Raw genomic sequence first — 72,089 nt, 5'->3', positions numbered from 1 at the left:
TCTATCATCTATTATCTATTTATCATCTATCTACAGATGCTGAACATCTGCAAATTGATCATCTTCATTTCTCTATATCTTTTCCATTGCCTCTCTCCTATTCTGCTGATCACCAGACAGTCCCTCTTTTATATGTATATTCTATGATGATGATGATGATGATCTTTCTTTTTATTTTAGATTTAGTTCCACCTTATGTGATTCTACAATTTGGCTATTGTGAACCAAGTTACAAGAAGTATGGATATGCACTCTTTTTTATACCAGTCGTGGTATGATGGGTTCCTAAGGTAGATCTGTTTTTAAATTTTGAGATACCTCCCTACTGATTTATATAGTTACTGCATTCATTTACATCCTCACCGATAGGGTATGAGAATTTTTATTTCCCTACATCTTTGCCAACAAGAACTCTCCCTACTTATTTCTTTCATATGCTTATCACTGATTTTTATTTTCCCACAGGCTTCTCAAAACTCAGATCTTCCTTTTCAATTTTAAGGCAGTAATCTAAGCAATGCAGTTAGTTTTTCCATTTCTTAGCCACAAGAAAGTGTTGTGCTTTTGATTTGCTTAGTTTTTTTTTAAAATCTTCCAGCCTAGCTACATTGTTGCATGCACTGAAGAGTTTTTGCTCTGATGACACACTATAAAAAAAGATGCTATTAAATAACTTTAAAGTACAGAAAAAATAATTTTACCTTGTGCTATATGAGGTACTAAAGCTTAACTTAAATGATGCCAAATGCTTTCATATGTGCAACCATGTGTTTTCTCCACTGGGCAGAAGTGATCCGTGAACATAGGCCAAACCTTTGTTGAGGGATGTGCACAGTTGCTTCATTTGTCTAGGAGTTAACAAGCAGGCAAATTATTGATTGAATAATTTTAATATTAGTGAATATTGATATTACTCGATAGTTGGTATGTGTCCACAAAAGATTCATCATATAGAAATATAACTGCAAAATGCAGGCAATGATCAGAACGTGGGTAGCATTCTGTGACTTAGAGCATCATGAGGAGCCATTCAGAACTAACAACAAATTGTTCCTTAGTCTTCTGCCAGACCCAGACAAGGGAAAAAGAAGATAAGTAAAGTTCAGGAAAGAAAATTACACTCATTCCTTTTATGTCAGGCATGTTTATTAACATAAAAAAATACTTATTCAAAAGCCTTTCTCAAAATACCCTCCAAATATTATTAACCATCTCTAATTTTTTTATATATTCAGTAGTCTTAATGTCAATGTGTCATTCACCTTAATTTCATAATCACTTATTTGGCAAATATTGACTAAATTACAAAGAGATGCATATCAATGCTCTGCGTACAAAGGGTATAAACATTAACAAAGGCGAAAACAGATATATAGCCTTTGGAATCTTACATTCTGGAGGGTGAAATAGATGTTGAACAACATATCCAAGTATGACCCTCACTTGCTTTTGGTGATAAAGATGAACTAAGGGAGAATAGGAAGTATTGAGGGCCTTGTCATTTTAATTAAGGTTTTGGAGAAATCTCACTAATGATATTTGAGGAAAAAACTGAAAAATGTGAGAAAGGAAGCCAGCCAGGGGGGGAGCATCTGATGAGATATTTGGTAACGTTCAAGCACCCAGTATATATATCTAAGAAGAGAAAGCAAGCTAAAAGGAAGGAGAAGAGACCAGAAATGGGGGTTAAAAGCCTTGTCAATATTAATTATGGACTTGGGATTATTTTTAATAAACCAAGGTACCAGGTAGGTTTTTGAGTAGCATAAGAGAGTAGAAACAGAAGTTGACAGAATCATAAGCAAGAAGAGCAGTAAGCTACTGAAATAACCCATGAAGCAGGTATATTGGTTAGGGTTAAAGCCTCATAAATGAAAATAAAGAAAGATTTTTCTGAGTTAGCTTGCTCTTCTCACAGATGAGAAATATATGTCAAAGAAAGGAGTGCTACTGAGGTAGCTCAAAGAAAGAATCATTCTAAGATAGTGTATTTGGAAATAGGTATAGCTAGAGAGTCGTGTGAACACAAAAGCAAAATAAAGCTGGAAGCCTGTGGCTCATGCCTGTAATCCTAGCTACTTAGGTGATTGTGATTTTAAGATTACAGTTGGAAGCCAGCCCAGACAACCAAATCTAAAAGGCTCTTGTTTCCATATAACCAGCAAAAAACCAGAAGTGAAGGTGTAGCTAAGTGGTAAAGCAACAGTCTTGAGCAAAAGAATCAAGAGCTCAAAGGCTTGAGTTAAAGCCCGAGTTTCAGCACAGAAAAAGTATAAAATAAAGTCTATCACTGTGCACAAGAACGAAGCTCAACTCTTCTTTATACATTAAAAACTTAACTCAAAATGAGTAAATTCCTAAAATTATAGCACTTTTATAACAATATAAAAGGCAAAGATCCATTATATTTGATTTTACAATTATTTCTTGAACATGACAGCAAAGGCACAAGTAACAGAGGGAGTGAGATTAGACTTCACAAAAACGTTTTTAAAAATCTGCACCAAAATGACAGTGGCTGTGTATGGCTGTTTCAAGCCAATAATCCTAGTTTCTTGAGAGGTAGAACTTAGAGAATTTTTTGAAGCCAGTCAGGCAAGAAAGTTCATAAAACTCCATGTTATCAGTGTCTGGGCATGGTGGTATATGTTCGTCATCCATAGTAATGAGGAGAAGCACAAATAGGATTATCACAGTCCAGACTGACTTGGGCATAAAAAGAAACCTTATCTGGAAAAGAATCAATTCTAAAGAAAAAGAATTGACAGTATGTTTCAAGTGTTAGAGCACCTTCCTAGCAAGCAAAAGGCAATGACTTCAGATTCTAGTACCAGAAACACAAAGACACACACACACATGCATGCACACATGCACATACACGCACCACCCAAAAAGGCAACCCATACAATGGAAACAAATATGTCATATATCTTATAAATGATTTATATCCAAAATATATGTAAAACTCAAGTAACAAGACATAAGCTCTTGATTTAAACATGAATATGTAGACCTTTTCCCAAAGAATTGATAGCATGGTTCAAATAAAGCAATTTCCTAGCAAGCAAAAGGCAATGACTGCAGACTCTAGTACCAGAAACACACACACACACACACACACACACACACATCACCCAAAAAAGCAACCCACACAATGGAAACAAATATAAACCATATATCTTATAAGTGATGTATATCTAAAATATGTGAAAAACTCCAATTCTCAATAACAAAATACAAACTCATGATTTGAACATGAGTGAAGAACTTGAATAGATATTTTCCCCAAAAAAAACATATACAAATGCCCAACAAGCACACCAAAATACACTGGATATCATTATTATCATGGAATTATAAATCAAAATGACAGTGAAGATACCAACTCACACCCATTAGAATGGTATGCTGTTTGATTGTTTGTATACATCTTATTTGATGGCTGTGATCAGGGGTAGAAGCAGGTATACTTAGAATGATATTATTTTTCAGTATTTCATTGAGATATTTCCAGAAAGAGATGAGCATAAATCAGCAGATGAATAAAGATGATTCATCTTCACCAAGTTGAAGTTTCCTCTAAGCCATTGAAAGCCAAAATAAAATGAAACCACAGAAAAAGATGAATGAATACACCTCTCTTGAGATGTTCTCCTGCCCTGCAACATCAGAGCTCTTAGGTTTTGGGTCTTTGGATGTTGTAATAGCAATGACACCCTTAGTTCTCAGGCATTCAGATTCAAGCCATTTTTCATCACTGACTTTCCCTATACTCAAGCTTGCAAGGAGCACATGGAAGAATTTCTTAGCACTCATAATCACATAAACCAATGCCCATCACAAATTTCTTCTGATTATCAATATATTCTTATCTATTGATCTAGCAATCTATCTACCTACCTATCTATCTGCCTACTTACTTATCTCTCATTGGTTTTGTTTTGCTAGAAAGTCCCATGTAATAGAGATAGCTACTATAAAAATCAATATTAAATCAATTCAGGAAATTTTCTGTTAGCGAAATAATAAAGATATCAGCACCCTGGTACATGATTTGTGGGAATGTAAAATGCTGCGGTCACTGGAGAGAGTATGGGCACTTCTACAAAAAGATAAATAAATAAACTAGAATTACATACAATCGAGCAATTCCACTTCTGGGTATAATACTCAAAGAACTGAAAATTGGCTCTTAAAAGATATTTGTCTATCTTTCTAGTGTTCATAGCAACATTATTTAGAATAATTAAAATATAAAGGCTTCTCAATGATATATTCATGTATGAATAAGCAAAATGTAGTGCATAAATATGATAAAATATTTTTCAGACTTAAAAGTCAAGTAAGCTCTAACATGAGCTACAACGCAAATATATTTTGAAAACATTATGTTATGTGAAATAATATAGTCACAAACACATACACGAAATACTGTTTGATTCCACATAAAAGAAACATATAGAAGTAGTTATAATCACAGGTGTAGAAAGTGGAATGTTGCCTGCCAGGGACTGGGGAAAAATGGGAAACAGAAGTTATTGTTTAATAGATGCAGAGTTTCAGCTTTACAATATGAAAGGAATTATGGAAATGGGATAATGGTGACAGTCATTATGAATGAATTTCATACCCTTCAACTATACATTAAAAATGTTTAAGATGGTAAATATTATGTACATTTTACCACAATAAAGAATAGCAAAATTCGCTGCTTTGTAGTTTTTTATAGGGTTGTTTTTAGCAAGTACTGGATGAAAGCAACATTTGTTAGGCTATATATTTGTACTCCTTTGAATGGCTTGATATGTGGTACATAAGAGAAAATCACTAGATCCATGAGACTTAGAGAAGGAGTATAAAATACAGAGACCTGAAGAAAAACACCAAAGGACCTGGAGAATAGCAACAGATAGAAGAGGGGCTGGGGATATTGCTTAGGGGTAGAATGCTCACTTAGCATGCATGAAGCCTTCAATTCCTCAGTACCACATAAACAGAAAAAGCTGCAAGTAGCACTGTGGTTCAAGTGGTAGAGTGCTAGTCTTGAGCAAAAAGAAGCTCAAGGACAGTGTCCAAGCCCTGAGTACAAACCTAGGACTGACAAAAAAAATAAACTTTAAAAAAGTAGATAAAAAATAGATAAAAGAGAGATGAAGGAGGGAAATGATTCAAGATGGAACAAAATTGAGTATAGAAAATGTTTTGTAACAATAGTAGAGGCTGGTCGGAATGTGGCCAAAAGGGAATGCTACTTGGTGGGAATGTAAATTTGTTCAAACACTTTGGAAAGCAGTACAGAGATCCCTCAGAACCATAAAATTTCCCTATGACACAGCAATTCCACTCCTGGACATTTATCCAATGGGCCACACAAAAGGCCACACTAAAGCCACCAGCACAGCCATGTTCATTGAAGAATGATTTACCATAGCCAAGATATTGAATCAACCCAGATGTGCCTCAGTGGATGAATGGAGTAAGAAAATGTGCTATATATACACAGTGGAATTCTATGTTTCCATTAGAAAGAATAACATCATACCATTCATAAAGAAATGGAAAGACTTGGAAAAAATTACATTAAGCAAAGTAAGCCAGACATAAAGAAACATGGGTCATATTGTTTCCCTCATTTGTTGTAACTAGAGCATGCCTTCAAGTCTACAAGTAAACAACGTGAGTGGTAAAAGACAGAAAAACACACTTGGAAATGATAAATTATAGGACTCTAGACATTTACACAGTAAGACTAAAAGAGACTATTCTTTAAAGAGGATCACAAAGGCTCAAAGCGCTATGCATATGATCATATAAATTGAGGTTTATCGAAATGAACTCCAAGAAATGGAAACGAAGGTTTTTTGTTTGTTTTCTCCTTTGTCACTTCCTTGAATGTTTTCTGTTGGGGGAATGTAAGGGGGCGCACAGAAATGGTGAGACAAAAGATGAACAAATGCAGCAGTGATATTCACTAGATACTATGTTGAAAATGAACTGTACAACTGTGGGGGAAGGTGGTTGGTAATGAAAAAACTGGGAGAAAATGAGGGAAGAGGTGACATTGTTCAAAAAAAGAAATGAATTCTTTACCTGACTTACATAACTGTAATCCATCTCTGTATCACCTTTGCAATAGCAATTTAAAAAATAAAGAACTAGAGAAGGTATGAAAAAAGAAAACGGTTCATTAGTATCACAAGTGATTGCTCTAACTCTTGTTCCAGGATACTTGTGGTCCGGCAGCTTCCACTGATCAATAACTTGCAATAATACAGCTGAACAAGGAGAAAGGATGGCTAACTATGCTAACTTGATTAAAAATTTCTAGGGCATGGCCCGTCTCAGCGTATGTCAAATACAATTATTGGTATTTTATTAGTAGTCATGGAATAAAGATAAAATGCTTTATACTAACAACCAAATCATCTCAGATTTTTTCCATTCCCTTTGATAATACTATTTTCCAGTTAAAAATACAGAAAGCTATAGACTATAACAATTATAGTGCATGAAATTCCACCCTGAGCTTTATAAAAATTTGATCAATCTGATCAATGTTAGACAGCTAAACTAGATAATTCAAGCTTCCACATGGATTTTTTTTGGATCAAGTAGTATCAAGTAATCATATTGAAATGAGTAGCCCAGTTTTTGCAGTCTGACTCAATTAAGTAAACTAAGTAATTGCAAAAGTTCTCCTTTGTTTGCACTAAGTAAATGCAGGTCAGTTGTATAAAGGCAGATTCTAAAACTTCTAATGGGATTAAATTGGCTATGAAGTTTTCCATGTTTTAATCTCATCAACTTCTCTTTACAACTTGTTTGACTATATGATTTGATGAGGTTCAAGGTTAAGAACAGGCTGTGCAGAACCCTATTAGTATTATGTGGTCTCTTTCAGATTTTTTTAAATTTTGGTTAAATCATAGTTCATGTCCCTGCCATGATCCTAATGTCAGGTTGCTAGGTAATTACTTTTCTTCCTCCTCTTGCAGACACACATCTGGAAACTTACCAGTTATTTTTCTCTCTAACCTCTGAGGAGGCCTATTTAGAAAGGCAGGGCCAAATGGCATTATGAGTAACTGTCCTCCTTCTTATTCTTGACATTTCTTCCCTTGCCCTTGCCCAGGATAAACTGGGCACTTCTCAATGAACACTAATTAGCTGTGAAATTATTACTAGTCACAGGCATGGCTCTAGTGTCTGGCTTCCAGTACCAAAAAAAAGACAAAATTACAACAATTTATATATCTATATCTATATCTATCTATCTATCTATACTTTGATTACTTTTTGATGGTGATACTAGAATTGGGCAGACTCCAGAATCAGAACAGGTTTTCTCAGACAACATTTTTGTGGATAGAAATGGAACTGATCTGCAGACATTTTGGTTGGCTATAGCTCAGAGTCTTGCTTTATTTGAATCAGCTTGGCTGATTGAGAGAACCTAAAGCCCAATCTGTGATTAAGACTAAATCTTTATTATAAGACCACACTCGTAATTTAGGCTCTCAGTAGAAGCCCTAAGCCAGGTTGTAGTTTGCCTGGCAACTATTCAATGTCAAAGCCATCCTCAAGTTCAAATTTATAACAGGCCCTATTGAGTAGTGTAGACTAATGGTCTCAGTAAGAGGATAAAAAATATGGCATATAATCTCTAAACTGCTGTTCCCCTTAGTGACTGAGAGATCAAAAATGGGGGCTTTTATAATTCTTGACATCCTTTCTTAATTTTAATTCATATATTGTTTCAGATAGCCTTACAAAAAGCAACTCCTCAGAATCCCAAACCTTTGACTATTAGGAAAATGTACTAATGCTTTAGATCTAATAAAACTCAATACTAATATCCATTACTTATAAGACGTCAATTTGGAGTCTCCTTCTTTTTGACTTTTTGGAGAATTTCCACTTAAATTTTTATCCATTTGAAACATTTTTAAAAAGGATGAATATGGGCACAATAGATTGTTTGCAATTATGAGTATAGAACAAAAATTTTTGTTGAATTGTTTTGAAAAGGAGAAGGGAGGGTGACAGTAGGGGTTAGATTAATAGGAACATTTTGTAAACGTGTAGAAATGTAACAATGAAATCCAACCATGTATAACTAATGTAAGCTAATAAAAAAAGAGCTCAAGAATGCAAGCTTGTTCAACCATTCTGGAAAGCAGTAGGGAGGTTCCCCAAAAATCTAAACATAGAACTACTCTATGACTGACCAATTCCACTCCTGGGCATTTATCCAATGCCCAAAGTTACAAGTAAACAACAAACAAGGTTACTGTAAAGCTATCAACACAGCTAAGAACATTGCATTACTATGCACCATAGCTAAGATATGGAATCAGCCCAGATGCCCCTCAATGGACAAATGGATCAACAAAATGTGGTATAGATACACAATTGAATTTTACTCATCCATTAGAAAGAATGATATTGTACCATTTGTAAAGAAATGGAAAGACTTGGAAGAAATTACATTAAGTAAGCCAGACCCAAAGAAATAAATGTTGCATGCTTTCTCTCATTTGTGGTAAAGTGTACCTATAAGCCTATAATGCAAGTAGTTACAAATGAAATTAGTTGAAGTATAATAGACTCTATGGGGAGCTCAAATAGTATAGTTTTATTTTTTAGAAAGACTAAGGCAACGCCCAACAAAATCACCAGCACCAAGAAACTGGTACTTTCAAGAAGGGGGTGGGACCAAAGGGGGAGAGGTAAATGAAGGGGGAAGAGGAGAGAATGAAACCACAAATTCATTTTATATAGTACAAAATTAAGTAAGGGAAAGGGTGAGCTGAAGGGAGAATGAGAGTGTTGATGGAGGTAACACTGCTCAAGATACACTATAATCACAAACTGCTCCATTCATAAACATACTGGCACTTTCTTTGAACAGCTACTTAAAGGTATTTTTTGTTTTGTTTTGCTTTGCTTTTGCTCGGTCTTGGGGCCTGAACTCTGGGACTGGATGCTATCCCTCAGCCCTTCAGCTCAAGGCTAGCACTCTACCACCTGAGCCACAGTGCCACTTCTGGCTTTTTCTGCTTATGTGGTGCTGAGGAATCAAATCCAGGGCCTCATGAATGCCAGGCAAACACTCTACAACTGAGCCACCTTCCCAGGCTTTAAAGATTTTTTTTAAATTAAAGAATTTATAATGAAATTACCAAAGGAAATTTAAAACACATAAATAGAAGTGGGCATGATGGCATATACCTATAATTCTAGGACTCTGGTGGCTGAAACAGGAAGATCACAAGTTCAAGGCCAGCTTGAGCTGCTACATTTATATACTCTGCTTCATTTTTTTAATTTTTTTTTTTTTAATTTTTTTTTTTTTTTTTTTTTTCCGGTTGTGGGGCCTGAACTCTGGGCCTGGGCCCTGTTCCTCAGCTCTTCAGCTCAGGGCTAGCGCTCTACCACTTGAGCCACAGAGCCACTTCCAGCTTTTTTTTCTTTTTGCTTATGTGGTGCTGAGGAATCGAACCCAGGGCCTCAGGCATGCAAGGCAAGCGCTCTACCACTGAGCCACCTTCCCAGCCCGCTTCATTTTTTTAAAGCATCATTCTTACTGTTGTTGAGTCAGGAAAGAAGACAGAGGTTTTATGTAACACATATATATGCCTGTATGCATGCATGCCTAAATGTGTGTACACCTTAGAAAAAAAAGAAAATAAAGAGAAAATAGGAAAAAGAAAACATGAGGCAACAAAATCACAATGAATATGAAAAACTTAATATGTTATCCAATTTTTAAAAATGTATGCACAAGATAATTAAATATTAGTTCAGCAATCTGCTCAAAACATAGTAAGAATGACTATCTCTCAGAAAAAGACCGATGTTTCATTTCATTTTCTGAGGGCCTATGGGAATCCAACCAGAAGAAGATAAAATGTATTTCAGAAAATGCTAAAGATCCAACAACTGAACTTTCCAATTAAAACCAACCAGAAATAGGCCACTACCCTAAAGTGGGAAAATGGATATAAAATTTTTATATGCAGAAAGTCTTCGAAAAATATAAAGATATCCTGTACAGCTGACCTGAAGGTGCCATATGTAAAAATACATAGAAGCAAGGTAAGTGATTTTTTTTTAACTTTAGCAATGAGTGAAAGGATTAAATGCCAAACCACAGGAAAGTATTTCAGCTGGGAGTAATGTGCTTTTGAACTGCATTCCCAGAATAAAGCTTTTACCTTTTACAAAGGTAAAAGCTGTTCTGCTGACAAAACACTAATTAGAAATGTAGTATTTTATATTAGTATTAAGGGAGAAGAATTGACATGAATAATTACCCTGGTGACTGTTATTTCCTGTAGAAGGTACACCAGGAGGAGGGCTGGCCAGCTATGGGATTCCACTTCCTGGAATAAATGGGATATGGATGGAAAGTTACAGGGGTTGGGGGTGGGGGGAGAGTATGGAAGGAATGATTAGAAATTAAAGCAATAGTGAAGAGGCTGACCACTGATAAGTGAAAATATACACCAGATCTTAATAGCCTATCATTACTATTACTAGATTTATAGCAAGCCTTTCTACTGCATGATTCTTTTTGTAGTAAAGAAATCATATAAAAGGATCAATAAAACAACCTTTAAAAACAATAAAGCAAACACATTCCACATGTTTTAGAGGAAATAACAACAAGATTAGTTCAGATTTAAGCCTGTTTAGGTCTTTTAAGCCAATTCAGATCAGTAAAAATTCAAAACAGAAATAAACATTAATTTTATAAAGATTGGAAACCTAAAAATTCAGAAGAGGAGGGCAAATAATAAATACTAAAGACCTGGCAGTCTTCTCAGTAATTTGTTTAAAGTAGGTAACCTCAAATTATATAAATATATATATAAACTTAGTACTTGTGGAATTCACTTTCTTTTTTTTTTTTTATCGGTCTTGGGGCTTGAACTCTGGGCCTGGGCACTGTCCCTCAGCTCTTTAGCTCAAGGCTAACACTCTAACACTTCAGCCATAGCACTTCCGGTTTTCTGGTGGTTAACTGGAGATAAGAGTCTCATGGACTTTCCTCCCCGGGCTGGCTTTGAACTGAGATTCTCAGATCTCAGCCTTCTGAGTAGCTAGGATTACAGGCGTGAACCACCAGCGCCTGGCTTGGAATTAACTTTCTATAACATTAATTAGTTATTGATGTTTCTTCTTTCTGGTTCATAAATATAGCATAAGGATGATAGGTATAAATTTTGAACTTTTAGCCATGTTTATATCAGTGAACTATATAACAAACATTCCAAATTTGAATATTTATTAAATGTTATATACATTAATTTTGTAGATACTCGTGATAATAATAGAATATACTTACAAGTCTATGCTCTTTGAATATATGAACACATTTATTACCTGTTAAAAGCCTGTACAAGTACTAGGACCATGTCTCAATGGTAGAGCTCTTGATTAGTAAGCATGAATGAGGCCCTGAGTTCTATCCCCATTACTAAGGACAAAAACACCAGAAGTAAATCATCTTCATAGGATATGTACAAACACAAAAGGTTAAATTTCTGAATGATTTACTCCTTATCACACCAGTTAATTGATTTCATTTGAGTTCTGAGTCTAGGCCTTTTGTTGCCCATGGTCTCTTAACTGCTGTGTCATGCAGTCATCACATAAATAAGAAGATATTTAGACCTGGAAAATCTGTGTTAAAAGTCTGAAGAACACATTGTGAGGATATTGTGGTTCAAATCTGTAATTCTAGCTACTTGTGAGTCAGAGATTGAGAGATCATGGTCTGAAGCCAGATAAGTAAAAAAAGGCGGGGGGTGGGGGGTTGCAAGACTCTAGTTCAACTGGTTGGTGTCTGTATACAGTAGCACACATGTGTCATTTCTAGTGACCTAGGGAAGTACACATGAGAATATCAAAGTTCAGGCCAGCCAGGTCATAAAGTGAGACTCTACCTCATAGAGTAGACTTTACCTACATATAGAAGACACTCAAAGTATGACTCAAGTGGTAAAGTGCTTGTACAGTAAACATGAGTCCCTGAGTTCTAACCCTACTTTGCCAAAAATTGAGAGAAAAAAGGCTAATATTTGATGATATGAGGTCTTTCTATTTTGGTTGTGTATCCCATGACTTATCCTCTTGAGGAAATAGTTTTCTTGAAATTCTTTCTTACTTTCTTGAAGAGTAAATGTTTAATGTACGGGTACATAACTCATATCCTAAGTTAAGTGAACTAAACCGTTGATGCAGAGATTTACCAAACTTCACTCTCACTCCTCCTGAGCCTCCGGCATTCTACTCCCGCTTCACTCTGATTCAATGCATTGTCATTTCCCTGGAATGAACCTAGACCTTGAGTTTAAAATGCTGACTAGGAGCCCTGACAGTTCTACCACTGGGTCAACCACATTCTACCTCCCATCCCTTTCTCCACTGCATTGCTTCTGAGAGCTCAAGTTTCTAGAATTTTCAAGAACTTGCTCACATTTACTAGTGAGATTTGCTACTGACTGATCATTTCTGACCAAATCAGCCAGAATTTAAGTTATTCCTGCCCTTCAAAAAGCTCCTAGTTCTGAACACAGACAATCTCCTCACAACTATCACCACAATAACTTCTAAATATTGATTCCAAAAAGCTCACAAATGACCCAATTCATTGCTGTACCAGCATCTTGTCTGATGCTCTACAAAGACTGGAAAGTCTCCAGCTTTATCTACCTACTTTGCAGAGCTGCCACAGAAACATAGGTGTTCCCCCATACCATATCTGGCTCTTCAAGCTGCTAGCCCTGGCAATGAGGTTTCCATGATGTGGAAACTCTCTCCCCAGCAGAACTGGACTCAATCAGGAAGTATGTTTTAAGAGCTATTAGTTGTTTTGGATGTCAAAGAATGGACAGTATCTTAGCTTGAATTGCTCTGACAACATACTATGAACAAGGTATCTTACATAGATAGATATGTATTTCTTCTAGTTTTAGGGCTTCAAAGTCTTATGCTTCTTTTTACACAAGAACCTGTGAAACTGAACAAGTTATATGATCTCAAACTACACTGGTGGGAAGACATAGGATCAAGACTTCCATTCCAAAGGGACAACTGGGAAAGAAAGAAGGAATGGCAGGTTGTAAGCAAGTTCAAAACCTACCAAAGCAAGCTTCATGAAATCTTAAGGCTTGAAAATAATCCTCTTTGACTCAATGTTCTGTTTTCTGGGCCTACTAGGACAGCACTTCCTGTGTTTTGGGTTGGGCTCTATCAACGTAATAGCTTTCTACAGCAGACCACCCAGGTCTTGGTTCTCCTTTAGGGAAAGTTCCCTGGGTCCTCTACTCCAAGAATTCATTGTGTAGTAGGAGCCCATAAACCTCCACTTCAACAAATAGACTCAAATCCACATTGTCTTTATCAGTAATCATTGATTGGAGGATATTGTCAGCCTACATTATTCCCATTACCAAAACAGATGTGGTAGGATGGAGATACCGCTCCAGTATACCTACATCACTGTAGTTCTATATGGGTTAAATGAGTCAGTGTATATACTTTACATAAACCTTCCTAAATTTAAATAATAAATCTAGTTTTGGTACAGTAATTTAGTGACCAGGTACAATGTTTCATACCTAAGAAGAAGGATTCTTCCCTCTATCTTCCTATCATATTCATGAACTATGTTTCTGAGTACTTTTAGAATAATATTAGAAGACGGATAAATTGCTTTCCTCTCTTTATTTATTTTTATATACTATTATTCAGTGAAATTAGAAACAGCCACTGGACAACGTTAAAATATAAATGACCAAAACAAAATCTAACTATACAAAATTCCCTTTCACTGAGAGAATTATTAGTAAAAAAAATGTCAGACCATATGTAGGAATTTCATGTGGAAAATAATTTCCACTTACATAATGAGAAAAGATTATGTTCTGAAATATACTCTTATATTAATATTAACTGAATTTTGATCACCTTTCTACATGTTGTCTTGGTGGGAATAGACTTCACTACAGAAGAACTCTTTTTTATTAATAATATTTTATTTTATTTTATTGTAAAGAGGTTACAGTTACATAAGTAAGATAATAAGTACATAGAAAAACTCTTTAAAAATAAGTCCTGAGGTTGGATATATAGCTCAGTATACTAGCGTATTATGCACAAAGCCCTGGTAACAATCCCTTCACCAAACAGCATATGTACACATTAAGGATCTAAGTAACAAAGCAAAAAAGGAATCTTGGGCTTGGCTTAAGTGGTAGAACACCTGAGTTCAAACCCTGATACCCCCTAAACAAAAAAAGAAAAAGGAATGAAATATCAGTGTTACTTAGAAGTAGATAGTATAATAAAAAATATCTCTGAGTTTATGATACTTTACCATAGGACAAGTTCAAGACTGACATATTACTTGAAAGCATGGTCTACATCTTATTTTTTTTTTTTTTTGGTCAGTCCTGAGGCTTGAACTCAGAACCTGGGCACTGTCCCTGAGCTTCTTTTGCTCAAGGCTAGCACTCTGCCATTTGAGCCACAATGTCACTCCCAGCCTTTTCTGTTTATGTGGTACTGAGAAATTGAACCCACAGCTTCATGCATCCTATGCAAACACTCTACCAGTAAGCCACATTCCCAGCCCATGATCTACATATTATTTGTTCATTTTTTAAAGTCTACATGGCCCCCCAGATAGCTAGAATTAGTGTCTCAAATAGTGGTAAATAGTAATGAATGAATTAAAAGAATGCATGCCTTTGAAATGATTTAAATTCAATATAGTATGTATTAGCTTCTTCGTAATTGATCCAAATTCCCTAGGGTTTTTTTTAACATATTTGATTTATGTCTAACTATAGCATCATTACTTATGACAAATTTGATTGCTGGGAATTAAAGAAGTAAATGGGTAATTTCATTAGTCACATATTACAATTATTTATGGATCTATCACAGAATATAAAAATATAAGCTCAAGGCAATTGAGAAAACACACTATGAAGGAAGAAAAAATTGAAACAGACTCACCAGAAAATGTTAAAATATTTTGGTGGATTTGGGCTTTGTAAAATTCTTAAATATGTTTGGCCTAACACATTTCCCTTTAATTCCCTTAATATACCCGTGTGGATTTCCACAGAAATTTGAACCGTATGTTTCTGATTCATTTATACTTAACTCATCAACATGTTGGGTAAGAATGATTTGAAGCACAAAGCCTCATGACTGGTTTTTTGTGGGCTCTTTTATTTTCAAGGGTAAACAACAGGAACCCGAACCCAGAAATCTTGGGGCTTCATTTAATCCTCAAATTCCATAAAGCATGAGAGAGTTCTTAAGTGGGTCAGGCACACTTTGCCTTTGATGGCGCCTCACTCCAAATCTTGCAGCTGGGAGGAATTATTTTGATAGTTCACTCTATTTCTTGTCACTTTTATTTTAGGGGCTAGAAGCCTTTGATGGTGAAAAACTTGTAGGAGTCGGGGCTGAATGACATTCCATCAGCCCTGTTTGTTTTTGGAGAGTTGAGGTAAACTCTGCACCTGCCATAATCCTATTCATAAAGAGATTCTCAAAGAGAGACTTGTCTTTCGCTGTCCTAAACTAACAGAATTAAGCAACGTAATTTGGTATTCTCCTCTCATAATTTGCTTGCCGTGTAGAAAGAAAATAAAAAGAGACTAAAATTATCACCTGGATCTACCTGAGGTCTGAGTGAGTGAATACACAGCTTAATTATTTATAGACTACATCCACAAACTAATTGTTCCTTAATTTTCTACTGTAATCCCAGTATCTTATTTATAGCAAAGGAGTCATCCATTTTCTTTCTATACCGTCTTAAGAAAACATATACTCAGGACCTCTGTCTGAGTACTTAATACAAGATGTTGATTCCAACATTAGGAGTACCTATTATCACACAAAGAGCTTTATTTTCCTCATTAAGATAGCTGACATCTTGGGGTTTGTTTGGGAAATTAGTGGCCACCTTTTGTGTCCCTGCTTCTTCCCCAGCTGGCATTTGTCCAACAGCTGTCAGATCCCAGCTTCCCTGTGGCTTGTATTTTATAAAGGCTCTTAACACTCTGTAAAACATTAGAGATAATCTGCTTATCCTGATGTCTACTTTTGCCTTTGTCCATCCCCACTACCTCCTTCATTACCAAACTCTAAGCCTTCACGGTTACATCTAAGGACTCTTTGGAAACAAGATCTTAGGTCTAAAAGCATTCCTTTCCTTCTGCTATCCATTGCAAATTAGAAATAAAAATCCTCTGGCTTTGAAATATATGTAATTTCTGTAGAAGAAACTTAAAAACAGAGGATTAACATAGTGAAATAAGAATAATCCAAAGGAAATTCCTAAGGAGAAAAACAGCTCTCTTTCATCAACTCTCCCAGGAATTAAAGAGAGATGAAACAGATATGTGTGGTATTTAGAGGGTGAAAAAATGTACTTTTCCATCCAGAGCATAAAAATCTACCTCCTGAGTTTCATAAGTGAAGATCTTGATCTTTCCTTTTATCAAACTAGAACGAGGGTAGTATAACTTGGAGGGAAAAAACCTACAATGAAATACGTGAATGGGTCCTGGGACCCTTATTTAATAAACAATTCCTACATCAAATAGTTGGAAAAAACAAGGCTCTGGGGAAAGAAGTTTGTTGCCTTCTTATTTATGCTTATTATTTTATTTCCCATTTGCATAAATAATTCTTGCATATTAAAATAAAATTTTGAGTGATCTCATTACAAAGTAGAAAACTTCTATATGCCACTTATATTTAACCTCATCCTATAAAGTTATTTTTAAATATCTTGCCCAATATGATTAAAACATTAATCTAGCCATATAAATATGTAGATATGTGGAAGGACAATATCAAAAACTGCATTTGTGTTGTTTTACTGATAAAGATGCACAATCTAACCTATGTGTAGAGCTATCTAATCTGTCATAAAGAATTCTGGACTGAGAAGCCTACATCTGAGATACTGAGACCTTTTACTACACAGTTGCTTGTCCTTGCATAAATTACTTCAGGGACTGGGAAAGTGGCTCAGCAGTAGAGTGTTGCCTTGCATGCATGAGGCCCTGGGTTCAATTCCTCAGCACCACATACACAGCAAAATCTGGAAGTGGCACTGTGGCTCAAGTGGTAGAGTTCTATCCTTGAGCTGAAGAGCTCAGGGACAGCACCCAAGCCTAGATAGAGTTCAAGCCCCATGACCGACCAAAAAAAAAATCACTTCAGTTTCTAAATTTCCATTTCAAGTTTCAGGTTTAAATTAGATCCTGCCTGAGGTCTCTGTCAGAAAAATGCCAGTCATACTTTTGACACATACTTGTTAAAGACAGTAGCTTTACTTTCACAGACTGGGTTGTAAGGTTGAATAAGACTTTTACTAAAGAACTGAGAATCTAATAGTAGAAGAGGAAATTGAAAAGCATATTCTACTTTAAATTTTATGATGATAACCCTCCACACACCCAACAGTAGTATTCTATTGTGCATGAAGCTGCAAACCTCTATCCTCAGTACTTTTCTGGTGCCTATGTAGAGACATAAGAGTTTATGTACATTAAGGAGGAAAAGAGGGATGCTCTTTCACTTGCCTTTTCCTAGCTCTGTAAATGATTAAAAGATATATGTAACATTTTGATTGCTATAGTTTTGGTTTCTTGGTAAATAACAGACAGTATTTGGCTCATTTTAGATCCTACAAAGTTTCTAGTATTATTTCTTGCATGTAACAATTGTTCAAAACACATACTGAGTGAATAAATGAATGCGTTGGAAGAAACAGTACCTTAGCGAAATCTAGAAGGCCTTCTTACAGTGTAGTATTCAGGCCGTTTGCATCATTCATTCATTCATTCATTCATTCATTTTAGATCTCACTCTGTATTGAACCCCATTTCAAACCTACCAGATATTTCATACGTTATTAACAAACTTAACAGGAGATTCTTAGGCTAAACTTTCTCTTTGTTTCTGAATACTAGTTGGAATGCTACAAAAGTCTGAATATTTGTGGGAATTTAACAGTAAAGATCAACTATAGTACAGCCTAAGGATAATAGTACAACTGGAGTAGGAGATGATAAACAGTTTATATATTAGTCTTCTCTGAGTAAAAGGGATTGAGAGCCATTCAATTTTTGCTTAGATCAGGACAGCTGATGTGAGGCATTGCAGATTTAATCCTCAGGAGGATATGGTTGGGAGGGATGAAACCTTTAGAAGCTATCTAAAGAGATGGTGGGTATACACCCTTGAAGCAAATAGTGGAGTACGGGAACTCTAGTTCCTCTGTGTGTGTATGTGTGTGTGTGTGTGTGTGTGTGTGTGTGTGTCTTCCCCACCCCACATTTTCCCTCTCTTCTCATCTTTCTCTTCTCCATCTCTCCCCACTGAGTTCTACTTTTACCATGATGTGCTACCTCATCACTGGCTCAGAGCTATGGAACCAAGCAATCAGTCACAAACTGAACCTTGTGAAATGGTGATTATTTTTCCTTTGTTTTCTCTTTTTTATTTTATTGTAAAGATGCTGTACAGAGGGTTACAGTTACATGAGTAAGGTAATGAGTACATTTCCTATCGAGCATTGTTACCCTCTCCTTTGTTTTTCTCCTACTATCCCTTCCCTCTCCCACTGTCCCCACTACTGCAAAGTTTCATTTCCAACATTGTGTCTTATGAGTCTCATTGTTGCCATGGGTCATCCTGTGTCCTTGTTTCAGCATTTTGTTATTAGATAATTAGATAAATATGTCTACAAGATGCAAGGTACCAAAATCAAATACAGTGACAACAGGGGAAGAACATACAAAAGAAACAGAAGAAAATCACATAGTATATCAAAAACAACAATAAGAAAGAAAACCCTCTTGTGTCCATATCTTGGGGTTCATTTTGCTTGGCATTATCTTATATGGTCATATGTACATAGCTTTTAAGCTTTTCTGCTCATCTGATAAGATTATACTAGATGTATACTAATTATTACATTATAGGGAAACCATGGGACCTATATTTCTTTGGGTCTGGCTTACTTCACTTATGATTTTTTCCAAGTCTTTCCATTTCCTAACCAATAGGGTGGTGTCATTCTTTCTGATGGAAGCATACATTTCTATTATATGTGTATATATAACACATTTTCTTGATCCATTCATTTACTGAGGGGCATCTGGGTTGGTTCCATATCTTAGCTATGGTGAATAATGCTGCAATAAACATAGCTGTGCTGGTAGCATTAGTATGGCCTTGTTTGTGATCATTTGGGTAAATGCCCAGAAGTGTAATTGCTGGGTTGTAGGAGAGCTCTTTGTGTAATCTTTTGAGGAACATCTGCACTGCTTTCCAGAGTACCACCCCCCTTTTTAAGGAAATTTTCTTGAGTATTCCTTATGCTGATTCAAAGAAAATTAACACAATTGTTCTAGTAGTAGTATCTATTTATCATCAGGAAGGAAATAACAGCAAACATAATTCTGTAGAGGATTCCCATTGCTTTTCTTGATCTCATAAAACTCTCAGAAGAAGAACTCTGATTTCAGTAGTCAGGAGAACTAAGCCCAGTATCACCAGCTCACTACAAAAATCCTAGCTACTCAAGAGGTTGAGGTCTAAGGATTGACGTTTGAAGCCAGATGGGGCAGAGAAGCCCGTGAGATTCTTATCTCAAATTAGCTATTTTTTTAAGAAGCCAGGAGTGGAGCTGTAGCTCAAGTGGTAGAGTGCAAAAAGGCTTAGGGGCAGCGCCCATGCCCTGAATTCAAGCCCCCAAACTGGGAAGAAAAAGAAGAGAAAGAAAAAGAAAAAAAAAAGAAAGGAAGGAAAAGAAAGGAAGGAAGGAAGGAAGGAAGGAAAGAAGAGAGGGAGGGAGGGAGGGAGGGAGAGAGGGAGAGAGGGAGGGAGGGAGGGAGGGAGGGAGGGAAAGAAAGGAACTAAGTCTTACCCTTACCTGCTCTGAGGTGGGATACACAATTGAAGTCATTAAACACTTACTCTGTGCCAGTCTGCCAGTCCCCAGGTGGTGGTGTGGAGGGATTTTCTGCAGGCAAATAGAATAGGACCTAGTTGGGCAAAAAGCAAGAGAATAAAGCAGATTGCAATTAGATGACCTGGTGAAACTCAAGGAAAGAAATCAAGTAGATCATTCTTCATGGGGCCATTATTGAACATTAATTAAATTTTCAGAGTTAACTTAAGAAATCCTCTTTCCCTCAACAAGGTAGAATGATGTTTTCTTCTTTTTTTTCCTGAAATTTTCAAAATAGAGTTGACAAAGGAAAAAAACCTTTGAAAAAATATGTACCCAAAGTAAGTCTTCAAAATGAATCATTCAGTGCAAATCAGCATGCATTTAAAATGAACTGAATTATTCACTACCAAGAAAGTTGAAAGCCCTTCAAGTGAAATTGTTTGACCTGTTTGGCAGCAAAATAAATACAATAGGTGGTCTGTTTCAGGCACCTGTCCAAGTCTAATCACATGACATTTCCCTAATATCAACATTTAAGAATCCCATCCTGTTGTATCCACAACAGCATATGGGAACCTCTCACAAACACATGGCCACTGGCACATTATACAAACACATGTCCTCCTAAAGTCAGACTCTGCAAACTTCCAGAAGGTACAAACTCAGCAAGTAAAGGGAACATTTGCATACTACAACTCAGAGCTCTACCACTTGAAACAGAGGCATGTGGACATGAGGAATGAGGATCCATCTCATTAATAGTCAATTGACTTTGCAAAAGCACGAACATTATTTTCCAGCTCCCATGGAAGAGACTAAAATGTAAGCTTTCTGGCTTCAAAATCAGTATGTCTTGCATGGTATAGAATGCTTCTCCATTTTTCACATCACTGAAGCCTTAGATGTAGTTTCTCTATATCCAACAGTGTTTTCTTCTCTCCCTTAATTTGTAAGACCTGGCCTATGACAGAAAACTTGGATTTGAGTCCACAAATGAGTCACCTAAATGAGTCACTTAAATACTCTAAACTTTAGTTGGTTTATAGTATTTTTGGTTGTAATTACCATATTGACTAAGCAGAAGAAATGCTGAAAGAATTGTAAGAAGATGTCTGCAAATTATAAACACTATATAGATATTGATACTAAATATGCTAGTATTAGTCAAAAATATCTCCTCTGTAAGTGATATTAAGAATCATATGTACTCATTGAGTTGAAGTACCTTGTTTACAACAGTAATAATAATAATTATAATTGAAGCTTTTTGAACACTTGTTATGTTCCAAGTATTTGTCTAAATGGCTTATATATCCAAACTGATTTATTCCTTTTTATAAGCCTACTCTTATCCTTGACCACGAGGTATATAGAGAGAAATAGAAAAATTGGGAATCTAATTCTGGAGCCTCACCTGATGGCCACTGTCACATAAGGTGTGTGATTTATTCATTGGCCACAGGACCAGTGTTAACAAAATCTCCATTCTGCTCCTAGTTTAGGAGTCTCCTAGCCAGAGCTGGGTACCAAACAAATGTTTAGAAAATACTTTCTGAACTCACTGATGAGCCATACACTTCCTAACAAGGTCTCTGCATTTCAGTTCACCTACCTATTCCACTGGAATGTGTACAAATCAATTTAAAAAAACACATCATACACCAGGGTAAGATGTTATCTATAATGTTTGTTAGTGAATGAATGACAGCATTTGAATGAAAAGGTTGTTTTCTCCAGAGCTCCATCCTTATTTTTACTGGACCAAAAGAAGTATCTTTGGTCCAATTTAGTATGTGGTAGATTATTTAGCCATCAAGTAGAACTTTCTTGCATGTTCTCAGTTATAGAGCATAATAATTTATAGAGGGTCTTGGAGACATACTCAAACCAAAGATCATGCTGTGAGTCTATCCAGTAAATACTCTGTGGAACTTGTACTCACAGCCTGAGGGACAGTTCCCCTAGGGGCCACACCTTTTCCTGTGTTATATCCTGAAGTCTCCACTTCTTTGTTCACTCCTGAAGTAAGACCTCAATATGGCAGTTTTCAAAATGAAATCTGTTACAGGCCAGCAACATCATCATCATCATCATTGTTATTATGATGATGATGATGATGATTATTATTATTATTATTATTACTTGTGTTGGTCTGAATATTTTCTCCTCTTACATTTATGCCTACCCAGAACTTCAGAATGTCACTTTATTCAGAAATGGTATCATTGCAAGTGCAACTAGTTGCAATTTCACATTAAAATTATCCTGAATTTTGGTTTGGTAGTAAATCCAATGACTGATGTCTTTATTTAAAAAATAAAAATAAAAAAGGAGCTGGGGAACTAAAGACACAGAGTTAGGGACTGGGCTGATATAATTGCACACCCAAAGTCACCATGTATTGAAATCAACCACCCAAACCAGAAGTTGGAGGAAGGAAGCATGAATTCTTCTGGAGAAACCTAGGAATTTGGAAGTGCTCTCCTTGCCAACACTTCCCTCTCCAACTTTGGGTCTCAAAAGCATAAAAGAGTACATTTTTTTTCTTTTTAAGCCCTTCTGGTTTTGGTCATTTTTTTAAAGGCTGACCAAAGAAAGTAAAATAGTACTTCTATTGCTTATTTCACGAATCATGAGAAAGGGTATCACAGTATGTTTAGAATCCAGTGAAAAATCAGATTCTTGGGCTGTTTGTAATTCAAGTAAGTGATGGAGTGTCTGAATGGAAAGCTCAAGACCCTGAGTTCAAATCCCAGTACTTGGAGAAAAAAGAAGAAAGTTTCTAAAGATGGAACTAAAATAACAATTTGGTAAATCATACAGTACAAAAAAAGCAGAAAAAAGTCTATTAATCATATTCTGCAGGTGAAAAAAAGCCATGATTAGCAATATTTATTCTCACTTTTGATGGCCCAATAATTAGAGCAAAATCTGCTTATAGCAAGAGATTTTCTCTCCCTGTGTCGAATACTTCCATATAATTATAAAGTGGCATGTTCTTAAAAGACACATTCTATTTCTATAAAAACAAAGTTAAAGGAAATATTTTAGAAAAAAAGATTAATTCCAAAAAATATAATAAAAGTCTGTCATATTTCTTCCATGAAAGCAACTATTTCAAGAATTATTTTCATTACTCTTAGTTAAAACGGTTCTATCTGGTCAAGTTTTAAATCTATTACACAGCAAACTTTATTTAAACTATTCATTAATCTACATTTTTTCCACATCCTCACTAGAAACCATCAAAAAAGGATTTAAAAAAAATATTTTAACTGGGTCCATTTATACACAGTTGAATATTTTCTCCTAAGATTATTACCCAAATACAACATAGAAAAGACTCTAAATTTTAACTTATTAGGGAGAAAAAAAGAGAGCCTGTAAAAATTTTATGCTTTGCAATCAAAGGTAGTGTTCCCGGTATGGTGCCTGCTACTCATGTGCAGCTGTGACTGAAAAAAAAAATCAAGGTGTGATTAAATGGTCTTTTTCATATGATCCTCTCTTAAAGGTTTTTTAATTGGAATACAGCCATCATTAAGAGTGCCTGTTCACCAGAAGTCCTTGCTCCCAATGACCAAATGAATCATTCAAATTCTGGACTTGTGCATGCCAGGTTGATGTCTGCTTCTGACAAGCTCTTCTGAGTAACAGCTCTGTTGGTTCGGTTAAATGAGAGAAACCATGGAAATAACGTGATTAGTGTATTTTTATGTGCCATGGTTTCCTAAGAAGTTTACATTTTTTTGCACCATACACATTAGAAGCCCTGAGGTCTCCCCTCCATCCTTGGCTTCCTCTTCTTGCCCTCTGCCTGCTTTCTAAGTTCCTCATGATGTTCAGTAGAAGTATTGTTTCCTGTTGTCTCATTAGAACCACTTCAACTCATTTCTAATTTGTCATTAAATCCTATCATCTCACAACTAAAGCTATCTCTATTTGTGTCCCTGTTCCAAAGATCAGATTTCCATCTCTTGCCTGCTGAATTTCTTTAGTCATGTTCTCAGCCACCCCTTCTGGGGTTCTGTGTCTAGGTTTTTAAGTCAAAATTACTGCTTATTTCCCCCACGTCCTATTTGTTATCGCTCCTCATAGTCTACTCATAGCTCTCGTCCCACACTGGGATTTCCTATAGTCCTGTAATCAGCAACAGCTACCTACCTATGTCTTTCGAACGGCAGCCACACAGCTAGAGGTGTTCAGACTATTTCCTTCCTGGAAGGATTTCCCCTCCTGTGGGGTTTCATGAATATTTTCAGTCTGTCTCCAATTCTTTGACTTTGGCCACAGAATATCCTCCTTCTTTCCTACCGTTAAAATCCTACCAATGCTAAAAGATCCAGCCAGTTCCACACTCTTCCATTGTCATCCTCCAGACGATAATAGCAACATTGGCCTCGATTCCAGTGTCCTTCTTGTGCCCAATCTCTCTCATTCTCTCAATCCCATTCCACTGGCTCAGAGATCCCACTGGAAACATACAGGCTTTATCTCCTCACTGGTTTTCTAGTATAATTTGCCTTGTGACTTAAATCTTTCCATACGTACGTAGTTGACACAATATTATAATCTCATCAATTTGATCAACAACATCAACCCATCTAGACTTTGCAGCCTTCCTGTCACCACCGTGATGCTGTTAAATTAGTTCTTCTTCTTTTAGTCTGAAGTCAATGACAGTGAAGATGATCTCCTGTATTTGTCTTGCGTTTGTGGTTAATTAGCAGTCCTTGCTCATTTTTTCCCCTCAGCTTCCTTTTCCTTGACGTCTGATGTTTTCTACATGTCCTGGTGCTTTTCCCAATTGTTTAATTCCTAGTAAATGGCCATTGTGGAGTAGCTTTACATTCAGATTGTCCTCTTATTAATTTATCTACTCTTATCTTCTTTGGGGGCAGAATTTGACTGAAAACATATGGCCCAGGCTGCTATGCGGCTTGCTTGGATTATATATGGATGCCATAATGGGGCTCCCAGCTCTTCCTTCCTTCCTTTAGAAGAACATGTTCTCCAAGCTTTTCCATTACATTTTATGTATTTTCTTTAAGTTCTTACTTGTCATTGTTCTCTTTCTCCCTACTCCTTGGATTTTTTTTTGTCAATTATACATTCAAATCCTATTTTAAAATAACTTTTACTTCCATACCTACCCCTTTCTTGACATTCCAAGTAAGCTTTCTACAGGAGTAAGTCACACTTGCTGTATATACTTGCTCACTCTAAGTTCCCAATGCAGTGAAATCTGACTATTCAGGCAAACCTCACAAGCTTTCCTAATCGCCTCCCTTCTACTTGCCAAAGCAATGGTCCCATCTCATCCTCTTACTTCCAGTTGTTCACCCACAGCTAAAATAATTGCTGCTTCTGTTTTCGGGGGAGGAAGAAGAGGAGGCAGGGAGGAGGAAGAGGAGGGGAGGAGAAGGAGGGAGGGAGGGAAGGAGGGAGGGAAGGAAGGAGGGAGGGAAGGAAAGAAGGAAGGAAGGAAAACAGAGAGAGAAAGAGGGAGGAAGGGAGGGAAGAAAGGAAAGAAGAAAAGAATCATTCCTAGGTCTTTTATTCTTTACTCTCATTAGTTCTCCCCTAAATTGATTTAATCAACTCTTATATTTTATAATCTAATTCATGTATGTTAATAACTCCCCAAATTACTGTCATCTCCAATCTAAAATTTCCAGTTTTCACTCATTTTCTCTGATATCTCAAGAAACCCACCAAGTCAATATTCATTATCTGTGTCGTTGCTCCATCTTTAAGCTTATCTGTGCAAATATCTTCACCTGAATACTCTGAAACAATATTTTTTAACTCTTTCCTATCATCCAAAACCTAGCAGTGGTGGTGCGGTTTATGTCAGAGAGCCAACCTTGGGCCTAATGACAGCTTGAGGGCTTTAGTTCAAGCCACCGTACTGACACAAAACATGCAAAATAATCCAAACACAATAATCAGCCTTAATTTATTGCATATGAAAAAGAAAGTACAAAATATATTCATTTTCTACTCATTTTTTTGTTTAGAAGGTTATTTTGGAGTATATTTTTAACAGATGCCAGAACATCTTTATTCCTGAAGCTGTAGATGATGGGGTTAAGCATAGGTGTGACAATAGGGTAGAATATGGCCAGGAACTTATCCTGGCCTGCAGTGTGGTATGATCTCGGCTTCATATAGGTGAAGATAGATGGTCTGTGGTACATTGTGAACACAACCATGTGGAAAGAACAGGTGGAAAGGATTTGTGTGTGTGTGTGCCTATGAAGATTTCATTTGGAACACAGTGTGCAAAATTTTTATGTAAGATAGGGAGATGATGGAGAAAGGGGTCAATAGAAAAATAATTCCACTTATATTATTCTTTCATAGTGTGATGTATCTACACAGGACGGTGTTAGCAAAGCAGGGACACACAAAAGAGTAATTAAGGGTCCTAGAATGACAGAAGGATAAATATATGATATTTACTATGTGAACTATGGAGTTGAGGGTCCCAACCAGCCAGGACCCTGCAGCCATGAGCCTGCTGATGGCATCCTTCATGAGCACGGGGTACTGCAGTGGGTGGCAGGTGGCTGCATAGTGATCATGGGACAGGGCAGCCAGGAGGAGGCACTCACTACTCAGCAGACCAAGGGACAAAAACAGCTGGAAGCCATACCCCACAAAGGAAACAGTTCCGCTGCCAGACAGAAAGTCAGTGATCATCCTGCAATGTTGGAAATGTGCAAGATATCCATGAAGGAGAGAAAGGGCATACACATTGGTGTACAGAGTCATGAGTCTCCTCTGAAAAGGAGGATCATGATGAGTGCATTTTCTGTTAAGGTCATAACATAAATAGACAGGAGAAGAAGCCTAGACTTGCTTGAGAAGAAGAGAAAAGTCCCACAAGTATGAAGTCACGATTGAATGTGTGATTTCCATGGTTCATGATGAAAAGATTGCATAACAAAAAAAAAGCTATTACCTAAACCTTGCCTCAAAGTGCAATGGCTAACAAAATCCTAACCCAATTTGACCGTTCCAATCTGCTTTGTCTCCTCTTCTCTGGTCTGCTGAAGATTTCTCATGAATTTTTCCATAAAGCGTCTTTCAATCCACCCCTACATTCTACTTTATTTCCATGTTGCCAGAACTAACATGTATGTACATGAATATATCACTCCTATTTCTAATGGCTAATTATCTTTTGTGTCCTCCCAAGCTTAAATATGTTCAAGATTTAAGGGCTGATTAAGATGACCATCTTATAATTTTGGACTCCATGCTTTTCATTGAAGAGATAGTTCCTATTTTCTTCAGTTGTACCAAGCACCAATTGTTTATAAAACCTTTTATGTGTGTCTCCATGTTTGAATATTTCTGCTCAAAAATATCTATCTCTTCTGAATATCTATCTCATAGCCACAGCTAAAAGATAGAATTTAAATTTCCATACTGCTATAAAGATGTCACTTTTTCCCCTTAGAGAGTAATATTTTCCTTTTGTCATTAAACTCAACATTGTTTGCTTTAAGGAAAACATGTATCCTAAAATGCCTAGAGTCTTGTTTGTCTGAACCAAGAGACTATTAAGAAATTTACCTGGGTGACTGAGGCTTGTAATTTAATCCTGAGATTTAGAGGATCTTGGTTTGAGACCAGCCTGGACAGAAAACTTCCCAAGGTCCTTTCTCAATGTAGAGATGGACAAACTGTCCACCTGTTTCCCTAGTCACCATAGGAAGCCTCAAATAGGCAGATCCCATAGTCCAGGTGAGCTACTAGGCAGGCAAGAAGCATGACCCTATTTTGAAAATAGCCACCACAAATACAGGGCTAGAGGTGAGAATCAAGTGTTGGAGTTCCTGTCTGGCAAGTTTAAGGCTCTGAGTTCAAACCTCAGTAACTCCCCACACCCTACACCAAATGTCATTTTATTGAGGATGACCTTTGATTTTCAAGTTATATTTTAAGAATATTTAAGTTTATTCTTCCAAGAGGTACTTACCACTCATTGTTGAGGCCAGCCTGGACTTATGCAAGTTTTAGCACACATGAATCCTCTCTGTCTCTCTGTCTCTCTCTCCTCTCTCCCTCTCCCTCTCTCTGTCTCTCTCCCTCTCTCTCTCTCTCCCCCCCCCCCCTCTCTCTCACATACACACACACTCATTCACTCATATACATACTGTGGCTGAGAGCATTTTGCAGCCATATTTTCAACTCTTGTTTAGGATTTATAAGGCCTCAATGATTCAACCTTCCAATGGAAAGCATTCCTTATTAGGAGACTAAAATCCCAATTTTATGTTGATCTATAAACCTTTCATACAACATAAATACAACAATCTTTATCTGAGTTCACTTGTACTACCTCATCCAAAATAGATCTGAAAAATGTTTTAATAATCTTCCCTTTGTCACATGGTAGGGTGTGTGGGAGAGTGGAAAAGAAGCCAAGAATGACATTTGTTTATCTTAAAATGTTTATCTTACTGTCAATCATTGCACTTGAATATCCTACATCATGCTACCATAGTCACTCCATTTCTCTCTGAACACCTGAAGCTTTGAATGAAATCATCTAATTTTGTGTTTTTAAAATTACTCTTCATAAAACAGGGGAAATAAGGTTTTGAAGCCACTGAATGAATAATTATGTAATAATCAAAGTGGAGTCTGCCCTTGTCATTTTCTCTTTTGGCCCACCGTGTTACACATATTTTTCATGCCAAGTCCTCAGCTACACATATGCAGGATATAAAAGTATTTCGGTGAATAATTAGCCAATCAATTATTGACTTAATGAACTCCCTGCTTCCTTCGACCTCTATCTGCATAGCTGTTTACCTTTATTCAGAAGAGTCAAACACAATTTACCAGTAATAATCATTCCCATAACCCATTCCTCCATGTTGTAAAGGATTTTTCAAACATAAAGAAATCACGATGTCCATTAAAAAAAATCAAAACCCTCCCCTCACCCAAAAGAAGAGCTATAAATTTCAGCCAATATAAACTTGTCAGAGTTCCCCTTCTCAATTTCACACCAGGGTGTGGTGCTGCACAGCTGGGGAGCTGAGCTAATAAGTGTTGAAAAATGAAAAAATGCTGCTTTATGGCATCACATAAACTGGCAGAAAGAATACTTTTAAACTCCACCCCATTTCTGACAAACAAATGCCAAATGGTGATGCTGTCAGAATGAGACTGTATGGCATGAGACCCATGGGACAAACACAATTGTCTTAAGGGATTTCCTTTTTTTATTGAATACTCTATGTAATAAGAAGTGGCATACCATTTGTAAAATCTAATCACTTTGGGTTCCCTTTTGAACCTCAAAGGGGTCATTTCTAGAAAAGCTGTTGGAAACACTGCATAATGATCTATTTATCCAGGGGTGAACAGAATTATCCCTTTTACCAGGCAGCTGAGCTTTCCCTAACAATATAAATAGTGTAGCTAGTGTAGCACAATTATGCAACTTGAGGCTTTTGAGGAACATCACATTCAACAAAAATTTATTGAATAACCGTGACAGGGTTCAAAGGACATACTTAGGAGCTCTTGTATAAAATACAAGAAATAGGGGAAAGGAATGTGGCTTAGTGGTAGAATGCTCGCCTTGAATTCGATTCTTCGGTACCACATAAACCAAAAATAAAAAATAACATTTAAAAATACAAGAAATAATACAATCAAGCCCAAGCTGTTTTTCTTGGGTTGGCTTCTTTCCTGATGACCAATCACCAGTCAATCAGTCAATGTTCAACCACCAAGAAAAATCAATTGAAAGTTTACTGTAACTAATAAATCCCAGAAAACTGTACAATTATAGAAAGAAATATCAAATACAGTAGGGAACAGATTGCTTTATTTAAGGACTTAACAACAAATGAGATGAAGCCAGAACAACACAAGCAAAAAAATAAAGCAAAAAACTGCATTATCAGGATACGTTATTTCTCCATAAAGAAATACTGAACTTCAGTGCAAAGAGAGGAGATAGCTCAGGACTCTACTCTACAGCTTTCCAGTGATGTTAGATCCCAGAGTCTGAAAAAAGGAGTTTTTTAGATAGTTGCCATTGTTCTACATATGCCTTTTCTGGATTTCCAATAGCTGCCAATATATATTCTTACCCCTCTGAATCTGGAAAAGTTTTATCTATTACCTTTCTAAAGTTATTGTCATATTTATATTTATACAACACACAATGTTATAAATAATATATAATAAATAAAATAATAAAATACATCAATATGCTTATATTCATATGAATACTACTTGTCACCCTGCTAAATGTGAACTTCTTAAAGGTAGGACCAGAGTATGATCCATCTTTTGTTCACCAACAATACGTGCCTTAATGCACAATGCATATTATAATACATACTGCACTATAATAATGGAAACCATTTATTTATCTGAATAAAGCTTTTGACCCGTTCAATCAAGACATAAGCAAGCACTCATAAAGTAGAAAATAATAGCAAAAGTATAAATACTAATTGAGGAAACTAAAAGCCTAACAAACATTTGAAAGACGTACCATTTGGGAAGTACATACCATGAAATAGGGATTTGGGTTACAGCTTTGTATATAACATAAAATTAAGAAAGGGAAAGGGTAACTCAAAGTAGGGTGAGACTTGAAGGGGTGACAGTGATCAAGATGCACTGCATGCTTAAACTGTTTTCTTAAATGGCACCTCCTTTGTACAACTAGCTAAAGATAAGAAAAATTTAAAGGACATTCTAAAGGGTAACCTTTCACCAGTTCACAAAAGTATCTGAGTGTATTTTATAGGGCCCAAGACAACAATTACACGAGCTAAGTAATATTATCACTTTTAAATGCCTTAATAAAATGTGTCATTATGCTATCTCCCTCACAAATAAACGTACATTATACAAATATCAGATTATTTCCAAGAATAAATCCATTTGCCTGTTACTCTGATGACTTTTTAAGGTCACTAATGTTAAATATCATGGAAGTGGGACAAAAGAAGAATGTTGATAGCTTTAGCTTGTTCCAGTATTAAACAGATAATTTCAAATATGTCTTTTGGTTTACTCTTTAAAAAAAGAAAAATGTATACAAGTATTGTGAGAGTGCAGACTTTTAAAAATTATCTTTTGTTGTATTGCTCAGGACATAACTGAAGACCTACCAGTTCTATTGACATGTTACTCATTTGATGCAATTTAATGAACTATTGATCCCAAAATATTTATCAGTCCTTAGGGAATAATCACTATTTTTGGTATCCAGTTGAACACTGAAGATGACTAAGAATGAGAAAGTCACTTTACCTCATTTTGACACCATGTCTATAAAGGTAACACTGAAACCTGATTTCACTCTGAAAAGGAGGATTAACTAATATTTTGAAGTGTTGGGCTATTCACATTGGCAAAGGGTAAATACTAGACAACGTTGCATGAATCTGCGATATCTAGGTATGTGAGTAATCTCGGATTTTGCAGCTCTTAAATTGAGATTTTCATCTGCTTGAAATTAAAGTTCATCACAATTTTCACTTCACAGAGATAGGCACAAAACTCCCACATAAGTTCAGTAAGTGTAAGCAGGTCAACTTCAAAGAGCAAGAACTGACAAGAATAATCTCCGGACTACTCTAAGCACTTTGTCAAACAATGTGGGAGACAAGAAAGATTAGCAGAATAGCAATAGTGTAATGTGGAATGTACCCACATCTTTTGAGGACAGGCTTCAGTCAACGGAGGTAAAAATCAGACAATAATTAAAACCAATGACAGTCAGAGGCACAGATTAAAGATCTTTGTTCAAAGGGCTTCATGTTGTTACAAATAATTGCTATGATTGGCATAATCTTTGAGTGCAAAGGACTTCTTTTCTAATTGAGATAGATAAAAGAAAAAATGATACAGTCTCAGCTTTTTTATTAGTGTATATGAACTTTATAAACTAATAGCTTTTGGATAGGCGCTGGTAGCTCATCTCTATAAACCTAGCTACTCAGACAACTGAGGATCTGAGAATTGCAGTTCCAAGCGAGCTTGCAGAAAAAATTCAGGGAGACTCACCATCAATTTACCACCACAAAGCCAGAAGTAGAGTTTGGCTCAAGTGATAGGGTGCTGACCTTGAGCGAAAAAGCTTACGGACAATGCCAGACCCAGAATTCAAAGCCTCAGAACCAGAACAAAATACATAATGAAATAAAATAATGATAATAATAATCAGGAGAAGGAGCTTGCATTGTGTTTTTCATATATGTCTCTAAAACAGATCATATTTCCGTCTTCTCTCCTGTGCCTTCTGCCCTACCCCATTGTTCCTGTTCCATAACAGTCCTCATTCTACTTTCATGGTTTTTTTTTTTTTCAGATTCTGCATATGAGAGAAAGCACATAATATTCATCATTCTGAATCTTGCTTATTTTACTTGTCAAAATGATCTGCAATTCCATCCATTTTACTGCATATGACATGATTTCATTCTTCTTTATGGTTAAACACAACTCCATCGTATATAAATACATTTTCTTTCCTAGACTGATGCAATACTTCGTTATTGTGAAGAGTCCTGCTTACAAACAAGGATGTGTCTATCTCTACTATCAGCTCACTTGAACTCCTTCCGATACATGTGCAGAGAGTGGTATAACTGGATCATATGGTAGTTTTTGTTGTTTCCTTACAGATTTCCATAGTGGCCACAATTTGTGTCACTTCCTCCTTTTATTCTTGTTTAAATGAATATTTTCAATGCCATAGAACTAATGTAAATCATAAACTAAACATGAAAACATATCATTATTGCTAAACTCTAAAGAAATCCCTAGTGAAATGTCTTAGATAAGTACTACCAGAATACCTTGGAGACCTATGGAACCTAGCAAGGAAATGGTTGCTGTTGAGTAGAAAGTGTATGGCCAATTTTTTATTTCACGCTCTATATATTTTTCTTTTTTCTGTATTCAGAAATGAGCAAGTCTACTTAATGGGGTTATGAGAGAAACATTGTCCTTTACACAAAGCACAAATTGTGGGCAGAAAATTCATGCATCTTGTGTTTATAGCCAAGGCCATAGGTCAAAATGAAAATCATGTCCTGTGCAAACTGAAATAATCAAGAGATTTCATTTACCATACGTTTTTATGTTTTCAGGAAGTTTGTTTTTAAGACAAAGAACATATTTATTGATAATTCACTCTACAGGTTTAATGAATGGTATTAAGGCAATGATTGCATTTTTAGTCTGTGTATGTCGAAGGAGATGTGGAATTTGTCTTCTCTTCCATTCTACTATGGGCCTTCTGGATGCGCAACAAATTGTTAATAATTATTAGCTCAATACACTTACGGGTATTAACCTTGTGATGAACAGAATTACCCTGACAAGAGCAGCAAAAAAATCTTAATTCAAATTAATATTTTAAAAACCATGAATAATTCTTTTTTACCATCAATTCATCTGCATGATAAAAAACATCTTCATGGATAATTTCCTATGAGGAAAAGTAGTTTTGAATCTGTACAGCAGCATTCTTTTTTGTTGTTGTTGGTTTTTTTTTTAGCATTTTTTATGTTTTCAAAGACTAACTTGATAAAAACTGATCACAATTACCTCTTTGTGCTTTCATTTTTAGATTTTTATTTTAAAAATATTAAGTAGTTGTCCAAAGGAATTTCAATTGAACAAGTCAGATTTTGAGTACAATTGATTTTGATCGATGTCAACCCTTCTATCATTCTTCCCCATGAAGGATGATGCATCTTCAGAATCTATATTAATTTCTGACAAGTTCTTCCATATTTTTATAATTTAGGTGAAATATACCATTAAATTGTTTGCAACCCCAATATAGCTAAAGTTTACCCTTTGATAAGAAAATAGTCTGTACTTTCCTAGCTTTCTTGAAATACTTTTATTATTAGGGGCAAGTGCCAATATATTTCATAAGTGGCATTTTTGCGAAGCAAGATATAAATCAGTAGTTTTTAGCAGAGTTAATCTTCTTGTCTTCCAAACCAAAATATTATTTTTAAGTTATTTTTCAGAATATTATTTTTAAGTTATTTTTTCAGACAGAATCTCGTGCACTCTTTCTTTCTTTTCTTTTCTGTTTTTTTTCTTTTTTGGTCTCATAATTCTTCTATATCCAGGGTAGAAGGGATGATAGGTGTGTATTACCATACTTGACTTATTGATTAACATATACCTTGTTTACTTTTTGCAAGGCTTCGAACCACGATGCTAATCTCTGCATTGTTAATAGCTAGAAGACTAGTTAAGATTACAAGCATATACCACCATACCCCTCTATATAGGTATTTTATTATAGCACCACTTGGTTACTAAGGATAGTGCTGTTATAAGTATGAATGTTCATACATCTCCTTGTGACTCTTTCAATTCTTTTTGAATATATTCAAATTTGCATCCATGTTTAATCTACACAAAGAAACTATGCTCTTGAAAATTGACAGCTTGCCATCATTTCACAAGTAAATTGTTTAAAAGTATGTTCAGGAAAGCATGACTTCAGAAAATGAATTAAGGAGTACTTTACAAACCTTCTTTATTATCTTAATACATGGTTATGATAATAAGAAATCTGCTGTTATACTTCTCACAAAATCTGTTCACACACAAATATGCAAACATAGACATCCTGAAAATAGCCCACTTTTAAAACAAATTGTAGTTTTCTTTTAAATTGCAAAAATTGATTTCATATCACCTATTTTAAAGGCTCTTTTATAACTCATATTTTTCTAATGTTTAGAAGTTATCATAGGAAGAGTAAGGAGAATTGCATGTTTAAATTTTTATGATCCTAGAATCATAAATTTTGGAAGGTTATTAAACCTTCCTCTCTTATCTTGTAATGAGAGAAATGGTAAGGACAATTGGCCTGTCTAAGAATACACAGCTTGTCATTCCTGAAGCACAACAGAAATTCCTCCTTGCCATTGTAATATTTCAATATTCATATATGCTTATATAAATCGTATCTTTCTCTAAAGTTAATACAAAAGAATTGTTTAGCCTGGATTGATAGTCTTTTTCTTGTTATTAAACATATAGAATATACTATCTTTACCTCATCTCACAGGAAAGTTGAAAATTGAGTTTAACCTGTCCTTAGGGGAAAAGATGTATTTAGGAATGGCTAAAAATGCTTGGATTTGGGGGGAAAAAAGAACCATCAAAATCTATTGTACAGAAAGGAAGAGTATTGTTTAGTTGCTCTGGTATATACCATCTAGTCTGCTACTAGAGACAGAAACGTTCAGCATCCTCCTCCTGAGCCTGGACATTGCTTAGGTATAAATATGAACCACTGTGCCTGTTAACAATCCATCAAAGTAAGATTTAATACTGCTCCAAGGCTGTCTTTGAGCCATTCATTTGTTCCTTGTCCCCAACATAGATAGGTCCTAGCTGACTTATCTGCTCTAAAGAAGAAATGAGACCAAACGTTGCTAGCAGGAGTAATGGAAAGAAATAGAAGAACCCCTCTCCTCTGTATCTAGAAGGGTAAAATTCTAGATTTTAAAGTATCTGCACTTCAAAACATTAAGGACTCTGGGACTAAGGTAATGATTACACTTAATTTCATAAACCCACATCTAAAATGTGTAAATTAACTGATTTATAAAAATTCATGACCTGTAAGTCTTCTGGATGTTTCATCAGTGTATAAAGGGAATGTACCAGGATTTTCTTTGTACACTTAATTTTTAAGTTATATAACACTGAGATATTGTGTGTGGCATGTGTGTATATTGTCTGTTTCTCTCTCTCTCTGAACAATGCAGTAAACTCTAAACAATGGAGAAGATATGTGTGAGGCTTAAGAAGGTAAAAGAAAAAAGCATAACTGTACTGTCTGCATGACTAGTGCAATTTCATTTATCATTCTCAATAACAAACGTTCAACTCTAAATGGCTTCTTAAAAGCCACCAAGTATGCCCTAAAGACTCTTTTAAACTCACATTAGAACAGAGGGCTAAACTCTGACTTTGCTATGTGTGTACTTAGCTCCCAATAAACACTGAAACCATGAGAATGAGAGATCATTCATAGCTTTTACTTTATTTTATTTACTTGCTTTTTTTAAAGTCTAGAATTGGTTACCAGGAGAAGAATGCATCAGTAACAGATGCCAACATAGGTTGGTGGAGAGCAAATGTGTATACAGTAAAATTAGAAGATATACAGATGAATATGCCTTTTATGGATAATTCTATCCTCTCCTCCCATTCCCTATTCAATAGGGCAAAAGAACTGCCATAAAAGAGGCAAGCAGCTATCCTGAAATTTAATTACATTTCCAAAGTATTACAGTTACATGAAAGGAACAAAACATTTTTTTCAATAGTTTGCCTACCAGATGGCATCTCTAAATATAGTAATACAAAACCCTCTGTTTGTGCTATAAATAAAGATGAAAGGAATAGCAACAATAGCTAAGCATTTAAATTACTGGAAATAAAAGAACACTTTGGGTCTGGAAGAATCTGGTTCATTCTAATTATATCTGAACCTGGGAAGGGTTGATTTCCAGGTGAAATCCTAAATCTTAACCTGCAGGATCTATCTCGGATTATCTACCTGTTTAGATCAGTGTTTGTTCAAGAGCTGGTACAAACTGGAACCCAGGAGATTTAGAAGGAAAGGGAAAGGAAAGGAAAGGGAAGGGAAAGGAAGGGAAAGGAAGGGAAGGGAAGGGAAAGGGAAATGGAAGGGAAGGGAAGGGAAGGGAAGGGAAGGAAAGGAAAGGAAGGGAAGGGAAGGGAAGGAAAGAAGGAAGGAAGGAAAGAGGGAGGGAAGGGAGGGAAGGAAAGGACAGGAATTCTAACATCCTACAACTCACATTCCAGAAGTATTTTTTTAAATAGTTGAAATATACCCTTGATTTATTTTTGTAATCTAATGTATGAATGTTAGCAGAAGTTAAGTAGCTGGTCTCTGTAATCAAACCCAACTAGTCCAGGCTCTAAGAAAGACTAGAAAGATGCTCTTGTTCCTTAGTCATTGAGTCTCTTTGCCCAGAGTAGATTGTAACAGTACAAAATGTTATGGGAACTTACCTATGACAGTCCCATGAATTCAACTGCTTAATAATAGTTTCAATAAGAGTAATAGTAATTATGAAATCATTATGTTCCTTGTTTCTTGTCTCAAAAACACAGTTGTTCAGAGTAAGATATTGTGGCAGTGAGTGGATTTCAAGTATGCCATTAAGAGTATTGTCTGATATTACTCCAATGGCTTCTCACCTGGCTCTAAAATCCACTTAGAACTGTTTTGTAAAAGGCAAGTGCAGAGACAAATGTGCTTTATAAGATATTGTTATGAGAGCTCAGGCAAACGGTACTTAGTCTTCTCAGAAAGTTTGCTCTTAACACACTGCTTTAGTGCTATGGGTTTTAGGGAGATGAATCACTTTCTTTTTGTCTGGCTAGTTAATGACACAGCATTTGTGCAACACAATGATAGCCCAGAATGAATCTGGGCAACTAATTCTTGATTGTAATTCACCCAGGAACAGCAAAATACTATAAACACATAAAAGTTGCAATAGCTTAAATTCTGTGGGAGGAAGGCTGATGTCTAACTGTACTTCAGTTAGGCTGGGCTGTTTTGTGGGCTGTCCCCTGAGGAAAGAACGTCTTACTTGAGTTACAGTTTTAATAATTTAACATTGCTAAATTATCTATGTTTAGGCATTTATGAAAACAACAAATATTTTTCAATACCCTTAAATTTTTGGTAATAAAATTTGTTATTTTACCCTCTAAAGGATCCTGAAAGGTCAGTAGCAGTATCTTAATGTGCAGCCACCAAATCACTGTCCTTTTCCAGAAAATTTTCGCTATTCCAAATGGATACGTGGCACTGACCAATTCTCATTTCCCTTTCTTGCTTAGTCCCTGATGGGCCCTATTCTACTTAGGCTCTCTGAATTTACCATTGTAGAGACTTCATTTTGTGGTGAAAACAAACATTATTTGCCCTTTTTGTGCCTGGCTTATTTCATTAGCATAATAATGAAATAATTATGAAAGCTGATAACTTTTGAGTATTGATCTATGCTGTACTAAAGATGTAGAATTTTACTCCATTTAAGGCTCAGTCATAACCCATTTTTACCACTTTTTTTTATCGATTCATCTGTAGGTTGCTATTTGGGTTTTTCACTTTTAGAGTACAAGCACCTACTAAGAGTACCTGCTTTCATTTTTGGGGGCCATGTCTGCAGGCAGATTGCTTGATCCAACCCCATGTTTAATTTTTCCAGGAATCATCATAGATAACACATTATTTCATATTCCCATCAGTACAAAAGTTCCTGCTTCTACCTATTCCCTAATATGTATTTTCCACGTTTTGAGTAATAGCTACCTTAATAAATATGAGGTTCCATCTCCTTGTAGATCTGGTTTGTTAACTATTTGGGGGAGATGTAAAAAAACAAAAAAGGAAAGAGCACTTATTGTCGAGTTGGCTTCCCCTGAGTACAAATCCCTGCAAGCATTTGGTGTGAATTCCAAAGTGGTAGGTGAAATACAATCTGTTGAATTTTAAACACAGTTGGCAGAAATATTTCTGTGAAGGAGGTACTTCTGAATTTTATAATTGTGTTTAAAAATTCCACAGCAAATGCTTGAGATAAAAGATACCCATTCATCATTACAACAGATCACAGGAGGCTGACACCTCTGGAGAGCCATCCACATCAAACTCCCAGGACAGCAATACCCGACTCACATTTCACCCCAAGGATTCAAGAAGTTGCAGGCGCCCTCGCTAGCCCCGCGCATGCGCAGGGGGCGTGGGGGGGGCAGGCGCGCTCCCGTGCTTTTGAAAGTGCCACCCGGCCGGCGTGCTTGCGTGCTTGCGTGCCTGCGTGCGTGCGTGCGCGGCCCCGACACGGCAAAGAGGTGGGGCGTGGCGGGCAGGACTCGGGTCCAGGCCTGGGCGATGGCGGCGGCCGCGGGCCTAGTGCCCCTGGAGACCAGTATTGTGTCGCCCCTTGGAAGGCACAGCGCCTCGCTGATCTTCCTGCATGGCTCAGGTGGATTGAAGCTCTACGTCCTTGTTGTTGTTGTCGCGGCAGCTTGGGGCCCGTTCTCCTGTCGGTGGTTAGCCACCCCAGTGTTTCCCAGTGGAGGAGGTGCGGGGCCCATAGAGGGCCCCAGGGTGAGGGAGAGTGTACTCCCCCCCCCCCATGGCCCCCTTGTCTCTTTCTCTGTCTCTGTCTGTCTGTCTGTCTCTCTCTCTCTCTCTCTCTCTCCCTCCCTCCCCCCCTCTCTGTCTCTGTCTGTCTGTCTCTCTCTCTCTCTCCCTCCCTCCCCCCCCCCCTCCCTCCCTCTGCCCCCTGTCCTCTTTCCCCTCCCCTTCTCCCCTTCTCTCCTCTCCCCTCTCCCCTTGGTCATTGGATCGTTATCATCTGGATTCTGGCCATTTTGTCCTGGCCAGTATTCCTTCCCCAACATTCCAATGGAAGCCCTTGCCATGCCTACTCCCTGCCACCCACCCCCCACTCCCCCGTCCAGGTTCTAACACGATGTTTAGTGAGGTAAGTTGTTCTGCTAGGGGCAGTCGATTATCATTTGAGTACTGTTAGGGTCCAGACATTCGTGGTTTCTTTTATTTTATTTTTGCAATGGATTATTTGCCACTGTTTTCTCTCTGCAGTCTGAGGCTCCTGTAGGCAACTGAGATTCACAGCTAATATAGGTAATATTGATCACATATCTCTTTTCCCTGTGGCCCCGTGGTGCCAGGGCAGGTGTACTTCTCGCCTTTCCCTAGGCTCCGCTTTCCTGTTTTCTTGTTTCTCCCTCTGTCCCTTAAGCATAGAGTCAGCTCTGAGACCCAGGGTCAGGTCTTGTCCACCCTCTGCTTGCCCTTCATTCTTTTCATTCTTTTTCTTTATAACTTTTTTTTTTCTCTCTCTCTCCTATCTGTGATCATGTCTTTCTCCCCCACTGGATGGTGAGGGAGTCCCCTGGAAGGACCCTTTTTTAAATCCATTCATCAACAGTGTTTGGCCCATGGTAAGTTCTCAGGAATTTTTAATTTTTATTTCTTAAGAAATGAGATGCAGCCTGTGTCCTTAGGGAGCCTACCTAATTTTCAGAAACAAAAACAGTTCAATTAATTTGAGTCAGCAGTTCATGGGAGATCACAAGATGGTACACGATTTACTGCCAAATGAATTGTAAGGAAAGACAAAACTGTGGTTAGGCTTTAAGTCATTTGGAAGATGAAGACTGTGTCAGATTTTTCCAAGGAAGTTTCAGCTAAGACATGTGAAGGCTTACATGTGATGCTGATTGGAAGGACACAGGGATGAGAACAGAGCATGGGCAGTGGTGGTTCAACCACTAGTCCCAGTGTAAGTGGTAGTGAAATTGGGATTTGAACCCAAAGCTTTCTGACCGAAGTCAGCATTTGAGCCCAAAGCTTTACAACTCCCAAATCAGCATTTAGGGGTGAGGATGTGTGAAAAGCCCTAAACCAAGATGAATTGATGTTTAAAGGGAAAATACTGGTGAAGTCAATTTAGAACATAAGATGTCTAAGATCACGGCAATACAACTAGGAGACTGGTCTTCTGTTGCAGGTCCCAAAATAGGTACTCATCTGTTCTCCATACTATATTCCTCTCATAATAAGGTAACTAATTCACAATATCTTATAAATATCTTCCAGATTTTGTTATTCCAACCCCCCCCCCCCCCCCGTATTGTGGTTTATCTATATTTGTCCCTTTCAAATTACTGGCATTTTTATAACATGTAATACATGTCTTTGAAACCCACAGTCATGTATTGTAAATATACATATATGCACATATGTATATATAATAAATATATGTGCATATTTATATACTTATAAATATATAATAAATCATATCAGCATATTTCATAGAAATATTTCCTATTTCATTATAAATACAAATATATGTGCATATTATAGCTAATGAATATATACTATTATATACATACTATTATACAGACATACACATATATGTGCATATATATTTCAGTAATTTGGGCAGCAATTACAGTGTGATTCTTATATATTTAAATCTCCACTGAGGTATAGAAAAGTCTTACCTCAGGAATAGGCTTTTATCATGCAGGTTAGAGGCCAATGACTTTACATTAGACTTTGATGTATATGTCTCTATTATAGAATATGTTCTGGTTAATCCAAGTAGGGACAAACTAGTTATAATCGTGTATCATATTCTTGGAATAAAGTGCTGGCATTTAAAAAAGTCAGCTTTGTGAATGGATGTTGTTTCATGTAGTAATCAGGTTTTTTTTTTCAAGATTGAAAAAAAAATCTACTAGAAACAGCTCTTCCATTTAAAAAAAAAAATCACACAAGTATCTTACAAGAAAAATTTCCTAGAACATAGCTGTAGAATAGCATACAGCATGAAAGGTATACATTGCCAACTTAATTTGAGTCTTTCATACTTTTTTCAGTCTGCCAAATTAGGTTAATACACTTTGCTAATTTGCTCCTCTGAGATCCCATGGTTCTCAGTCATAATCATCATACTTGTAATTACTTAATTTAGGGTCTGCATTCCATACTAAATCAGAAGGTTCAAGAAGGTCCCAACCATGTGTATCTCGTTGAGATATTTCTTCCCACATAATAAGAGTTCATGAGTTGACTTAAGTTGATCTTGCTGCAGTCTCCAGTAACCTCTGTGTTGATAAGTCTAGTAGACATTTTTCCATTAAACCTTCTTCTTACTTGAATTTGAGCAAAACAACTGTTCTTTTGGCTTTCATTTACTTGGTTATTCTCCTGTCTCTTCTTTCCGGATCCTTTCTGTCTTGGATCCTTAGCATTTTACCTGTCCTCAGCCTCACTTTTTTTTCCTTCTGTACTTCTCACCATCCTCTAGATTGAAGTTCATATAATTCAGCAACTCTTTTGGATGTCCTGGTTGTGTCACTACTGTTCCAGACAGTAGAAACCATAGCTTCATGGATAAAACAAAATGAACCTTGCCTTGGAAAGTTTATACTTAGTGAACTTGTCTATGTACTCCTTAACTAGATTCATTCTGAATAGAGTAAACCCTCTGCAGTGGTTATATTTGTCTTTCACATTATTTTGTGATTAGTTGGCTAATTACTGTGTATTATAATAAATCAATATTTCCCATCATTGCTATGCCAGCAGTGAACACAGTACCTGCACATTAAGTTACTCAATGGAAAATTCATGAATTGATGTTGTAATGACTCAATTAATTAAAACATTAGAGTTGTGGCATTTAAAATTTCTTCTTTACTACCACATAAGATCAACCTATTTACTTTCTTTTTTCCGTGAACAAATATTGTTATAGTCTTGCATGAATTTTGATTATTTTTCAGACAACATGTCAATTAAATTCTGATTTCTTCAAATTGAAAATAAAAGGACATGGATTACTCCCTTTGAGGGGTGTTATTTTAACTAAGAAAATGAATTAGGCTGGGCTAACTATAAAAGTGTAAGGAGCAGGGCGCCAGTGGCTCATGCCTGTAATTGTAGCTACTTAGGAGGCTGAGGTCTGAGAATCGCAATTCAAAGCCAGTGTGGGCAGAAAAGTCCATGAGACTCTTATCTCCAATAAACCACCAGAAAAATCAGAAGTGGCACTGTGGCTCAAGTGGTAGGGTGCCCGCCTTGAGTTGAAGAGCTGAGGGACAGCGCCCAGGCCCAGAGTTAAAGCCCCACGACTGACAAAAAAAAAGAAAAAAAAAGTGTAACAATCGCATTAGGAACTTTATTATTTAAGATAAGAAAAAAGAGCTAGGTAAGGGAAAAATTCCCTTTTTTAGGAAAATCAGTTTGTTGATTGTTATACCCATTTAAAATGAAGAAACCTGAAATTCAAGTTTAAAGAAAGTTGAAACTATTGTAATTAAAAGTGTACTGTTGATGTCTGATCAAGCATGAAAAATTATGTTCCAAACAGGGATTTTTTTTTCTATGGAGATTTAAGAATTCCTGATCCCAGCCTTTGTTTTACTTGAAAGTTATAGACTGCTTACTTAAGTTATAGACTGCTTTTAAATGCACTACATTATTAAAATGTTTATCTTACCATAGATTTTGTGATTCATCAGGTGATTCTGGACCAGGATTTAGAAAGTGGATCAAACAGGTTTTAAATAAAGATTTAGCATTCCATCACATAAAAGTTATTTATCCAACGGCTCCTCCCAGGTATGTAGTCATTTATCTCACTTTCAAGATGACCCTGTGGCAAAAAAAATATATGTAGGTGTGCCAGCCAGATGTTTAGAATGTATTCTTTATTTTTCAGTTCAATTCTTGGGCCAAGTTTTGCCAAGTGAATAATTTTTCTCTGCTAAACATACTGTACAGCCCTAGATTTATACTGTATCCCAAAGTGGCCTGCTAGACTCTGCTTCTTCTTGCCCTGCATATTGCTCATTGTTCAAACCCTCTCTTCTCAATCACCTCACAACAAAACCTTGTCAGCAAAAGTCTTTCTAATAATTCAGTTAATACAATTCAGAATATATGGAAGAGAGGTTTATGACATCCTTTCCACATTTAAAAAGGTTATTTAGAAATAATGTTGTGTTTTTGAATAGGTAAACCAGGAATGTGCAGTTGGGTATTTAGCAAATATTTAGATTTTATAACCTATTTGTATGTTTTTTTAAATTTCATGGTAATAAAACTAGAAAACTTGGAAAGTCAGAATGTTTTATTTTTCTATTCGCTTAGTGTCAAGGAGAAAAAGAACCAGAATTTCAAAGGTCTTTTTTAAATTTGATAATATGATGATAGGTTGACATTGGTCAAGATGCATGGTAATAATAAATTGACATGTTGAATTGAAACCCCTTTTTACAACTGCTTAATGATAATAATAAAATCATTTTAAAAAATAATTTACTTCATTGAAAGCCTTTAAAGAGATAGCAGAAAAATGATAATATAGGATTTAAAGAGGCAAAAAAATTATTGTTTTAATACAAAAAGACTTTGGAAGTTTTGTGGTTCAACACAAGGCCTGTTGACCTGGATTGTTTTTTGTGTAATTAGTTGAATATCTTTGAAATTGTTTAGGATAAGTAATATTTGGAAGGAATACTGATATTTCTATGGTAATGAGAAAGATATACATATTGTAATCTAAGTATAAATGTAATTATACTATTGCATATAAGAATACCATTAGAAACGGTATTAATATATTAATATTAATTAATATTATTGGAATTTTGTATGTTATCAGCAATTGTGATATGAATTCTACATTTGCTTTTATCAAACTTTAGATTGGACATTTTGCAGAGTCTGAATATTCTCCTGTATATTAAGTATTTGTGGATACCACTGTGATCTAGTCAAATATATTATCATTGAAATGATTCATTTGAATTCTTAATAACTTATTATTACATATTCCTAATCAATACTATTTGGACATCTAACCAGGTATTTGGACTACACTAACAGAAATGTAATATGAACTACATATATAAATGTAAATTTTCTTAATACCACATTTAAAAGGGTGAATCAGATAAAATTCAAGTTCGTCATTTATTTAACCTAGTATATTCAAAATATTCTTCAGCATGCATCCATAATAAGCATTAAAGTGAAATATTTGTGCAACATGTAAATCATACCTCAATTTATATACTATTTAATTGATTAAATTTAAATTAGTATTAGTAATTCAGTCCGTAGTTGCATTAGCCAGGGGCTGCCATTTTGAACAGCATATATTCCCATGGCGTATGTAGAGAGCTACTGTTACTCATCAAACTACCATTTTTTAAGTACAATGCTTATAGCCTAAGTTTCCACTTGAGGTTTAGCTCAAGTGATAGAATACCAGCTGTGAATAAAAACAATAAGTAAGAGCTCAACACCCCAACTTCAAGTCCCAGTACCTGGACCAGAACAACAAGAAAATACCAAAACACAACCTATTCAGACTTACTTTGTTTTGGGTTCAGTATTAATGAGGTGTGGTTCTTTTCTAATTTTTATCTTTTGTGTAATTTGTCATATTTATTGACTAAGTTTTTTGTATTTTAGTGCTTTCATGGATTATATTGTTTCTCTTACTCAGTTTCATTAGTAGTTTTTCTATTCTCTTTCCTTTTTTCTTGGTTCTGCTTGCCCTAAAGAGTTATCAGGTTTATTCATCTCTTTTATCCAACTAACTTAGACTTTGCTATTTTCTTGTAGTTTTCTACTTCATTTGTACTAATCTTATGGTCCTTATTTCCTTGTATTTTTCTTAAAGCTACGTATTTCTTGCTAATCACTACTTCAGCTATCTATAGTCTTTATTATTAATATTTTAATTCTTTGTGTTCCCTTCATACTCTCGGTGTTTTTTTTTTTTTTTAAGAAACTACTGCAATCAACAGTTTCATTATGGTCACAAATTTTGTGGGGTAGGAATTCAGAAAGGGTACAATAGTGGTGAGTCAGTTGTGTTCTGTTGTTTTTCGGGCCTCTCCTGGGAAACCTTGAAGGCTGGGTGTGACTCATGACTGCTGGGGCCTGGAGCCATCACAGAGGCTTACTCACATTATCTGGCAGCTAGAGCTGGATAGTACTAGCTGAACACTTTCCTTGTATCTTGTTACTGTAACACCTATGTGAAACTCTACCATATGGATGCTTGTGCTTCCTGGTAGAATGGAGTTAGGGTTGGAAAAGCAGATGACCTCAAGAGAATGAGGAAGCTGTATTAAGAGATGGTGTTAGTAGTTTCGTTGCTCTGTGTGTGTGTGTGTGTGTGTGTGTATTTGTTGCACTATTTGAGCTGTGATACTCACTGGGATTTATTTTATGGCTTTGCATCTTGTCTGTGTAGAAGACTATTATATATTTTTTGTATAAAGTTCTATAAAAGTAGAATCATTGCAGGTAGTTAATATTCTTCAAATTTTGTCTGTTTAGTGATTTTTTTTTAGTGGTTCTATTATTTACCAAGGGAAGGGATGTTAAATCTCCAACTACAATTGTAGACTAATTTGTCTTTCTTTTATTTCTACTAATATTATTAGACATATATTATTAGACACATACTCTTGTGTAATTATTTTTCCTGTACTAATACCTACTTTTATCTTACACAATGGTAATTAAAGTGTGCATCTGCTTTCTGTGTGTATTTTATACTTTTCCTCTCATTTTGGTGTATTATGATTAGTACTACATGGGAATTCTTTGTGTAGCCTGTTTTTTATAACCTAATTTCTATCAATTGTGTTTAAAAATGTTTCCTATATACAATGCATAGTAGGCTTTATTTATTTATTTTTAACCAACCTGACAGTTCTACCTTTTGAATGATTTGTTTAAGTCCCTTAAATTTTGTGTAGCACTGAATTGATATGTTTGAATTTAGGTCTCCTACCTTACACTCTGCTTCCTCCTTTTTTAAGTTATATGGACTTTTTAATACTTCAGTTTGTTACCTCTTCTTTTTTTTTTCCTGATTGTGCTAGGGTACAATATACAAAGCAAGTCTTTCTGTCTTAAGAGGTAACTATAGAACCACAAATTATGTCGTATTTTAATTGTCATATATACTTCATCAACATATGTTGAAAACCCATCAAACAAGGTTATATATAATTGTGTTTTAAATTGTCATGCCATTTTAAAGAATGCAAGAGGAAAACAATCGTCTATTGTGTTTACTTACTTGTGGTCTATAATAGCTTATTGTTGTGATTAAATTCTGAGTTACCCTTTTGGTCATAAATAATCCTTTTCCTCAACTATATTTAATAGACATTTTAAATCAGCTTAGTGTGAGCAAGCTAAGTAAAGTTCAACAATTAGTTTGCTGTATTAATTAAAATGGAGACCATTGTGGTATTTTTTTCATTCCTTTATTGAAATACTGAATAAAGACTTTCATTTCTGTGATATATTTTTGCTTTACTTGCAGTAAGAGGTTGTTTTCTTAGTTTGGGCTTACTACACTAGAATTCATATTTAAATAATTTTTAACAAGCTATTTATTCGTTATATGATGATATAGTTTCCCTTGGTTTTTGAAAAGTTATAAAAGGACTAAGACTTGTGTGGTGCCACCACTCTTTGGGTTTGCAATTTTTCCAAATAAAGTGCACGTTTATATTTTTATCAAATATGTGTTGTTAAATATCTTAGGCACATTTGATTGAGGCATAGTAACAAGGATTTGTCTTCCCTTCTTCACTTAGAATTCATTTTGAAGCATATCCAGAGATCCTTCACCTGATACCAATTTTATGCTATCAGCGCATTTGTCAGGAACTCCACTAATGAGTAAATAGCTACTTTGGAGACATAGTGTACATCTCTGGTAAATATTTTAAATAGAATATTTAAATACCTATTAGCGCATATGACTTTTTTTTAGAAGCATGTGCTTTCATTCAGTTAGGTTTTTAAAGAAAAAGAAAAACTTGTCCATTTTCTAGAAAATATAAAAGTTTTAAGTCAAAGCATATCCAGAACACAAATGAAACAATTTTAGACATTCTATTTCTAGCTGACATAGATCATTCTCAAGTGACACCAATGATTATTGACATTTGCCATTCAGCAAATGCTTATGTAGTATGTATCTACTATATACCAAACTTTGTTCTGAGCCCCTTGTGGAGAAAAAAAAGTCTTTGCTATGAGAGAGCTCAAGCAGAGATAGAAAATAAAAAATAAATATAAATATAAATAAAATACAGTAAAATACAATTTTCTTTAAAATGACAAAACTAGACACATTACTTTTTAAATATAAGTACACATTTTATAAAAACAGTTGAGTTTTCTGTTATAAAAATAATGTAACCAGCTGGATGCAGGTGGCTCACACCTATAATCCTAGCTACTCAGGAGAGGCTGAGATTTAAGGATCATGGTTCAAAGCCAGCCCAGGCAGGAAAGTCCGTGAGACTCTTATCTCCAATTAACCACCAGAAAACTGGAAGTGGCACTGTGGCTCAGGTGGTAGAGCACTCGCCTTGAGATGAAGAGCTCAGAGACAGCACCCAGGTCCAGAGTTGAAGCCCCATGACCGAAAAAATAAATAATGTAACCAAAACTGCATCATGTTGCATCATTTAAAAAAATTTATTTAGAATCTAGTTTAATAGAAAACAACTCAATTCTGATATATGCTGCTGAATTTGTTCTGTTACTTTTTGTTTTGGTTGAAATACAGCTGAATACAAATAGGTATGAGGTTGAAGAGGAAAAGAAAATTTAGTCTCAAATAATTATGTACAGAGCTATAATTTCAAATGATGATAAATGTCATTAAGACAGTTAAGTGAGGTATAGGATAAGGTCTTTGTGTGTATTGCAGATAGATGTGGAAGTTGGAGAGTCAAAGGAATGCCCTGCAGAGGTGATATATGAGTTGAAAACCTAAATGATCAGTGGGAGCTTACCTTGCAGTTAGGTGGTAAAGTGCATTCCAGTAGAGGGAAAGCAGATGCAAAGCTCCCACGTTACTAGTGAAGCTGGAGACCAATAGGACTGGGGCACAGAGGGAGCTGGAGGGGGTGGTAGGAAATGGTGACTGAGGAAGAATCCAGGTGGTTATCTTATGAGCTGTGAATGACTTCTGATTTCATGACTTTAGAGAAATACAGTTCAAAACAAAACTTGGAATGAAACTTCTTACTGTTCAAGTACTTTGGATGTTTTCTTCTTGCTTGATATTTTGCCAGCCTGTAATGGGTTGATTGATTGACTTAGGAACTACACAGATGTTCTTTGCAAACATATTTATTTATTGTGGTAATGTCTGAGCTGTTTTATACCAGCTAATAAAGTGATTTATTTGAGGAAAAGGTGAATGAGCAAAACATACGTGCCAAATGTTTTAGTTGTTTAAAAAACAATCTTTTATTCCTTATTTAAAGGTTATTCTAACATCTTAAGAGACTTATACATTGTGATTGTTTTTTTAACATAAAATAGTTCTAAAGTACTTTGTCCCATTACATTTTTCCAATTATTCCTTTTGATTGTAAAATTTAATTTTCTTGAAGAAACTAAAGAATAATAAATATCTCCCAGATTAGTAAACTACTTCATTGGGATCCTAGATGCCTGGATCATCTATCTAATTAAGTAAGGCATTGTCAAAGGAAAAGAACCTTAGGTAAGTGTCATTTTTTCCATTTATGGCTGAAGTCCCAGCATGATTCACATGTTAGCCTATGATATCATCCTTATTTAAGTGCTTAGACAGACAAATAAACACTTTGAGGAATAGCAGAATAAAATGGAAAGGGAACTAGCAAGAATTCAAATAGGTAACAGTCTACTTTGAACTTTGGAGTGAATGTAGTATATTCAATTTTGATTTAAAACTTCAGATATATTAGTGGCAATCTGAATATAATTTGTGGGTTCATTTTGTCTGATAATGACTGTGTGGAAAGCAATTGCTTCCATTTTCAGGGTCCTTTTAAGAAAGTTAAAACCTGAGGTGGTTTCTGGGAAGAGAAAGGTTTGAATATTTTCTGCCTTTTCTCCAATTTATCTTCTGTCTTGAGCCAGTCCCTTGAGGGTCAGAACACTTGTGGCAACCAGGGAGAATTTAGGCTGCCTGATAGGATTTTCTCTTTCACACCAGTTGAGAACCTAGGAGAAGAGCAGTAAAGGTAGAGGATGGAGAATTCAGCTACAAAAGCCTGTCTTGCCCTCAGGATTTATCCAAGCATTAATTCTCAGTGGATAATGCCAAATTAATTGACATTTTAAAAATATTTCCAAGTAAGTACTTTTAAAATCTACTGAATGTTTTGATTAATTTCTTCAATAAATTAGGAACATTGAATACCTAATAACAGGATGAAATTAAAACAATACAGAAAGGTAGGAGGAGAAGGACTTACCTCATACAACTTCAAAATATTCACTAAAACCACTCTATATATAAGAATAAGTTCCTCTTGGATTTAAGATTTAAAAGTTAAAATACAAACAAAGCTCTTAGTATGTATGAGATTTTATGTAGTCAAACCTATGGGTTAGGAAAAACAAATCAGGAGAATCTGAAATTTAGCTTAAAAATATTATAGCAAATGTAAAATCTTTTATTTGGTTAAAAATATTAAATTCATAATATTTATTAAAAATAAACTTACAAAAATGGTTGAAAAACAGAAGGCAGATACTTGTCAATATAGACAAAGTGCTCTTCTGAACTAACAAGAAAAAATTAAAACCCCAATGGGACATGATAGCAAATATCATCAGCCACAGTTGTCACTTGTGTGTAACTTTGGATTAGGCAGTAATCACTCAGAAACATGTGGGAATTGCCTACAAAGGTACCTGATTCAATTTTCTGAGGACAGGGTATGTTCTGAATCAATATGCAAATTGTGTTTGCTTTGTATCTACTGCAGTAGGTACTACAGGAAAAAGGATAATTTTACCTTTCTAGTAGAAAGTAAATTTTAACCTCCCTTAAGAAAGCAATTTTGAAAAAAATCTATCATATAGAAATGTAATGTGTACTTTCGATCTGGCAGGCTTATTTATTTGGCCTTACTTCAGTGAGATGGTGAGCTCCATTAAGAATAAAAATCTCACTACATAAAAATGTATGTGTATATGTGTTTAATGTAACATTCTTCTTAGTATTTATCACGTGGGTAACCAAATAAGTGGCCAGTGAGTAAGATGGCTGATTAAATTGTAGAACATCATACTTTTAGAGAACAACATAACTGCTTAGAAGATTGGTACAAGTTATATCAGATGGATGGATTTCTATGAGGTTGTTAAAGGAAAAGAAAGTGTACAACACATAAAACAAAGACAGGTAGTAGGCATATTTCATTATTGTATAACAGCAGTGTCCAAAACGCTTTATAAATGTATGTTTCAATAAAAAGTTAGTAAAAATTGAAGGAACTGTTTCCAGATTATTACCATGGAATAGTATTGAAGAAAAGACCATAAGAGAGAGAAGGGAAAAGATGAAGAGATGAGCAGATGGTAGATATTTTAAACATCAAGCCAGGGTATGGTGGCCCACATCAATATTCTCAGCTACTCATTTGTGATTATTGGGAGGGCCACCCAGAGCAAAATGCTAGTGAGAGGCCTTAGGCGTCTCTCACACAATCTCACCAAATTAATTGAGCTTGCGAAATGGGAGAATCAAATGTCCAGGCTGGCCCGGAAAAAAAGCACTAAAAAAGAGCTGCTGGTTCAAGTGTTAGAGCACTAGAATCCTGGGTCCCCGAGTTCTGTTCCTAGTGCTACCAACAACAACAAAAATATTCAAAGCATGTGTGAATAAATGTGTATGATTATTACATATACATTATATATAAGGTATACTATATTTGTAAATTTTTGTGTATATATATGATAGGGAAAAAGCACTTTTTAAAGGAAAAAATCTGGCTTTACAAAGTTTAAAACGTTTGTTGCAAAACAATGTTTGTTACATGATTGCTTGAGTAAATATGGGATTGTTTGAAGAGTATGGGATTTTTGTTAAATTTCAGTCTGAGCACCTTTGGTGGTTCTAAGAATCTTTGCAAATACTCTCGTCACCAGGCTCCCAGTGAGGATGTCAGTTTGTTTTGGAGTGGTAGATTTGGTACAGAAAAACGGTGGAGTGCTTCCCCTCTTCCTTTTAGCACAATGCCATTCTTCTTAAAGATTGTGGTAATAAAAATACATATTTTTTTTCTTTTCTTTTTCTTTTTTTTTTCTTTTGGTTGGTTGCTTCAGTGACTGGAGAAGAGAATGTATAGCTAAATCTGAGATGGCACGGAGGTATAGCTATAGGAGGAATCTGTGTCTATGGTGATCAAAGAGAAATCGTCATCGTTACAGATGCCATTCAGTCACTGTGGGTTTTTCACCACTGGCTATCTTTGCTTGTGTATAAAATGAATACCTTCTTCACAACTAAGTAAAGAGAAATTAGGATTTACCACATGATCAGCAGCAGCTTTGCTCAAGTGCTCCTGTTCCTTGTCGAAATTTTTGTTCTCAAGTATATCCCCCTGTATCTCTTGTAAATGCCTGCAGAGATCTCTGTGGATCCTGTCATTCCTCTTTTATTTACCTTTCCCAGTACTGGATTTGAACCCCTTAACGCTACTGTAATTACTCAAAACAATAGGTTTAATGCACTGATAATTATATAACAGACACAGATACAGTGTTATTATTACAAAGGATTATAATGAGTTAAGATGTATTAGGACTATAATTCTCCTACCTCTTAAAGATGGATAGGTAACTAATAGTGCTGAATTCGCTTTCGTAGGTTTTAATAGGCTCAGTGTAAGTATAGGAACTTCAATGCCATGTGCATTGGGTCATCTTTCATTTGATTGTTTAACAAAACTCAGAAAATTAAGATTGTTCCATACCCTAATCTTGTGGAAATTACAGCTACTATTTTAATATCGTCTGTTGTTTTTGTCCCTCTTCCTTTGTTTTAAACAGGCCATATACCCCTTTGAAAGGAGGAATCTCTAATGTGTGGTTTGACAGAATTAGAATAGCTCTTGACTGCCCGGAACACCTTGAATCAATCAATGTAACATGTCAGGTGCTTACTGATCTGATTAATAATGAAGTAAAAAGTGGCATCAAAAAGAACAGGATAATATTAGGTAAGGCCTTTATATATTTGTTAATTAATTTTTCTACTTTTATCTCATTCTATACATCTATATACATTTCACATTTTTAGAGGTCTTTGTATATCAATTTACACATTCATAGTTTTAAATAAACTACATAGTAAGGGTTTCAAAATGATTGTAGTCAGAAAGCTCATAAAAGGATTTTCTTTTTGAATAATAGCATATTTTACATCTCTTCTCTTTTTTTGAAAAAATAGATAGCCTAGACTGTTTTCCAATTTATGATCCTTTTGTTCAGATTGCTGGGATTTCATTTCCATTTTTAAGGACAATTGAAATTGTCTTTGTAGTTTAATTTTTAGCTGACATTCATTTCCATTTTTAACTATTTTTAAGTTTTATGAATATAAGATTAAATTATTGCTGCCCTCATTTAATTGAATACATGGTCACTATTTCTATCAAATTTATAAAAGCTTTACTTTTCTGAGTAACTATTACAAATTGAAATATTTGTACACTTCTGTTAATATATTTTCAGTTAGTCCTTTATTCTACTTTATTTTACAGGTCTTTATTCTACTTAATTACCTTCTTCTCATCTATCAAATATACAAATTAATATAATCGATTCCTCTAATTTTTCATTGGAGTAAGATGAAGCATATGGAATGTGAGCAGTATAGAGCATGTTCTGGTGAAAGGGTTATCCCCAGTGTAACTATTTTAATAGTTGCATTGCATAAAGAAATTATAAATTCTGTTTAATGTTGAAATACAAATGGAAATTTTGTACAGATAATATTTGGGTAAATTCAATTAATAATCAAACTATGAAATTTGTGTTCACTGAAATACTGTGCTGCCCATTGATTTATAAACAGATGTAATGTACTAACAGATAAAGGCCATTGTTTTCTTTATTAGCTGTGATTTCTACTGTAGTTAAAAGCAGTATGGCTTTTAACTTAGTGACACCATCTTCTTGTCTGTTTCCTCATCTGTGTTTATCTCTTTCTGTGTTTAACATAACTGTATAACTCTAGTCAGATATCCATGGAGTACTTTGAGAGTACTAGGAAGAACACAGGAAAGGAACTCTAAGCTCAGCCTGTGAAACAGAAGATAGAATTTGAAATGTACACAAGATTTCACGATTCAATCTTTAGCAAATACTTCTTGTCTCATGTGTGTGTGTGTGTGTGTGCGCGCGCACGCGCGTGTGCATGCACGTGCGTGCACGCTGGTCCTAGAGCTTGAACTTAGGCTCTGGGTTCTGTCCCTAAGCTGTTTGGGCTTTTGTTTGTTTGTATGTTTTTGTTTTTGCTCAAGTCTGGCTCTCTATCATTCTGACTTTCCTGCCTGGGCTAGCTTTGAACAGTAATCCTTAGATCTCAACCTCCTGAGTAGCTAGGATTGAAGGTCTTTGAGCCTCCAGCACTGAGCAGCAAATATTTCTCTATTTCTGCAGTACAAAGTGTTTTCTATGCTCAAAGGGAGACATAGAAAAATAAAACAAGCTTTATCTCACAAATTTCTTATAAACTGGAGTAGCCATAAAGTGCTTGAAATTAAAATTGCAATCCTCCTGGGCTGGGATAAGTACAATAACACTCTATTACCGATAGCTCTGCAAAGAGATGACCACATATTTCCCTTTTTATTTCCCTGTCACAAAGTCTGACACAAAGCTCTGGAGATTCATAATGAATAACATAACCTGGGAAGTGAATTAATGATTTAAGTGATTAACATGTACTGTAGACACTTAGAGGAGGAGAGATTTATTTTTACCTGGGACAGTAAGAGAGGATATACTAGCACGGAGGCAGTGGCATTGGAGATGCAAATTACTGCAGTTTTACTTAGAAATTTAAGTATAGAGAATGATAAGGGAAGTAACATAGAAAGACAAACAATAAGCCTGGTTTTGATCTTACTGGAAATGAGCTGCTATGACAGAAAGTTTGTTGTCTGACTAGGAAGTACTTGTTTACTCTTATAGGCAGGCCAAGGGACCTTGGCTTATAGTGATAACATTAATGGGCTCAAATCTGAAGTCTGCTACCTCCTAGCTGGACATTGTTTCATTACTCCTGCTGCATAAACTGTAAAGTAGCGATAATACTACACTATCTTTTTTTGGGGGGGAGGGAGGAGATGATGCTTATTAGATATTTTTTCAGTCAATCCTCTTCTAAAATAATCTTTGATCCCTTTTTATCCTATTCTATGGGTGTAATATTCATATAATTGGTGCAAAATACCCAAGTCAGGTATTTAATTAGAACTCTGATTTCAAATATTAATAGAATTCAAGCCACCAGGCTTACACCTATCATCCTAGCTAAGAAGTCTGAGATCCAGAGAATTGAGGTTCAAAATCCAACCAAAGTCTTAACTGTAGTTTTGCCACTTTGTCAGAAGAGCATTTCCTTTATCCCCTGTGTCTGGGATGATAATTATCCCCTACCTAACGGGATTTGGACAGTCAAATTCATTTATGTGAAATACTTAGACTCATGTTAAAAATCTATTTTCTTGCTATTATTTTGTACTCTTTATACTCTAACCCCATGGTAACTAAACACAAACTATTTGCCACATGGAGCCTTGTAGGGAACTTTCTCCCATGTACTTGCTTTTTACTAGTACTGTCTGCTCTCTGCTTCATCGCCCTTTTATATTAAACAGAAATTTCTGCCCAATGATTTTATATTGATTTTTGTACTAATATCTCTATATCAGTATTAATTTAAGGTGCTCTTCATGACATTGTGAGCCTAACAGCAAACAGAATTGGATATAATTATTATCATTCCAGAAGTGAGAACACTAAACTTTGAAGAGATTACTGGCTAATGTAGCATGAGATTAGAACCCAAGGCTTTTGAATTAGTCAAGAACTTTGTATTATGATGAGATTCCTTTTGTGTCCACTAGGTGGTGTTAACTTGTTAAGAGAAAATACTGTTATAATTTAGGTGTGACTTTTGATCTAGAATGTAAATAATCCTACAGATTGCATAAATAAATTATCAGCATTTTGACAATATGAGAATATATTCATACCTTTGACTTAGGAAGGAGCAAGGGCTTCTAGGACCAGACTTGAGTTAGTTACATTATGATCTAAGTAGGTACCATAAGGGAAGGGAATAGTTAAAAGGAATTACAATCTATTCCTAAAACTGAACATTATACAACTGTTAAATATGGTGTAAATACACACACATGGAAGGAACTCAGTTTCAGTTTAGTTTAAAATGTGTATTTTAAGTTTTTTAAGTTTTTTCAATCAGTATTACATGCAAGAAAAAGCAAGCTATTTAAAGCTGTAGTGAGTTTAACCAGTGAAATGAATCTTTAGAAAACATTAAAATTATGTGTATACAGTAAGGTTTTAGGTAGCTCATTTTCTTTTTGTACTTCTAGGAAATTCTATAGTTTCCTATAATAATGCTTAGAACAAAAATTAAATGAAGGAAAGTTGGAATTCCAAGTTGCTCTTTCTGAACTCTTGGTGTTCTGCTGGAGCTAAAAGTCAGGAATGAGAACACACACCTACATAACATTTATGTACATACACACACACTTTAATTAGTTAAACATGTTAGATACTAGCATCTTTAACAACAATTACCCTGACTATAAAGGCCTGGAACTATTGTCCTAACAATTTTTCATAGAGAGAAATATTTTATCCTATATATTTTGTAGGAGAGAAAAGGTACAAATTCATATGGTAGGCATAATTTTTATATTCCTAAAATCTTTTGTGAATTAACTTTAAAGAATAATTCTAATACTATATACATGAAATTAAAGAACTGCTGAAATTTGTGAGGGTGATTGTATTTTATTACATTTTTAAAATCCTGTTTGCTTGACAACAAACCTTTTATCCTTGGGATTTTGCTTTAAGATAGAGTATCTTAATTTTCCCAGGATTGCTTTTTATATATAGATTGTTTCTGTTTTATTTTATATAAAGAGTTTATAAAGTCAAGTTTATTATTTTTAACATGCTTTATTCAGCTTGTTAATCTTAAGTACATGTTGAAATGTTGACTCTTGACATTTTAAATACTTCACAAGCAACTATAAATATCCATTAGAACCACTACCTACAATGAATTTACTATTTTCTATTTATTTATTGAACACAGTATAGTAGATTGTATGTAGACTGTTAGATGGAAAATTGAGTGACTAGTTCTTTGTGTTAAATTAAATTCTCTTTTAGAGAAAATATACAACAATCCTTTTATAGTAGTATCCCATCCTCAAGGATTTGTATTTTCGACGAATTGTTGGATACTTCCCAAGATTATAAGTGGGCAAGTTAATTAAAGTAGTAATATTTCAATAAGTTCATTTTTCTTCATTGTAACTTCTAGAATCAAACACAAAGTGAAATGTCTGCAAGAAGCATTTACGTGTACAGTAGACCATTGGAATCCAAATATTCCATCATTGTTTCCTTACACTGCAGATTCTCAGGATGCTTAGAGTTCAGTATTTTAGGTATTGGATTTGTTTTTCCCACAATACTATCCAACTTCCACTAAAGACATTCTACGTTTAAACAAATCTCAGATTTTTACTTTATCAGTTTATAAGCACATTCACTTTTATGCTGATTTGGGGAGGGCACTGTTTGCTTTTGGGAGGAACATTTTCACAAAATCAGGGGTAAGGAAAAACTCAACATACACACAATGATTTAAACACAACTGATGATAACTCAGGACTGACTGAGAGTTTCTCTGCATTAGCCAAGTTGTTCAAGGCATATATAGGGATTCAAAGGCTTTGTTTTGGAATTTCTTTTCACTTATTTTTTTTTAACTACATTTGCTTAAAATCCTACTTAGTAGGACTAATAAGAAGGCAGGGCTACTGTTTTCAAAGGAAATTTCAAGTGGGTAAATTTTTTATTTTTCTTTTGTTTCTTTAAAGTTAGGCTAGATCTGTCAAGGGACTCTGAAATCATGTACCGAGATTAGGTTTCTGAGTCAATAAACATGAAGTGTTGGAAGCATTCAGCAGCCAAATTTTCCAGGTAGATATGATTTTAAAGTATCTTTTTGCCTATTTATTTAGGTTTATCTTTTAATGATCTTTATTTGGACTTCAGACTTACCCTTCGATCACTTTTCATGTCTATAAACCCATTGAGGAGGGAGATAGAGATAACAGTATCACAATTTGAGGCCTGACTGGTCAAAAAGTTAGCAAAATGCTATCTCAGACAACAAGCTGGCTGTTGTCTGAAAATTTTAAACTAACACAAAAAGGGTTTCAGGTGTGACTGCATGGCTCAGAATGTAAAGCACCTGCCTGTCTGAGGCCCTGCGTTCAAACCTCAGTACTTCTAACATTAAAAATAACTTCATATTCAATATGTATTTTAACTGAATTGGTGGAGTTTAAAATGCTTTTAAATCACAGGTAGGACTTAGATGTTTTATAACTTCATATTTCAGTAAGCTAACCGTTAGTTACATGTGATTCTTTATAGCCAAAACTTAAAAATTAAAAGTTAAAATTTAACTTTTTGGTCACATTAACAAGACTTTAAATATTCACAAGCTATATTTGACCCAAACTAATTCAAGTTCTTGAATTTCTTAAGAAAATAACTTTATGGGGTCTGTTGGCCCAAGCTTGTAAGCCTAGCTAATTGAGAGGTGGAGATCAATGGTTTGAGTTGAGCCAGGGCATAAAAATAATTCAAAGAATTTCATCCTAACCAGTAGCCGCGTACAGTGTCAGATACCTGCCGTCCCAATAATAAAGCGAAGCACAAGTAGGAGAATTGTAGTCTTTGCAGGGCACAGGCATAAAATGCAATTTTATCTTGAAAGAGGACTGGTGGAGTAGCTTAAGTGGTAAAGTTCCTAAGTAAGCATCAGGCCCTGTACCACTACCACAATCAGTACTACTGCTACTGCTGCTACTACTACTACTACTACTACTACTACTACTACTACTACTACTACTACTACTAATATCACTTTTCATGCCTATAAACCCAGATACCAGCTTTAGTATCTGTAGCATATATATTTGTTTTAAATCATGACCACATTATTGCTATTTATTTTTACTCAATGTGCTTAATTTTGAATTATTTGTTTCACAGTTTTGGTTCTTGAACATATGATTTACACATAAGAGCTTTTAAAAAATAGTGATATTTTGTTAATGGGCCTAGAACTGAGTCTAAAAATTCTTTATAAGAAACTAGATTAGGAATGATTGGCCTGGAGCTAGTTATTCAGTTTTAGATTTTTCTAAGCTCTTAACTAGATCGGACCACATAAAAAGTACATTTTATGATGATAAATTTGTCTTTTTACAGAAACATTTTCCAAACTTTATTTTACATTGATTTTGTCTATCCAGTAACTATTTGTTTAGCTCCTCATGTGTTCCAGGCACTGTTCTAAACCTAGGGGATCTTTATTTTCTAAAATGGTAAGACATTCAGTTGTTCTGTCCTGGGCTTTTTTTTTTTTTTTTAAAGAAAAAGGGTTGTTTATATCTTTGTAAGCAATAGTATGAAGTTAAGATACTGCTTTATTGTTTATTACTTTAATTCTGTTATCTATGATTTCTAAAATATCAGTTAAATACAATTTATGAGTGTCACACTATGGTGTGCCCTGTGCTTGCCACTAGGCTCATAAAGACGAGGCCAGCGCATGGGCAGACACACCTGGCTCAGCTAGTCACATGCACTCAGTCAGAACTTAGCCATAGACTAAAGAGCAGAACCTTAAGAGATCTACAAAACTCATTTACATTCAAAGAACTAATAATCAGCATCTTTGTTCAAAATTCGTGTTTTTTGATAATGCATGTGATGTTACACAGAAAAACTTCGGAAGCAATGGTGTCTAGAGCTGAAGTGGAGAGACAGATAAAAGCTTAGAATTCTTCCTCATGTTGATTAATGTAAATTTTTAACTGCCAGCCATACTAGTCTTTTCTGTGGTGAGCTCTTAATATTCAAATGTGACTGATCAAAGGTTTGTAATTGCATAAATTTATAGGTAATACAGCTCAGTCACTTTTAAGTTTGGGGAAATCTGATGTACAAGAATAAATTGCACGCACACTTTTTAAAAATACTTTTTTATTCTAAAAATACTGTACAGAGGAGTTACAGTTACATGAGGAAGGTAATGAGTACATTGCCTGTCAAGCATTGTTATTGTTACCTCCTCCTTTGTTTTTCCCCTACCATCTCTTCCCTCCCACCTCCACAGCTACACCTCCCCCCCACACTGCCCAGACTAAATTGTAAAGTTCATTTTTCAACATAGTAAAGAAACATAGGTCCTATGGTTTCCCTTATTTGCAATAACTAGTATATGTCTGGGACAAGCAGAAAAGGTCAAAAGCTATGAACATATGACCAGATAACATGATGTTAAGCAAAATGAACCCCAAGATAGGGACACAAGTGTTTTTTTTTCTTTCTTGCTATTGTTTCTAACGTATTTATAATGTACTATGTGATTTTTTTGTTTCTTTGTATGTTCCTCCCCCACGGTATAACCCCTATTCTCACTGTATTTGATGTTGGTGCTCTGCATCTTGTATATACTTCTCTAATTTGGGGAGGGGAAGGATAAACAAAATGCTTAAATAAGGATACAGATTGACCCATTGTACCAATGTACATACACTTTTAAGATGTTGATGCTCCTTTTTTACACACCAAGCTTATTGATGAACTTTTATTAGTTGAAACTGAGTCTGTAAGTGTTAGAGAGGCAAGTCTCTTGATGATGTTTTTCAAAACTCCCTAATGGGCTACTTGGCGAGACAGTTAATTTGTTCTGCAATGTTGAAAACTATAGTTAGAGTACTTAGCATAATGGTTATTATTTATACTTTATGCCCTTTTAAGAATTCTACACTTCATAAACTGATAGTCTCTTTCAGATGTTGTATCTTGGGTCCTAAATATTATCTGCCTGTCCCAGATAAAGAGATCCTCTTTAATAACTGTCAGGATGATAGAAAATACATGAAACTTCTATTTTAAGCGATTTGAATTCCAGAAGTCCTAGCTTTTAATCAAAATGTGAGGTACAACTTTTAGGCAGGCCATCTGATCTCCTTTGGCCCCATTTCCCTTTATTTATAGGGGAAAGAAGATCATTATAGAAGATTCAAAGTTGTGTTCTCTAAGGGCTCAGCTTTATACTTTTAAGCGAAGGAAGACCGTAAGTTGGAAATTAGGAGACCTGGATACTGCCCCAAAGTATATTTTTCTGTTTCTGTGAGTGCATGGTTACATGATTTATTTTTCATATTTATTTATTCTCTCAGGAAATATAAAATAGATATTTTCTAACTATCACTGCACTCCTCTGGCCTGTAGTCAGATGTGGTATCACCAGCTTCTCTGCTCCTGTCACATTACACTCACCTCTGTATTGTTTCCTGATTTCTCATCCAAGTCCCCTTGAACAGAAGGTCCATGTGTTTTAATCTTTGATTAATAGTGTATTTTTGATACATAAAAGACTATGATACTCAGGAGGCAGAGAGAGGAAAAGGATGAGCTTGAGGCTAGCCAGTGCTGCCCAGCAAAACTCTGTCTCAGAATCCAAGGACTGGAGCATAGCCAGATATGGTGCTTGCGTGGCACAAATAAGGTATGAGAAAAGGAAAAAAATACCAACCATATCACTGAATTCCTTTATAAGTAAATTTATTTTATTATATCATAAGTCATAGTTATATCATAACTAGTTCATCAATTATTTTATCATCCTTCCTAATTCAGTGGCCAATAGGTACCAGGTAGAGCTAGAAACAGCTGTAGTTGGCAAGTAAGACAAGAAGGTGCATGGGATAACCTGAAATGGTACCCAGAGGATTTCTCTAAGAATAAAGCTAATATAGACATAGACATAGACATTGAAGTTCAAGTAAATAATGCTATTATGCTGTCGGTATAATTATGACTTACATTTTGAATTATATCCTTCTAGATAAGTCTATTTCACAAATCTCTTTACCAATGATATCACCATAGTAAGTCTTACTCCATGAAACCTAAAATAGACTAAATTTTGTTTAGCTAGCTAGCTATATCTTTAAAAGACTGAAATATTTTAAAATCATTTGTTAGAAACTACCATATAGTCTTTGAATCATCACACATATCCTGCTGCTTGTTTAAGCCCATTTTTGCTTCACTTAGGAGGATTTTCTATGGGAGGATGCATGGCAATGCATTTAGCCTACAGATTCCATCAAGATGTGGCAGGAGTGTTTGCCCTTTCTAGTTTTCTGAATAAATTCTCTGCTGTTTACCAGGTAAGTTACAGATGTGAAAAACAACTGCAAAAGGTTACATGAAAACTATAGATACATTGAAACTAAAAAAGAGTTGACAGTTAAGCAATAAAAATTGTGGTACAGTTACTATAAATTTAGCAACCCTTGGACTTCATTGTCAAATGAGTTCCAGGTGGTCATTAATGTTCAGGAAGTGCTTTCTGCAAAGAATATTGTTAAAGAGGAAAAAGCTAATACATGTGCATACACATGTATTATATATGTATGTATATATGTATTATATCTGTGAAAACTTAGTACATACTAACGATAAAATTGAAAGCCACTTACTTTTGGCTCACACCTGTAATACTAGCTATGCAGAAGGCTGAGATCTGGATGATCACGGTTTGAAGCCAGCCTGGACACATAGTCTATGTGACTCTATCTCTAGTTAACCAACAAAATACTCAACTTGGAGGCATGGATCAAGAATCATCCTTGAGCAAAATGTCCGTGTAATGGCACAAGGCCTTAAGATGAAGCCTCAGCACTGGCACAAAAATAAATATTGTGTCATGAGAATATTAAAATTCAAGTATAAAATTGATACTTAATTTACATTAACATGCAAATTGATGAACATGTATTACATTATTTCAGCCTCATTCCCAGAAATATAAATGATAAAGCAGCTACAGACATGAGAACTACTCTTTGGTTATACCCTGGAGCTTATAGTTCACATAACCACAGCTCTCTGGTGCCCAAACCCAATGATGTTCACAAGCCTGCCTCCTAATATTTACCTCACAGGGCACAACCTGATCTCTTTAATTATTGTAGTTTGGCTAAATTTGAATTTTTCTGCTCTTCATTTTCTAAGAACAAACTTAAATCAAATTTCTTCAACCTTTCCTTTTTCCTCCTTTTTTTCTAGGCTATTCAGAAAAACAATGGTGTGCTTCCAGAGTTATTTCAGTGTCATGGCACTGTGGATGAACTAGTTCTTTATTCCTGGGGTGAAGAGACAAATTCAATGTTAAAACATCTAGGAGTAAGCACGAAGTTTCATACTTTGCCGAAGTATTACCATGAAATAAGGAAACCTGAGCTAGAAAAGCTGAAGGCATGGATCCTTACAAAGCTTCCTGAAGAAGTGGAAGAAAATAATGAATGAATTTTGAAAGATTTATTGCTATATATGGAATGTCCTTGTGAAAAGTGACCTTTGTTGCCAAATTATAAATATAAATAGTTTACTCAATGAAGTAATTTTTAAAACACTTAGAATCTTAGAGAATATTATGATATTAAAGTTAGATTCATTTAAACCACCATCGATGCATTCTTTTTCATTTCTTTTTATAAACACTTGAAGACATTTTAAGTGCTTTAACATTTTAACTTAGATTGTAGAACGCTAACTATAAGCCAGGCTTCACTGTGTATGCTTGTAGTCCCAGCTACACAGAAAAGGAAAATGGAAGGATCACAGTTTGAGGCCAGCAACGAAGTGAATGAGACACTATCTGAAAAATCAAACAGGAACCAGCCACGATTATGAGACCTGTAAGCCTAGCTACTCAGGAAGCTGAGATTGGGAGGATTATGGTTCAAGGCAAGGGGAAAATTTGTGAGACTCCTACTCAACCAATGGCTGGGTGCATTTACTATTAGCCCAGATGGAGTGGAGAGTACAGAAGATTGTGATCCAGGTGTAGGTGCAGGCATACAGCAAGACCTTATGTCAAAACAGTGCAAAAAAGGGGTGGAGCTGTCACTCAGTGGTGAAACATTTGCCTAGCACACAGGAGACCCTGAGTTCAAATCCCAATGTTGCAAAACAACAACAACAGAATAAAGATTAGGGAAGATACCAGTGAAACATACGAAAGCAATATAAAAAGAATGAATGAAACATGGAAGTGGCGCTGTAGCTCAAGTGGTAGAGCACTGGCCTTGAGCTGGAGAGCTGAGAGACAGCGCCCAGGCCCAGAGTTCAAGCCCCACGACCGACAAGAATGAATGAAACAAAAAACTGGTTCTTAGAAAAGCTAAATAAAATTGATAAACTTTTGCAAATATGACCAACAAGAGAAGGGAAATAATCCAAATAAATAAAATTAGAGATGAAAATGGAGATGTCACAACAAATACAAGTAAAATTCAGAATATCATGCGGGAATACTTTGAAAGCTTTTATTCAAATTAACTGGAAAATCTAATAAGAATGGACGTATTTCTAAAGACTCAATTTAGCAAAATTGAACTAAGAGGATGGTAATCACCTACATAGACCAATAACAAGCAATGAGTTTGAAATATTAATATCCCAACAAAGAAAAGCCCAGAATCCAGTGGCTGAGTTCTATAAGGCTTTTGAAGAACATCAGTACTCCTCAAACTTTTCCATGAAATAGAAAGGGAAAAATTATTACTAAACCCAATTGTTTGAAGCTAGTATAACAAACTGGGCAGAGACACAACAAAAATAAAATTGTAGGCAAATGCCTTTGATGAACATAGGCATATAGTACTTGTTAACTGAACTCAACAACCAGAGTTTCACACACCAGAATACAGTTACAGGAATGCAGGTTATTTCAACATACATAAATGAATAAACAAAATATAACACATAAACAGAATCAAAGACAACTATCATGTGATTATCTCAGTTGATAAGGCAAAGACCTTTCACAAAATTCAATATGTTTTGTTCTGAAAACTGTAAAGAAACTAGAAATAGAAGGAATATACTTTAAAGTATTGAAAACTATATACAACCTATAGCCAACATCATATTAAATGGGGTAAAATTGAGACAATTTCCTATGAAATCAAGGATAAGACAAAGGTATCTTCTTTAATATACTAACAGAATTCCTATCCAGAAAAATACAACAAAAAAATGTAAATATTTGTAAATGATATGATCCTATTTCCAAAGGAACCTAAACATTTTACCCCAAACTCCTAAATATGATAAACACCTTTGGCAATATATTAGGTAATGAAATCAATACACAAAAATCCTTACACCAACAATGAACAAAAAGAGAGGGAAATTAGAACAATACCACAAGCAGTCACTTCAAAAATAAATAAAATGTAGCAATAAACCTAGCCAGAGACGTGAAAGACCTTTGCAAAGCAAGAAAAAATGGAGACATTTGAAGAAAAAAGTGGAAGACAATAGACAGAAACCCTCATGTTCATTTATTGGCAGAATAAACATAATGAAAATGTTCATATTGCCAAGAATAACCTACATATTTAATGAAATACTCTTCAAAATCCCAATGAGATAGAGATAGAAAAATTAATCCTAAAATTGATATGGTTGCACAAATGAGCCCTAATAGCCAAAATAATCTTCATCAAAAAAAAGGAAATACTTCAAATTATACTACAGAGCCATAGTAAAAAAAAAAAAAAAATAGAAAAGTACTGGCACAGAACCAAGCATTAAGACCAATACAATTAGAAGAGCCAGAAATAAACTTGTGCTACGAGAGCAGCTTTCTGATTTTTGGCACACACACACACACACACACACACACACACACACACACAAAAAAAAAAATCCCCAAATATATAGTGGAGTAAAGATAGTCTCTTGAATAAATGATGCTGGGAAAACTGAGTATCTCCATGCAGAAGACTGCAACTAGATCCTTACCTGTATTAATATTAATCCAAAGTGGGTCAGATCCTATCAGGAGGCTTGAGATTTAAGAATCATGATTCAAAGACAGCTTGGGCAAGAAAGTCCATGAGACTCTTATCCTCAGTTAACCACAAGAAAACCGGAAGTGATACTGTGGCTCAAGTGGTAGAGTGCTAGCCTTGAGCAAAATGAGCTCAGGAATAGCACCCATGCCATAAGTTCAAGCCCCCTCTTCAAACAACAACAACAACAACAGAAAAAAATGCCAAAGTGTGTCAGACATCTTAATGTAAAGTCAGATGTACTACAGTAAAGAATGGAAAAAATACTGCAGCTTTTGGCATAGGCACTGACTTTCTGGGTAGGTTTCCAGTAGCTCAACAAATCAGCTCAATACACTGACATAATTATTAATAAACGAGATGTCTTCAAGCTTAAAAGGTTATTCCTAGCAAAGAATGTAGTCATTACAGGCAGCCTACAAAATAATAATAATAATAGTAGTAATAATAATAATTGCCAGCTGTAAATCTGATAAGGGATTTATACCGAGAATAGATATGGCACTCAAAAAACTGAACTTCCAAAGAATGAACTCAATAAGTGAGCAAAGACTGAACAAGCACTGCTCAAAGAAAAACTATGTTAATAAATACAGGAATAAGTGCTCAACATTTATTTTAAAGAAAAGGAAGTGCAAATCAAAACTTTGAAATTCTGTCTCATTCACATCAGAATGGGCATCACCAAAACCACAAAGAACAACATTGGTGACTATGTAGATGAGTACAACTACTATGGAAATCAGTATGGAGGCTCCTCAAAAAACTAATAGATCTATCCTGTAATCCAGCCCTCTGCTCTCCTTTACCCTTAGAGTTAAAGTCTCTAACTCAAAGAACAAGTTGATATGTAAGTAGAAGACAAGCTCTGGCAAAACATTTGAAACCCTATTTGAAAAATAATTGAAGCAAAATGGCTAGAGCCATGGTTCACAGTGGTAGAGCTCAAATTCCAGTACTGCCCCTCCAAAAGGATATGCTATAATTCTAGTAGTGTGGAAATCACCTTGTTCCCTCCTACAAGGGAAAGAGGGAAAAAAATCACAACAAGAAAAAGCCAATCAATTATAAATATATGTAGGGAAACTGGAATTTTGCAAAAGTATGAAGAAAAGGTTAGTACATGAGCAACAGGAGACTTGGACTTTTTATTCTCTACTTACTCTGAATTTCCCTTTCTTCCCTGTACCTGGGATTGAATCCAGGATCATTCTCATGTGAGAAAAGTACCTCTACTCCTTAAGCCATATGCACAGCATTTGTGTGTGTGTGTTTTATTTCTGAGAGAGAGTCTTGATAATTTTTCCCAGACTGGATTTGAAATTATAAGTTTCCCATCTCTGCCTCTCAAGTATCTTTATTACTTTTCTAATCCTTAAAAAGAAAAAATAAAGACTGTCTTAAAAAACAATGGCAATGAAAGAAAAGCATCTTCATAGGGAAATTAATTATTTCAATGGAAATACAGCAAAATGAATCTAGAAATACAAAGTAGGCTGATTATAATTGAGACTACTTTGATAAAAGAAAATGCCCAGGGGGCTGGGAAGGTGACTCAGTGGTAGAGTGCTTGCCTTGCATGCGTGAGGCCCTGGGTTCGATTCCTCAGCACCACATAAGCAAAAAAGAAAAAAGCTGGTAGTGGTGCTGTGGCTCAAGAGTGGTAGAGTGCTAGCCTTGAGCTGAAGAGCTGAGGGACAGCGCCCAGGCCCAGAGTTCAGGCCCCATGACCAGACCCCCCCCCCAAAAAAAAGAAGAAAATGCCCAGATTTTGTCTTTCAACTGTAGGTCTTTATTGTATCTAAGGAATATCTTGCCTCAGTGAAGACAGAATTACCAAGGCAATATAATCATTTCATTTTCAAGCATAGAAATATTTCAAGAAAATTCAGATCATAGAATGCATGTGACAATTGGTTCACCAGATTTTTAGGTGGCTTTTAACACATGGAGAGGCATAACTTGGGCAGTGGGGGAGGGGAAGCAGTCAAGAATTCAATGTATATCCTACAAAATTAACCAAAGTAAGGGAAGGAGTAGGTTGTCAGGGAGGTTAGAATGTTGAAAGAAGTAACATTGATTAAGACACAGTGTATTCATAAACTGCTTCATTTTATGGCTCCTCCTCCATACAACTACTTAAAGATACTAGGGATATATTTTTAAAGAGCCAGAACTTCACAGAGAGAAAACATGCTGTGGTGTATGTTTTGATTCCACTTTACCATGTCCCTTTTAGAAATGTGTCCTGTTGACACAGATATGTAAACTCTTCTAAAGGGAAGTGCAGCATTCGCCAAATGCAGGGCTAAGGGTAAAATGTAGACCATGTGTAATCTCTGGTATTTGTTAAATTCTGTCATTTATCTATGACTACATTATTTCCTTTCATACAGCATAAATTAAGAACAGGACTTCTAACACCATGATGGGACCACTACTGACCACAAAGGTGACTCCCAGAGCGTTAGCTTCATCAAGCTGAGAAATCTTAAAGAACACTGAGGACATACCTTAGAAGGCTAGCTGTCCTTCAAATTTATCTATTAACTTTCTCACTTGCTCCAAAGCATTCGTCTAGGCATTGTGATATGCCTAAGCAACTACACAGACTCCAACTTGGTCCACAAGGACTAATCCTAAAGTAATGTCCCATCCCAACTACCCTGGATACAGTGTGAATTAAAGCGAACCTGAATCCTCACAGAATCAAGATAGTATTGATGATCACCTAAGCAAAACACAGGAACAGACCCCATACCAACTTATATAATTGAGTACATTGTACATTGTAAAGATACTGTTCCCTCAGCTGTGTCTCTCCAGGAAGCTTTCCTCAATGAGGAAGTCTTATTTTCAAGAGATTCTCTAGGCATCTTAAGAGGACATCAGCTAATTTGTGGCGTTTCTTGGAATACCAGCCTCTAATGAATGGTGAAGTGAATGTCATCATATTTTCTAGAGAGAGTAGAAACATCTTAGCTCATAATTTCAGCTAACTTTTTCAGTCACAGAGGTTTGTAACTCAAATGAATCCTTGAACTTATGAGTCTCAGAAGTATTAGCATCTTTATAGCTGGCTATTCTCCATCACTTCTCTATCACCTTTTGGTCCTTATACACTTTCAGCAGCAGAAGCCCAAACAAGACACTGAATCAACACAGTGAACTCTGACCTATCACAGAGGAATGTGAACATAATCTCCTATCATGGAACCCAGTAGGATAGGAACTTGAATGTCAGTACCTGTAACAAGTACCAAGTAACAAAAGTTGGAAATCTTTCCCTCTCTTTCATTCCCTAAAATATCAGATATATAAATGGCTTTTAATTCTCCTTGGGGTTAGGCAGATGTGGTCTTATCGTGCATCAATCGCCATTCTCCGTAAGCTAGTTAAAATCAAGAAAGGAGATGAATCAGGAGCCTGGAGAAAAGTGACGGCATGAAGGAATTGAACCACAGTTTTATTCCCAGCTGCTTGTAAGAATTTAGATTTTTAGAAATGAGTTCCCTTACTCTTCAGAGGATCAACCTCATCTCCACTATAGGGAGGTAAGTTTACCTCTGGAAAATTTCTCTGGAAGAGCCAAAGCTCCTTGAAAGCAGTAAGGACCCACTTTGTAAAGAAAATAAAACAACACCGAACTTTTATTACTACCTTCAAGTGCATCAGAGGTAGGGGTGACGGTGTGGCCATGTTAGTCCCTCTTCCTTTGGAAGAATTATGTTCATTGCCCTCCATATCCATCAGGTCATGTTAACAGCCAACTTTATGATGATATGCCTGGTTTCAGCTCATAGGGATTCTGGATTTCCCTTCTACACTGATTGCAGGTGTATGTGTGCTTTTGTGCATGCCTGCTGCTTTAACAAAATGCCTTAGTCTGGGTAACTTATAAAGAACAGAAATCTATTTCTCTGGAGGCTGGGAAGGCTTAGAGAAATGTACAGTGAGACCCACTCTGTCCAAGATGGTGACTTGTTGCTGTTTCCTGGCAGGGTCAAGAGGAAGGGCAAAAGGCACTAAGGGATGTTTAAAACTCTAGTAGAAGACCACAGACCCATCCCCTCATCTTGGGTTAAGATCCAGTGTATGAATTTGGGACACATCTATTCACCTAGCCATGGTCTGCTGCCCGTTAGAAGCAATGATAAAGTCAGGTGGTAAGGGATAGACCCCAAACTGAGGCAGACCAGGGGTCTTCTGAGGGACCAGCAACAAATAAGACACCAATTGGGTAATTGTTTAGACTTCTTCCCTCAGCCATAATCTTCCTCATTGCCAAAGGCCAAACAATTCGGTCGACCTGTTCACCACCATTCTTCATGGACTTACCTCAAACCCTACTAATTCCCTGAAATAGCTTCCATTCTTTCCTTTCTAATACTTCAGTACTTTAGAAAGTGGGTGTGAAATTTGATTTGAAATAGTGAATGGATTTTACCAAAATACAAAGTGTTATTTTAAACTATTATTATAATGTTTTCCTGGTGAAATTATTTAGACCTCTTGTTATAGATTGCTTGTGAAAAACATATGTGATTTTCCTATTGTGAATCAGATAAATGCTTCTATGATGAATAGTGGACATTCTGTTTTTGAAGTCATCATTTTTAAAGACATGTTTTTGCCAGCAGTTTAGTTCAGAACCTTTGGGATTTTTTTTTAAGAAGTGGTGAGAAAGTTTGATGCTTTTGCATTTTATTCAAAATTTAAGTTAGGGATAATTTCAGAATAGCTTATTACTTCATTCTTTTTCACTGTGACTAATTTGTAATTGGTATTTTAGATATTTTTGTTTTGTCCCTACTTCCTCTTAAGGGCCTACTATAACTTTAGTTTTAATATTTACTGTTTCATTTTCTACCTCCCTATTTCATTACCACCCCAATATTTTTTACCTAGCCAGTTGTTGGTTTGTCTGATGGAAATTAGAGATACCCTTGACATATCCATTATTTGGCATGATCATTTTGGCAACTTCTGGTATTATTTATCTTACCAATGAATTATCGGCATTTAAAAATCTGAAAAGTTCTCTCTGGGGAAAAGGAGTATTTCCCTTGAACATTAGGTAATAAGCCATTTTCTCTAAATTATAAGAAATCAAGAAGTTAAAAAATGAACATTCACAACATGCAATTAATTGGCAAGAACAAACAAATGGTTACCTTTTAAAATTTCACTTCAAGAGCAATGAAACTCTGGGAAAGTCAAAGAGTTTTTTGAAATGCCTAATGAAAAATATTTTTTAATTTTGCATAGTATCTGAAATGTACTCTTATAGCATCCTGTAAAATGTCAGTGTGTTTGAGGGCAACTGGCTAATGTCTTACTGCTGCCATGAAAGGAAAGAATTTTTATTGGCATTTACGTTCCCATGTATGATACCTGAGGGCTCATTTTGCTGCTAAGGTCCCGTTTTATTATGTAAATTATAAAGGGAGCAGTCTACTCAGTGTATCTTATTAAGTGGTGCGTGTTTCCCATTTCTACGGATACTACAGTTGTCTATTCATTTATTTTTCAGTTAGGTGTCTTCCAGGACCATTCCATATAAAGTTATTCTACTTTTGCAATTAAGCATTTTGCTTTGAGGCTACGACAATGTCTCATTGATTATTAAATCTCTCAGTTGACCAACTCATAGTTTTTACTTGTCAATGAGTTATAATATGTTCTGTCTTTCTTTCTTTCTTTTGTTCATTCTTTCTTTCTTTCCTTCCCTCCTTTCTTCCTTCCTTCCTTTTCTCTCTCTCTCTCTCTCTCTGTGTCTCTCTCTCTGTCTCTGTCTCTGTCTCTCTCTCTCTGTCTCTCTCTCTCTCTCTTGCTTTGGCTCTAAGACTGGAACTCCAGCTCTGTACCTGAAGCTTTGCCCATTGGATGGCACTCTGCCAATTTGAGCCACATTTCTAACTCACCTTTCATTCTTTGCACACTATTGTTACTGAGGGGAAAAAGGTTTGTCTGATACTATTTTGCCCAAATTCTTGGATCAACCATATATCCAAGGACTTCTAGTTCCTTGTATTAAAATATGGAATTCAAAAACCACTAGGAGCTGGGAATGTGACTTAGTAGTACAGTGCTTGCCTAGCATGCATGAAACTCTGGGTTCAATTCCTCAGTGCCACATAAACAGAAAAAGCCAGAAGTGGCACTGTGGTTCAAGTGATCGAGTGCTAGGCTTAATCACAGAGATACTCAGGACAGAGCCCAGGCCCTGAGTTCAAGCCCCAGGACTGGCAAAACAGCAACAACAAAGAAACCACTAGCAATAGAGAAGACTTTTCTATCAAAATATTGCTCTTTCCAGATACTCTCAGAGAAAAAAATTGAGAGAATAGCAGAATGTATGTATGTGTATATGTATATTTTCACAACGTATTAT

The 72,089-nt window shown here is 35.6% G+C and overlaps 1 protein-coding gene and 1 pseudogene across 1 annotated transcript; one reads left to right on the top strand and one right to left on the bottom strand.

Moving 5' to 3' along the window:
* Positions 1-25,995: 25,995 nt before the first annotated feature.
* LOC122109285 lies at positions 25,996-26,933 on the bottom strand (annotated as a pseudogene).
* An 11,992-nt stretch (positions 26,934-38,925) lies between these two features.
* Lyplal1 (lysophospholipase like 1) lies at positions 38,926-63,300 on the top strand. Its single transcript, XM_042682227.1, has 5 exons — positions 38,926-39,069; positions 43,145-43,244; positions 52,512-52,681; positions 61,884-61,999; positions 62,901-63,300. The coding sequence occupies exons 1-5, from the start codon at positions 38,976-38,978 to the stop codon at positions 63,138-63,140; spliced, it is 720 nt and encodes a 239-aa protein (XP_042538161.1). The 5' UTR covers positions 38,926-38,975; the 3' UTR covers positions 63,141-63,300.
* The last annotated feature ends 8,789 nt before the right edge of the window (positions 63,301-72,089 follow it).

The sequence above is a fragment of the Dipodomys spectabilis genome, unplaced genomic scaffold (assembly GCF_019054845.1).
Source record: "Dipodomys spectabilis isolate Male_0828 unplaced genomic scaffold, ASM1905484v1 ptg000069l, whole genome shotgun sequence".
In the NCBI taxonomy this organism is placed as follows: domain Eukaryota; kingdom Metazoa; phylum Chordata; class Mammalia; order Rodentia; family Heteromyidae; genus Dipodomys; species Dipodomys spectabilis.
The sequence above is the reverse complement of the archived record's forward strand: the minus strand, read 5'-3'. Positions and strand labels throughout refer to the sequence as shown.

Coding starts and splice junctions, on each gene's coding strand:
- Lyplal1 (XM_042682227.1), top strand. CDS start 38,976: ATGGCGGCGGCCGCGGGCCTAGTGCCCCTGGAGACCAGTATTGTGTCG. Junction 39,070..43,144: donor GATCTTCCTGCATGGCTCAG/GTGGATTGAAGC, acceptor GTGATTCATCAG/GTGATTCTGGACCAGGATTT. Junction 62,000..62,900: donor AATTCTCTGCTGTTTACCAG/GTAAGTTACAGA, acceptor CTTTTTTTCTAG/GCTATTCAGAAAAACAATGG.